A 72,089-nucleotide genomic window follows, 5' to 3' on the forward strand; every position below is an offset into this window, starting at 1 on the left:
GTTGTTCTGTCCCACACTGGGAAGGCTAACAGCTGTTTCACAGCATGTGCTGAAAATGCGGTTAAATTAAAACAAACCAAAATCTTTGGAGATATCTCAGTTGCAGCACTACAAAGTGGTGCTTGAGTTCGGCATCAGTGACTTGTGAGACAATTCATCAAGGCTGCAGCACCAGACTGTGAAAGATGGATCAGCCGACTAATACTGGAGCACTCCCGGATTTAGTGGGGTGGATGCACACTGACCAGGAGTGGGGAGCTCAGATCCATGAACCAGGGAAGTCCAACATTGGATGCCTGGTAGCGGTGATCAAATGCAGATGGCAGCCAGAAAAGATCATTGTTTTCGTTGTCGTACTTAGTTGCTGCTGAGTCACAGATTGCGAACAAAAATAAATCAGCCAGGATTCCCACTCCTCATCACTGCTCAGTGATTCCTTCTATAAGATGTAATAATAATAATCTTTGTTGGCGTCACAATGAACTGCAATGAACTTACTGTGAAAATCCCCTAGTCACCACACTATGGCGCCTGTTCTGAGGGAGAATTCAGAATGTTCAATTCACCTAGCAAGCACTTCTTTCAGGACTTGTGGGAGGAAACCGGAGCACGCGGAGGAAATCCACGCAGACACGGGGAGAACGTGCAGACTCCGCTCAGACAGTTACCCAAGCCAGGAATCGAGCCCAGGTCCCTGGCACTGTGAAGCAGCAGTGCTAACCCCTGTGCTACGGTGCCGCCCAGGCGTGACTGTGTCAAAATGAAATAGCTGGGTTTCACTCACTGCTACGTCTCATGGCTAAAGAATATTCACGGGCGAGGTATTGGTGTGCTTCCAGTACCCATTGACCCACACATTGTCATGGACCATCACCTTTGTGAGAGGAAACTGGGAAAATAAGTGGCTTCTTTGAAAAGTATTCATCTCTCCCAATGCTTTTTGCAAGTTCTTACCCCTAGCATTTAGCTTTTCCCAAGCCCAAAGGTGTGTGCAAAACTAACCTGTTCCCACATTTGTGTTGCTGTTGTAGTTAGGTTTACCCTAAAAGCTGTGATTCTCCCTCCAGGGAAAATGTTCATTAGATGGGAAATATGATATAGATTGTTTGAACAAACCACTCCAAGCCACTCAACCATCTTCTTGAGACGCACAACAAACACTCCATCTCGCCTTTTCTGATGGGGGAAGATGAACATGGATGACTGAAAAAAGGATCTGAAGCACCACATTCTTTCATCATACTGCCCTGAAGACCATGGTGATGGAAACTCTAAATATCCGATTCACCAATTCGTCAATCTTTAATCTGAAACTCACGAGGTCCTTATCAGGGTGAAATGGACTCCCCATGGTGAGGCTCGACATGAGTCAGTAATTGGCTTGGAGACATGAAACAGAGGCAGAAGGGTTCATTCTTTGTTTGGCAGGTTATATTGGAGTGCACGGATGATCCATTCAAGTGTGCAAACCCTTTAAAAGGTTTCCTGCGGGCCCAAATGTGTGGTATATTAAAAGAGCTGACTTGAACGCAGTTTGCTGCTTAGTTGCGCTGCCCCTGCAGATTACAGGCAACGTTGCTTGTTGGTTCTGGTCCAGAGTATCGCTTTCAGATTTGGACACCAAACTTCAGAAGAGAGGTATTGGCTTTTAAGGGACTCCAGCATAGATTCACCAGAATGATACGCAGGTCTTAAAGGATTATATTGTGAGGATAGGTAGCATGAACCTGGCTTGTGTTCCCTTGAGCTTAGAAGGTAGTGAGATGATCTAGTTGTGGTGTTAAGGTGATAAAGGGAGTAAAAAGGGTAGAAACCGAGAAATTATTTCCTCTGGTGTAGAAAGCCAGCCCATTAGCTCTTACACCTTAAAAGGAGAACAGTTCACATGGAAGTGAATTGGAAGAAGAAGCATTTTCTAACACAACGAACATTACTGACCAAAAAGCTATATCAATATACTGACATTGATAGATTTATTTTGGTTGAGGATAACAAGATATGTGGAACTAAGGTAGCTAAATGGGATAGATCTATAAATCATCCCTGTGGTGAATATAGGAATGTCAGGTATTGTATTGTAGGTATTTGGTGTAGTAAGGGTTAGGAGCCCGGGTTAGTGTAGGTATGACTGCTGCAATCATGTTTTTAAAATTCTGGGTTGTAAGGGGTGCAGTTAAGGCATAAAAAGCTTGGGCTAACACAGTTTTGTTTGGATTAAGGGGGGGGTCCTTGTGGGGTTAATTAGATTTCACCTCGGTAAGATAATATAGTTACTGGGTGGTGCTAAGGTATCAGACATTTTGCAGAAAAGCAGTTTCTGTTGAATGTTAGCTGAAGATGTGAGCAGAAGTCAAGTCAAGTTAAATGTCTGTATATAATATATGTTTGTAGATAGGTTAACAGTTTCTTTCCAAGCAGTTCAGAAGAGTGTGTGAGCGGAAACAAGCTGACCCATCTTCTGGGAGAATACAGCCAAAATTTCTGCATGATTCTGACAGGAGTCAGGGGCGACATTCTCCGACCCCCCGCTGGGTCGGAGAATCGCCGGGGGCTGGCGTGAATCCCGCTCCCGCCGGTTGCCGAAGGCTCTGGCACCGGATATTCGGCGGGGGCGGGAATCGCGCCGCGCCTGTTGGCGGGCCCCCCCCCCGCTCGATTCTCTGGCCCGGATGGGCCGAAGTCCCGCCGATAAATTGCCTGTCCAGCCGGCGTAAATTAAATCACCTACCTTACCGGCGGGACAAGGTGGCGTGGGCGGGGTCCTGGGGGGGGCACGGGGCGATCTGACCCCGGGGGGTGCCCCCACGGTGGCCTGGCCCGCGATCAGGGCCCACCGATCCGCGGGCGGGCCTGTGCCGTGGGGGCACTCTTTCCCTTCCGCCTCTGCCATGGTCTCCACCATGGCGGAAGTGGAAGAGACTCCCTCCACTGCGCATGCGTGGGAAACTGTCAGCGGCCGCTGACGCTCCCGCGCATGCGCCACCCGGAGATGTCATTTCCGCGCCAGCTGGCGGGGCACCAAAGGCCTTTTCCGCCAGCTGGCGGGGCGGAAATTCCTCCGGCGTCGGCCTAGCCCCTCAATGTTGGGGCTCGGCCCCCAAAGATGCGGAGCATTCCGCACCTTTGGGGCGGCGCGATGCCCGTCTGATTGACGCCGTTTTGGGCGCCAGTCGGCGGACATCGTTTCCGGAGAATTTCGCCCCAGGTCTTTTTTTTAAAGGCAGTGTCAAAAGATCTCTCTTTCTCAAAGTGGAGTATCCAGACATTTCTATAAAGCAGGTATTCCTGGGTGCTAAGTGTTTTTAACAGTAGATTGAGCCCTGAAATGTTTTTTTTTGTTGTTTGAGTGGGAATAAAGATAGCAGTTTAAGGGTTACTTTATTCACTGTGTTGATTAGCATTGTTTAAACGTAATGGTAAGCTGTTTTTCTGGTGTCATGTTAAGGATATTTTAATACTGTGTTACAAATAAAATTTGTTTTAATCTACCAGATCCCTATTTCTTTGTGAAATCATTCCTGGTGCGAGGTCCTCAGTGTCTTACAAACTTAAAACACAATGTTGGGCGTCTGTCCAGTGTCCCAGCCATGGTTGGGATCTGGACCGACATTGCAATATCCCTGATCTAATTGAGTGGCTCAGCAGGTTCAAGAGTTTGTACACCTTATTCCTGTTCCTATTTTGTTTTTTAAATTTAGAGTACCCAATTATTTTATTTTTTCCAATTAAGGGGCAATTTAGCATGGCCAATCCACCTAACCTGCACATCTTTGGGTTGTGGGGGTGAAACCCATACAGACATGGGGAGAATGTGCAAACTCCACACGGCGAGTGACCCAGAGCCGGGATTCGAACCCATGTCCTCAGCGCCGCAGTCCCAGTGCTAACCACTGCACCACATGCCACCCTACTCCTGTTCCTATATTGGTTATGGTGCCAGCTGGGACTCAGTTGATAGTCCTATTGCCATGAACTGATAGGTTGTAGGTTCAAATTCTGCTTTACAGACATCTTGGTTGACACCTCAGTGTATAACTGAAGACAGTAAGAAGTCTTACAACACCAGGTTAAAGTCCAACAGGTTTGTTTCGAATCACTAGCTTTCGGAGCGCTGCTCCTTCCTCAGGTGAATGAAGAGGTGGGTCCCAGAAACATTTATATAGACAAAGTCAAATTGTCTATTTGGCTATATATATGTTTCTGGAACATACCTCTTCATTCACCTGAGGAAGGAGCAGTGCTCCGAAAGCTAGTGTTTGAAACAAACCTGTTGGACTTTAACCTGGTGTTGTAAGACTTCTTACTGTGCTCACCCCAGTCCAATGCCGGCATCTCCACATTATAACTGAAGGAGCGCTGCACTGTCCGAGGCACCGCCTTTTAGATGAAATTTGTTACTGTCACCCCACCTGCCCTCTCTGGCGGATGTAAACAATCCCATGGCAGCATTTCGAAGGAGAGCAGGGGCATCCTCCCTGCTGTTCTGGCCAAAGGCTTCCAACAACACTCTAAAAGATTACCAGCATGCCACATGCGGGATCTTGCTGTGTATAAATTGGCTGCTGCATTTTCAACATTACATCGGTGACCACACTTCAAAAATACCCTGATATCCCGATATTGCTTGTGGTGCCAGCTATGGCTCGGTTGGTAGCCCTTGAGCGTATGAAAGGCGCGATATAAATGGAAGTCTTTTTTATGTTGGAATAATATTGAACGAATTGGAATATTTTCTTTAGCTACTCTGTGACACAAAATCATACATCTGCACACATTCGCATTCAGAAATGATCACCTAATCTTCACTCTGCCATGCATGAGGATAAGATAATATGAAGGATACCATTTGAAGCCAGACATCTATATATTTTAGCTGGAGGCTCTCCGCATGAAATCATAAATATTTGAGCACAGATGAAGGTCACTAAACTCGTCAAACCTCTGCCAATACAAACTCTTTAACTCAAATTATCTATTCTAATCTTGTTGCCTTGCCCTTCCCACATATCCTTTCATATTTTTCCCTTTCAAACACTTATCCAATTTCTCTTTTTATGTGAGACACTTGCGGTAAAGCATTCCATTTTCTAATAATCCACTCTGTAAGAGTATTCCTGTCCTTCTGCTCAGAGTCCTGAGTCTGTGCCTCCCTGTTGCCGACATGCCAATCAGCGAGAGCAATATTTCACTACTGACTCAAGTCAAAATCATGAACTTGAAAGGGATATGGTCTCCCAGTTAATGCCCACTGTTGAGTTGAGATTTTTTCACTAGCGTGCGTGAAGAAAAAAATCAATACAATCACTCAAGGTACACCAGTGAGGTGAAACAATTTCTTCTTCCACATTGAGCAAACAATTTGCTTCAGCAGATTGAGATTAGTTTCAAACAGCTCAGTGAGGAAATGCCTCAGTGGCCATGTACCACTAACCTAGCATCTGAATGCGTTGTGAAAGAAACTCGTCAAAATATAAATTGTCACATAAAATACTGGTCAGTGCTATGCCAATGTCAAATATGTTGTGCGTTATTGTGCCGTAAAATTTAAGAAAGGTTGGAAGGTAGGTTGGCAAATCCTTCAGCCCATTCTGACTGATCATTAACTTTTGAGCACCGACATTAACTATAACATGTTCGCAGTTTGTTTTGCCAATTATGGACAACTCCAAGTAAAACCATTCATGCAGTTGACTTTTCACTGAGAGTATCAACACTCTCACTTGTTCAGATGTGGACTAACAGCAATTTTTGCTCCAGTGGTTTTTCCACCCCATACAGGATGGTTAAAAGATTTCAAAAGTTAATTTGGAAAAATGCAGTGAAGTTTAACGCGTGATTACTCACTGACTTGTATTAATGATGGAGAAAACACCATGTAATATATGCACAGAAATAGTAGGCTTTAAAAAGACCTCAGTTTTATATTTTAAAATGGACACATACCCCAAAGATGGCGAAGAATGTGCAGTTAGAAATGACTGGGACTTCTGGCGGCGGCCATGGAGTGAGTAGTCGCACACAGGGCAGCTCAAAGGCGTTGGCTTGAGCTCTCTTTACCAAAAAGTGGGCTAATTTTGACAGAAAAGTGTAGCTGAAGGTGTGCAGGAGAAGGACCCCCGTGAGTGGCATGTCTGTTGGTTACCAGACCCGGCAGAAGAAAGTTAAAGACCCGGCCAAGGAACTGGAGGAGACCTGTGGCGCAACAGAAATTGGGAAGTTGGCGGAGGGGGAAGGGATGTCGCAAGTTGGAAAACGCTGGATGGAGCAGTCGATGCCGTTTATTGGGAAGAGTTCCGCCAGCAACAAAAGGAGATGCATGAGGATAGGTCGAAGGCCATCTAAGGAGTGATTACACCACTGAAAGGGTTGATGGATGAGAGTAGAGAAGTGTCTGGAGGCACAGAGGTCGCAGATCCGGGAGATGGAGAGGGTAATATCTGACCACAGTGATCGGGTGGTGACATTGGACGTGGAGGTGGGGCTCCTGGAGGATCGTTGCAAGTTGTTAAGGGAAAAGGTAGAGGAGCAGGGGAACAGGTCCAGATGGCAGAATCTGCGTATTGTTGGCCTGCCCATGGGTGTGGAAGGCACGAGCACCACAAGATATGTCTCGGGTATGCTGTCAGGGCTGGTGGTGGAGGAGGTACTGGAAAAGGCCCCAGAGGTAGATTGGACACACAGGTCCCTAAAGCAAAAGCTGAGAACGGGTGAGCCGTCATGGGCGGTGATTGTGAGGCTCCATAAATTTGTGGAGAAGGAGAAGATCTTGCGATGGGCCAGGGAGAAGCGGAATTGTAAATGGGAGGGGAACAGGGTCCAAGTTTTGAAAGGGGGTAACTGCAGCCCCCCTCCCCGCACCCCCCACCCCCGCCGTATGTGGTGTTTTTCTTTTTGAAGGGGGTGACCAGTGGTTTTGAATCTGTTTTTGTTTGTGTGGGGGAGAGTGGGGTCCACGGGGAGCCGTTTGCATGGACCAAGGAGGGAAGGGCGGGATGAAGAGTAGGGGCCTTCGGGCAGGAGCTGCCACACTGGCAGGAATTGGTGGTGAACGGAAGTGAGTTGGGGGAGGGGGTAAGGGGTAGGTGGAGGAGCGAGGGGAGATGTGGCCTGACAGTGTTGGAGAATGAATGGGGTCATGGACGGAGACGAGGGCCATCTTGGATGGGCACGGTTCAGGGTGAAATCAAAGGAGGTAGAAATGGAAGGGAATGATGGCGGATGGTAGAGGGGAGTGGAGGCGCAAGTCTCCGGTAAGACTTGTAACATAGAATGTATGGGGAATGAATGGGCCAGTGAAGAGGTCTCGGTATTTGCGCATTTGAGGAGCTTGAAATCGGGGATAGTCTTTCTGCAGGAGATGCACCTCTGGGTGAAGGATCAGGTTAGGTTGAGAAAAGGGATGGGTGCGTCAGGTATTTCATTTGGGGTTCGATTTAAAGTCACAGGAGGTGGTCATCCTGCTGAGCAAAAGGGCGGGATTTGTAGGGGCCAAGGAAGTGCGGGACTCAGATAGGAGGGTATATGATAGTGAGCGGGGTGTTGGAGGGGACGCCGGTGGTGCTATTGAACATTTATGCACCAAATTGAGACGACGTGGGATTTGTAAGGGGTTGGTGGGAACGATTCCAGACCTTGACAGGCTTGAGAGTACTCCTTCTTCTCGCACCTGCACAAGGAATACTCGAGCATTGACATTTATGTAGTGAGCCGAGCGGTGTTGATGGGGGTGGTGGAATGTCAGTGCTGACACCGTTGTGTGGGAACCATGGGTTTAAGCCGGGGGAGACGGATGGCATGTATAGCAAGTGGAGAGTGGTGAGGCTGGTGAGGGCGAGGATCTATATCTGGAGGAGATGTTTGCAAAGCTGGAAGAGTTGTGGGAGAGGGTGGAGCTGCCGAAGAGAAGCGAGTTCAGGTATATGCAAGTGAGGGACTTTGCGCGGAAGGAATGGAGAGGGTTTCCCAAGCTGCCGGAGAATACCTTGTTGAAGTGGTTGCTGTTCCCGGATGTGGAAGGGGAGGGGAGGATTGGTGATATATATGAGTGGCTGGGGGAGCAGATGGGAGCGCAGGTGGGAAGGATGAAAGAGAAATGGGAAGAGTTGGGAGGGAAGAGATAGGATGGGTAATGTGGAGTGAGGCAATGCACAGGGTGAATTCACCCTCCTCGTGAGCGAGGATGAGTTTGATTCAGTTTAAGGTGGTGCATGGGGTGCATTTGACTCGTGAGAGGATGAGTGAGTTCTTTCAGAGGTTGGCAGATGAGTATGAGAACCGGGGTAGTGGCCTGGCTGGGGGACCTGTACCATTTTCTCCGATCGGAAAAGATTAAGTTCAAATTGAGGGGATCAGCGGAGGCCTTGGAGATGCGGTGGGGATGCTCATGACCATGTTTGAGGAATTGTTCATCTCGGGAAAGCGGGGGGGGCGGGGTGAGAAGGGAGGGGGGGGGGGAAGAGGGTGAAAAGGAGGGGGAAAAACATGCACAAACTGTGGGGTGTGGAGAATGTTGTTTGTGACTTATGTTTTTGTACTTTTGAATAAGTTTGAAATAAAATAGTAAAATACACTTTAAAAATAAACAGGAATGATTGCAGGGTATTTTTCTCCCTGTGTTCCCAGACAAGGTACTCCTAAAAGAATCCAAAGACTGGTTACCATCTCTGGTAAATAGAACAACAATGTCACCTCAAAGACCCTCAATTTAATTGCTGAGACAGACTAGTGTAAATCCAAGTTTCAGTTTGAATGTACAAAGAGGCTGTTAAAGGTTCAACTGAGAGAGATGCCTGAAGCCTACCTGTTTTCCTGTGCCTGCTCTGACAGTCTGTGTGTGTGTGTGTGCGGGTGTGTGTGTGTGTTGCACTGTGAGGAAAATCAGCTGGAGTTTTTCCACACTGGAAGTGTATGATTCAGTACCAGAAGCAGTGCTCCTACAGAGAGGAAATAGCCATCTTTTGCAGGAACATCTCAAACTCCCTCTCTGACTGTGGAAGTCAATCAGCCAGCATAAAGGGTCGCAGCTGGAAAGCAAATCAAAATCTCTCTACCAAACCTCAGAAAACCTGATCCGAAAAATTAATTACTCGCCTCCAGAAGTCCACTATCCTGGAATCAATTTGTAACTGTCACATGTGTTATCATCAACTCCTCACAAATCAAGGACTGTTCCATCTAACTTTTTATTTATATTTACTTACTATTGGACTCAATTCTTATTTCTAACCAGTATGAATGTCGATGCATGTGTTTTACTATTTCTCCTTACTTTTTTAGTAGTTAAGAAACTTGCCCTATCTTAACTCAGGAAAGCCTGGTTAAATTGGCTCCTTTTTGAACATAACTGTTGGGTCTGGAATAGGTAACCAAGGAAAAGGGAACCTTGTTCAATTAAACCTTGTTGCTGCCAGTAGAGGGTTCATTGAACATAGACATGAGTCAGTCATCCCTCCTGACTCTGGTTTGTAACAATTGGGGAGGGGGGGGGGGTATCCCAGTCAGACAGTGAAAAGTTGAGGGATCTCACCTGGGTCAAAAATCTTTGGGGAACCTCACCTGGCTGGTCGGAACAGACTTAATTTCTTGTGCCCTTATATATAAAACTTATAAACATCATTCAGTGTTAGAAGATTGAAAACTTAAATGTTTGTAACATAGCTGTTAAAAATGCACAATCCAAATATAGCCATCTCTCCAGGGCTTCTTCTGCATTCTCCTCGTTACATTTCATTGTATTTCCTTTCATATTGGGATCATGGGATGAACCTTCACCTTAGGAGTGAGTGTAACACCGGTGGGGCTGAATTTGACCAACTCCGTAGAGATGTGTTGGGACGTTGGGTAGCCCAGTAGAATGGCAAGGGAAGGTGGGAGGCGTGTCTATCACCTTCTGGTCATCATGGCATTTCACCGGCAATGGGGAAGGTGGAGGATTGTCCTCTCCCCCAGAGGCCAATTAGGCTTCTTTCTGCCACCGCTGATATTTTACCAGGGATGGTTGAGTTCTCTGCTCGGCATCACCATGAGAGCTTGGGGCGGGCCTCCTATTTGGGCACTCCTCGACCCCTGGACAACCTCTCTGTTGGCAATGGCTGCCCCTGTGGCAAACCCCATCCTCCATCACCAAACAGCCCCACCCATTGAATTGCTACCCAGAAGGAAAAAACTAGTGAAATAAGAATACTGATCCAAACTGGTCTTCTATGCTTTCAAAGGGAACACAAGCAAAAGCTGAGAAATAAGAATACTGGCCTGAATGTTTTTTTTCTTTTGGATAGGGCATTGTAGCCACCTAAAGTGGCCAACTCCCGATTTAAAAAGGCGAACGGCAAAGGCTGATGGGAAAGTCAGCCAACAAGACAGAAATCAGCGGCTGCAGGTTTGCTGTGTATTTACCTCTGCAAAAAAGCCAGACAACATCGATACCAGTGACCATCACCATAACAATGTAGCAGCCACCTGCATACTGATGAGCAATCCCCGGGAACAATAAGTAACATTTTGACACACAAAGCAAAGCCAGACTCCTTGGCGCCAGCAGGAGCCAACACAAAGGAGGTGAACGAGCACCTCAAGACCGCCCATCGATCAGGGAACCGCTCCAGTATTGGAGAAAATCGAACCAAGCGATTGGGACAAAGTCTAATCACTTGGGACCAGGTACAGGGTCCGCCCCGAAAGGCGGGAAGCCCCTGAGGACTATTAAGAGTTGAGCCCCAAGTTCAAATCGCTCTCTTCACTCTTCAGCAGCTCCTCTTCACTCTCTTCTACCTGCCCGGGTCACCCAGCAACAATGAACTGTTGCTCGTTTTAGCCTTAGTTTAATTGCTCTTATTCTGCCACCTTTGCTCTTGAGTCGCCAGGTATCTTTCTGATATCACCACGTGGTTCAAGTCCGAGTAATGATTAATAATCCAACACACCGCTTAGTAAGAGTTAAATCGACGCTCATTTATTATATACAGCAATTAATACTTATACATTAATTCTACTTCTAAGCTACTTCCTACAACTAACAGGCCAATACTTAACTTTGGAAATTGCCCACCAGGTCAGGGAAACGAATGGCCTTTTGAATGGGTTCTGAGCCTGCGGGATTCAAAAGCTGGTACAAGTCAACAGTCAGGAGTGCCTATCTGGTAGCGATCGTTGGAGTAAAACTTAGGTTCTCTTGCAGAAGGGTCTCGAAGGGTGCGGAGAGGAGAAGAAGGGTGCAGCCGGGAGGAGAAGGGAAGAAGGGCCGATTTGAACTTGGCCCCTATTCTTATAGTCCCCAGGGGCTTCACGCCTCTCGGGGCGGACCTTGTACCTGGTTCCAAGTGATTGGACTTGGTCCCAATCACTTGGTTCGATTTTCTCCAATGCTGGAGCGATTCCTTGATCGAGGGGTGGTCGTTTACCTCTCTTTGTGTCAGCTCCTGCTGGCGGTGAAAGGTCTGGGTCGGCTTTGTGTTACTAATTTGTAGCAATTGTTCCCGGGATTGCTACTTATTATGCAGATGGCTGGGGTGTTGTTATGTTGATGGCTGCAGGTATCGATTCGGTCTGGCTTCCCCAGAGGCGAATACACTGTTTTACCTGCAGCTGTCTGTTTGAGTCCTGTTGGCTGATTTTCCCATCAGCTTCTTCCGTTCGCCATTTTAAATCGGGGTTTGGCCATTCTGCTCGGGAGTCAGCCATTTTACATGGCTACAGAACCAACGTTGACCGTGACCGGTGCAGTGAAGACCGACACTCGTAAGTCTTAATTCAACGCTCGCTACAAGATCGGCGCTCCTAGCTACCAATCCATACCAACTTCGAATCCCGCAGGCTCAGAACCCAAACAAAATTGTTCCCCTGACCTGGGGGGCCTGTTAGTTATAGAAGTAGCTTAGACGTAGAATTTGAGCATGAGTAACGATTACTGTGTATAATAAAGATACCTGGCGACTCGAGAGCAAAGGTAATAAAACAGAGCAATTGAACCAAGGAGAAAATCAGCAACATTATTTGGCGACATCCTGACGGGACCCGATCTAGAAGTGGAAAACCACTCCGGGAGAACCCAAGAATTTGAATTAGAGATCCAATTGGGAACAGAAAACCACAAGCGTTCAAGCAGTTCTGATCAATACTCATAATTCGGAAGTGTGTGTATGCATGCGTAACTAACAGGGTTATAAGGTAAAACTGATAGATTTTTTGTTGCGATAAAACTGTCGTAAGTTTGTATTTCGGAAAGTAGCGAAAGCCGTACCCGTATTTACAACACCGCCTTAATACCCCTGTCCCAGATTTGAAGAGCAGCATTCGGATAGGAAAGAATGCAATGCAGGCATCTGTGCATCAGAGCACCCAACACCACATACAGGCTCCTCCAGTTGGGTCTGCGACACCCTTTGGGATAGGTCCTGATGACCGGTAGTTGCAGCAAAAATTCGGGGACAGCCCATCGAATTTCTCTGGGACACGGGAGGGTCCCGCATCACAATAAATTCCTCCACCATGTTTCAAAAGGACACGTGGCCCACTACAGCCACTATCACCCTCAGCGGCTTTACAGGCCACTCACAGCAGGGACACATCACAGCCCCTGTACCCATTCAAATCGGCACCATCACCACCAAGCACCCCGTTGCTTTAGTCGATCTGCCCCACACAGCAGAACACATTCTGGGAATCGATTTCATGAATTCCCACAATCTTTCATTCGATCCAGTCAACCAATGTGTCTGGAAAATGGCAAAGTCTGCAAGAGCCCCCGCAACGCTCAACATAGAAGAATACGCGAACAAAATTAGCGCAGGAGGCAAATTTTGGTTCAACCCAATCACGCTTAGTACGGACAAGCAGGTTAGGGCAGTTCTGCAAAAGAACAGGGCAGCATTCGCGAACCACAAGCACGACTGTGGACGGATGACTGGCTCCATACAAATAACAGGACCTGACCCGAGACCCCCAAAACAGTATGGATTTCCCCAAGAGACAGAGGGAGAAATCTCCAAGGTAATAGAAAGCTTATTAGAGCAGGGCGTACTTAGATCAGTAGCCTCCACTAATAGTGCCCCGATTTGGCCAGTGAGAAAGCCCGATGGATCATGGCGACTGACCATCGATTACCGGGAACTCAACAAAATCACCCCCGCAGCAGCCCCCACAGTAGCCACAACTTCCGAGACCATGCTTAAGCAGGGACTCAATTCCCGATTCTTTACGGTTTTGGACATCAGTAATGGATTCTGGTCCATTCCATTGGCAAAGGAGTGCCAGTACAAATTTGCCTTCACCTTTAAAGCACAGCAGTAGATGTGGACATACCTGAAACAAGGCTTCCACAACTCCCCCTCCATTTTCCACCGACAGCTGGCAAATGGTTTAGCCAAACTCTCTCGCCCCGAATGTCTGGTTCAATATGTAGACGACCTACTACTGCAGACAGACACCAAGGAAGAGCACATTAAGCTTCTCACCGAACTCCTGGAACGATTACACTCAATCGGTTGTAAAGTCAACCCCAAAAAGGCCCAGATTTTGGAAGAAAAGGTGATATATTTGGGAACAATTATCACACATGGTAAACGCGAGATCGAGCATAAAAGGATTGACTCGATTGCTAAATTGCCCCTTCCCCAGAACGTTTCAGCCCTCCGGTCGTTTTTAGGACTGGTTGGCTACTGCCGAAACCACATTGACGATTTCGTCAGCAAGGCAGCACCCCTCTCAGACCTCCTAAAGAAAGGAGCCCCCTGGGAATGGCTTCCACAGCATACGGATGCTGTGGATGCGTTGAAGCAATCACTCATAGCAGTCCCCGCACTACAAGTTCCAGACCCACTTTCCACTTACACCATGGAGGTAGCGACCAAAGACCGCACCCTTTCAGCCATGCTCCTCCAGGAACGGCACGACCAGTTAAGGCCCGTAGTTTATGCCTCCAGAAATTTAGATGCTGTGGAGCAGGGATTCTCAGCCTGTGAGAGGCACCTACTCACAGTATTTTGGGCAGTGCAGTATTTTTCATATATTACCGGACTGAACCCCATCACAATTCTCACCGAAAACACCCCCAGCCAACTTTTACTGGATAGATGACTCAAGGAGGGTACAGTAAGCCAGATTAGAGCAGCCAGATGGACCCTTCTCCTGCAGGGACGGGACATCACTGTGAAACGGACAAAGACGCACTCCTTTTTAGCCGACAACTTACAGTACCCCGGAACCCCCCATGAATGTGAAATTATCTCTCCACACCACAACACAGGCCCCTTTATCGCTAAAACACCCCCCAGAATGATAGTTAGTTCAACCCAGAGCCCCCAGCACACGGACACGTGTGAGCCCATAAATATCTATGTGGATGGATCTTCCACAGTCTTGGATGGGCAATGCATAACAGGTTGCGGTATCTATGTCGAGGACGCGCAGGGACCCGCCCTTGAGAAAATATTGTTAAAACTTCCAGGCCGCTTAGCCGCGCAGGCAGCAGAGCTCGCGGCCATCGCATATATAGTGGAACACCCAGATTCCTTCCCCAGCCCAGCAGGCATATATACGGACAGCCTCTATGTCTGCAACAGCCTCACGGAATTTCTGCCCCTGTGGAAACCAAGAGGATTTGTTTCCGCAGACGGAAAACCCCTCCCCTCAGCCCCATTGCTCCATCACATTTTAGAGAGAGCACAGAACAGGACTTTTGGGATAGTCAAGGTTCGTAGTCACCATTGCTCCTCCCCCCCTGGAAATGTAAAAGCCGACGCACTGGCTAAAGCAGGTTCCAGACACGGATATTTTTGGACACGCCCCCGAAGGCGCACCAGTGAGTGCAGTTCAGGTCTCACAGACAAAGATCGAGGATCTAGTGGAGGCCCAGAAGCAGGACAGCAATCTCAGGGAGATTGTAAAAGGAAAATATCCAACACCCTATGAGACGTTTAAAAATGCCCTGACCACACTTGACGGTGTGGTGTTAAAAGACACCCTTTATGTGGTTCCTGAACAGGACAGGAATCAACTGATTTGTTTGTTCCATGACAGTCATTGGCATCAGGGAATCGATTCCACTACAGCCCATCTCAAGCAGCTCTGTTGGTGGCCGAATTTAAAGGAAGATGTAAACCATTACATCGTGAATTGGCTTATCTGTGCCCAGAATAATCTGGACAGATATGCCAAAAAGGCTCAACTTAGCCACACCCGACCCGTTAATGGCCCCTGGACTAACCTCCAGATCGATTTTATAGGACCACTGCCCCCTTGCAGGAATGGCTACAATCAAGTACTTGTGGTAATTGACACATTTACGAAATGGGTGGAAGCATTCCCAGCCCGCACAAACACGGCAAAAAACCACAGCCAAGATTTTGACCCACCACATCTTTACAAGATGGGGATTCCCCCGCAGCATTGAATCAGACCAAGGTTCCCATTTTACGGGACGTGTCATGCAGAACGTCCTCACGATATTTGGCATCACCCAAAAATTCCACATAGCATGCCACCCACAGTCGAGTGGTATTGTGGAGCGCATGAATCGGACCCTAAAATGGGTCCAGCAAAACAACACCACTTGGGACTCAGTCTCCCTTTTGCGCTGATGTTTTTGCGTAATACAATTTCTACTTCCACAGGTTACACCCCACACACCCTCATGACCGGACGCCCTATGAAAGGCACAGAATATTTATTAGGTTTAGACTTGACCAGCCCTGAGGTGACGGCCCTCACACACGAGAAAGCAGTAGAGCAATTAGTTGAAAATGTTAAAATGGCTCAGCTAGCAGCCGCAGTAAAATTGGGCACCAGAAAGAAACAGAGCAAGGCTTGTTTCGACAAGTCAGTGCATGCGACTGAGTACAGTATAGGACAGCAAGTCATGCTCTCCGTATATAACCCCAGCACATTGCTGTCACCAAAATACTCAGGTCCGTACTCCATTGCGGACAAAGTAAGCCCTTCCGTTTATAAAATAAAGTATCCCAACAGCAAGACTGCGTGGTTCCATATCAACCAGCTGAAGGCATACGGAACACAGTCTAACCACGCACACCACGTCATGCTCGACGCAGCAGGCCATGCCCCGCCCACAGCCAACATAACCGTACCATCCCCCAACATGTCCACGGATTCGACCTCGACTCCACCCCCGAAATATACACTCCGCACCGGAACGCCCACAGACTGCAGCAGCAGAGACAGCGACTGTGACTCGGACGATAGCCACAGCACGCCTCCTTACTATCCCCATGCAACAGGACCCACACCCAGCGAATCCGACTACGAACCAAGTGATCCCTTCATGATCACTTTCCTGAACAAACCCCACCACCGACCACCGAACCACACTGACGACCCCGATTCCGTCCCCACACAACTAGACACCAACTTTTGGCACCGAGATAAATTGTTCCGACTCGTCCGCAACGACGAGAGTGACCCCACCTCACACCATGCAGCCCTTTCAGCCCTGGTACACTCAAGAGTTTGGCACCCGGGAGAAGATGACGACCTTACGTCTGACTCCAAAACCGAGAACCCCTTTGCGGCCCTGTTCGCAACCGAGAACTGAGGTGTCCAGATGATGCTTTAAAAGGAACCGCTTGGGAGAAGTGTTGTCCTTTCTGATGTAACCTGCAGAATGTTTTATGTTGTTTGTAAGTTTGTTAAATGTTGTTTGTCAGACCGAAAAAAAAAAATTCACGGCCCCACGCCTTTTCGGCCGAAACCTCTGAGGACTTGCCCACAGAGACTCACTACTGCCAGACACTAGTTCAGCGGAACTAGCTTGTCTGCAGAGACTTGTTATGGTAGCAGACGCCCGTTCTTAACTGCTCTTCTGGTTCAAGGAAGAACCACTACGGCAGCCCCACCACGATGACTACATTTCTTGGCCATTCTTGTCGGTTGTTCAGGCAGTGGAGACACGGCTTGGGACCCGCCCTGCCTGGGAACACCCCCTCTGGTCAGCTACGCTCGGGTAGGAGTGACACGGCATTGGTAACCGTCCTACCCGGGGCCTCCATCCATCCCTTACCCGTCGGGGCCCATACTTCATTTTGGAAATTTTAGTTCAAAAAGTTTTGTTTTGTTTCAGGTAACCTTTAGGTTGCCAACCACATGCTATTTACATCTTCAAACATTTGGATGGTAAATTGCACAGTCTGCGAGACGGCTCACAGTGGTTCATTATTTGGAAGTGTGTCTTGTCTTAAAATTTGGTTTTTGAAAAAAAATGAGGGAGTCACACATAGTGACCAATTATAAAGGGAGTGATTGGCACTAACGGACAGACAGACTGTCGTACGAGATGTTAAACCAAGATAGTTACAGACACTATGCTTGTTTCCACAGAACTCCAGAAGCTCCAGGACTGGAGAAGAGAAGAAAGAAAAGGAAAGAGAAGAGCCATGAGGACTTCCTCCACATGGATCATCATCATACTAATGGACATTTGGTTGTGAGTGAACGCGAACCCCATGATTTCAAGCCCCCCAGCCGTTAATGTTTCACTTCCCCACAGTACCCAGAGCCCAGTCACCAGCGACACCACACCATCTTGGTGTGCCAGGTTTATAACCTGGTACTCTCTGTCATATGTAATAGAAACCTTACTGGTATTGGCGATACTCTGCTGCATCGTGCGGACTATGCGTCTAAGGAAATGGAGAAGGAGAGCCTACCGCGCTCGCACCCCGGTATATAGGATCAGATCCCCTATTTTCGGATACGACCAGACCCCTGACCCCCGCGATCTATAATAAAGAGCATTCATTTGCAGTTTTATTGTAAATAAAGAAATGTAAAGAACTGTTCATGAGCAATTGTACGATCCTGAGCTTGACTGCCAAGCCAGGAAACATGTGTATAGACTGCTATGATTTTGTTTGTATGGTTGAGGAAGTTAGAATAATGAAATGTTTAAGTGAGTGTAGTGTATTAAGAATAGTTAGAGGTTCCCATTTTTATTGTTTTGTAATGCATGTCCCTGTTTGACATAGCGCCCCTTAGAATTGTCAGTTAAAATGTTTTTTGCATAGCTATGGTCAGTGTAGAGGCCATGAAAGAAGTGCCCCCCAGGTCAGGGAATGGAAAGCAACATAGTTATGTTGGTCCTCCAATTGGCGGCGGCCTTCTTTTCAATGGATGGTAGCCCCAGTGTCAAGTTCGTCCCAGAGAAAATGCCACAAATGGCCAAGGTGGGGTCGATTTTGTCTTTCCGGCCCATCGCTGGGACCACTGCGTGACAACAAAATTCTACCCATGGTATCGGATCAGGGGTGAGATTCTCCAATCCCCCAGCCGCATCTTTCTCGGGCCGGGCGTCAAACTCTGGTGGCGGGATTCTATTTACCTGCCACTCGTCAATGGGATTTCCCATCGAAACCACCCCACGCTGCCACGAAACCTGCTGGCAGGGATGAGCTGCCAGCAGGAAAAGTGAATCCTGACGACCGGAGAAGTCTGGCCCAGATGTCCACTGTACACCTCTCTAGGTTTCTTTCCCATTGAGGTTAACAGAGAGGAAGATCAGCTGCCATGTATAACAGGCAACCAATCCAATACAGTGGAGAATACAGACTTATACCAGCAGCACAAATGAGCTCATTGCATATGATTTTTCACTGTACCAGCTTGTACACGGAAAATATTGCTATGTTTTTAAAAATTTTAAACCAAGTGAAAACGAGTGAGACTAGGAAATAAGCCTCCAAGAACAGTTTGCGCTATTGTTCTGTGAACTCCTGCGGAACGAACATCAGATACAAAATCAGCTGCTGATTCTCTCTGAACCCAGGGCATTGGCCAATTTCACTGCCCATAAGTTAAAAGTTCTGCTGCATGCCTGAGTCACCTTTACCTTTTACCTGCCTGACTGAGGTGGCTTTTTGTGTTGTGCACAATATGTAATGCCAGTCCGTTTTCATCACTACAAGATCTATCTTCAGTCTGCCAAATCCATTAGTCACCTCTTCGTCAAATTGATCAGGGGACCCAAACTCTTCATTCTCATTGAACATTGTCCCTCCCCTCTTTCTTCATGCCAGGTCTATGAAGGAACTTCTCTCAATTGATAACAACTGACAACTGATAACGTTTTCCACCCAAAATGTTCAGTTATCCTTCCCGTTCACGTGCTGACTGGTGGTGTTTTAACCTGAGGGCCACCATACCTCGGCCAAGGGACAAGGTTGAGAAGGCGGGGCTTCATGAATAACATCAGCCCACACTGTTGGCCCCGCTCCACATCACAGACCATCCGACTGAGCTAACCAACATCCTCTTTACAATACTGAACCAGTGTTGACTCTTCAACATGCTTCTTTGTAGCACATGAACTTCAGCTGACAACATGGGGAAGGGGAAGAATGATCAAAAGTGATGACAGTCAGAAGATAGACAGGTACGCATTAAAGAGTTAAACAGCTAAAATGTAAAAGATTGACTGCAAGAGGATGTCAAAGTCATAAATGTCAACTCTTTTAAGACAAATCATTAAAAGGAAGACCATTCCTGAAGCCATTTTCCATTATCAACAGTCAGGTAAAAAATGTTTTTTAAATTTGGGTTTGATTTGGTCCAAACATAAAAGTAGATTTTTAAGTGGTTTTGACCTGCTCTTTCTTGAATTAGATTTTCTTTTCCACAAATTCAGTTATGATGCATACGAGACTCGCACTACAAGACTATTCACTGAAGAATAGTACATTTGCATCATGAAACATTTTGGGCATTCCATTCTCAGGACCAGTCTTTCCCACACTTGAGGATTTGCTTTATTTGTCAACTGCAGGTAGAATTTAAATGAACTGATCATTAAATGTATAAAAATATTTGTTGACACATACATGGAAACTACCAACAGACAAATCTGGAAGTTCGGGCCTTGACGTTGATGCAGAAAGGCAAAATGGGAACAATTTTTTTTTAAATTTAGAGTCGCCAATTATTTTTCTTTTCTAATTAAGGGGCAATTTAGCGTGGCCAATCCACCTAACCTGCACATCTTTGGGTTGTGGGTAGAATGTACAAACTCCACACGCACAGTGACCCAGGCCAGGATTCAAACCCAGGTCCTCAGCGCCGCAGTCCCAGAGCTAACCACATGCCGCCCTAAAATGGGAACAATTTTAACTTAAACCAACCATTTGGAAAGTGACGAGATTGGACACAATGTTGGTTTTACACCCTGCCCATTTGATATCTCCTGGAAAATTAAGTTTAAAATACCCCCGGTGTTTGAGAGGGATACCTGAGAGGGAAAGCAGTTTTGAATCATTCCTCAGCCTACATCAAACACTAATTTTAGTGTGTAAGACCTGAAAGGATAATGTTGCTGAAGTCTAACACTTGCTTGGAATTGCAGTTCTTGTGTATCATACAGTATTTGTTATGGATTAAGGTCATTAATTTCCAGAACTGGGTTTTCTATATTTGAAACACATTTTCCATTGAAATACCAATTGAGGTCATTAACAGAATTAAGGGCGGAAACTTATATTGAGCTGCATTCAGCTTGAGAAAAATATTGTCGGCTAAATTGATAAACCTTGAAAATGTGCATTGGGATCATGATGTTTGATTGATCGGTATCTGATTGCTGTAATGCAGCCAACAAGCCAACTTTAGATTGCCTGCTCACTTGAACAGTTAGTGCATGTAGTCAGTGCAAAACGAGCTGTTCATTGGCCACATGCATCAGCAGGGGGCCCAAAGCAATGATTCCTTGCTAGCACCATTTAAAGTTATCCTGCAAGACTTAATGGGACTTATTGTGATTGGAGCAAGTTCTGGCAGTTGTGTCAGAAGGGAATCTGATCTGGGAAACAGTGAAGAATGGAACAACTTGGAAGAGAAAGGCCTCCATGGTTTTCTGGCACTACACTGGATACATAAGGTTAAACATGGGAGAGATGTCCTGTATCCACAGAAGGCGTGGAGGCCCTCAAAAAGCAGTCGGAGCAGAAAGCTGGAGAGGTAGGAATTAGCCCTCAGGACCTGCATACAGGGTAATAGGAAGTTCAATTACTTCATACGAGTGGTCAAGGTCAGTGAATGCATCTTCAAATGCCATATCCTCCCATCTGTGGGATGAGGCCCAAACACTTCTAATGTCACCACATCTCCATCACTCATCTACCATCAATCTCTAGAATTAAGACTCATAACTAACGTTCATATGCTTCACCTCACCCTCTTAGCACTGCTGCCCACCCCTTCATCTGCACCCTGCACCCTCTGCATTACAACCTTACTCTTGTGTCTTTTTTCTTTCAGACATGTGACAGACACAACCTGACCAGTCCGTGGAGGGACTCCAAGAGTGCTGATGATGATACTGCAACGTCATTTGCTTTCACCTGTGCAGCCACCAGCTTAGATACACATACTGCATGCAAGGATAAATTAGAGGAGGTGGGAGGTGAGACACCAGGCATGATTGGACTGCAGCCAGGGCAAAGGGTAAAGAAGGTGCCAACTCACCGGGGAACAAGGTCGCACAGAGGTCCCACAGAATACAGCTGAGGACTTCAGAAGGGCAGCTGACAGAGAAATAATGGTGGTTTAGCTCAATTCCCACACCGGCTGAGGATATTCATGAAGGCCCTGCCTTCTCAACCTTGCCCCTCACCTGAGATGTGGTGATCTTCAGGTTAAATCATGACCTGTCAGCTCTTGCCCTCAAGGGCAAAGCAGCCTATGGTCATCTGGGACTATGGGGTCTTTACTTTATTTAATTATGGTAAGCACAAAAATCATTGGTACATTGAAAAACCTGCCAGAAAGCCTGAATTCGATGACAGAGAGCATGGAGGAATCCGACATTAAGTTTTGTGCAGCGTTTTAAATCCAACTTTTCAGCATGGAGTGGTGGCCCACTTGTGAATGCAACCATGGTGGCCAGTGACCAGGCTCCCATTGCAGTACAGGCAGCAACTACATCTGAGGGCTGTAGTGGAACTCAGTCTACTGACATGCAAGGTGAGATTGCTGCCCAAAAGCTAAGATTGCTGGCATCATGGTTGTGCCAAGAATGTGCAAATGGACTTGCTGTCCAGTAACCTGTCCTCCAACAGATTATGAGGAGTGCTATGGCGATGCCCCAGGAGATTGGCACAGGCTCCAAGTGCCCTTGTTATTGCCTGTCAGACAAACAGCCCAGTCTGTTGCCACCAATGATGAGATAGTACAGTCTGAAGCCAAGTCTCCAGGCCCAGAGCTGCTGACCATGGTCACCAAGAACAATCACAATATCTCCCACCAACATATGCGGCCTTCCACCAGCCATTTTTTAGCTATTGATTTAATACTGTATAGGAGCACTAGGAAAAGGCAAGACACATAGAAGAAAGGTTCCAAGGAAACAAGAAAATGTAGTTAGCTGACTGGCAGATGCGATATGGCATGGTTTCATTTGTAAATTTTGCTTGCAATATTTATTTTAGGTAAATTAATGTTGGTATTGTGACCAAGCAGAAACAATGGTAGTCAGTGATAGAGATGTGGGATTGGTAGTAAATGGGGGAATGGGACTGTAGTTACTGGCATTGCACTCAGGTGAGTTATTGAGTGCAGACAGCAAGGGACTGCCTATGATGCTTCCTCCCTTTCTCTTCCTCCTGCTCCACCTCCTTCTCCTGGTTCCACAGCTGCTCACCATATCTAGTCTGTCCCAGCAAGATTGTGCTGTATACATCAGATCACCAAAAGCCTTGGCATGCCTGGTCCTACAGGGCTCCTCCACAATGGTCCAAGCAGCAATAATATTTATCAGCGAGCCAATGGTCTGTTCTATTGCATTCTGTATGACATCATGGCTCTCACTATACGTATGCTGCCCATGCATGGATTGCACACTGGTGCTATATCGTCAGCCAAAAGCCTTTGCCACCCATTAGTTCTGCTCTTGAGTGTGCCAGGGGAGGATTAAATGCAGCTGACAGAGTTGACTGCTGAAGAATAAAGCATCGAGATTGCTGCCAGGATATCGAACAATGACCTGCATGATTTGATATCTATGCTCACACATTGGACAACGAGGGAGGGGAATTCATCTCTGTTCCATATAAAAATTAGTTGAAAAGATCTTCCTCTAAAGTGATTTGTGCGCAGTCCATGGCATCTTGCAATACTAGTGAGTGTGCATGTTCACTCTGCCTGCTTGTTTCTGGCAAGAAAGAATGAAAAGTATTAATGTCTCATTGAATACGGAACTCCCTTAAGCAACAGTGCATTGCAAACTACAAGATGTTGCAAATATTTACAGTCCAGCATGGAAGGAGCTAGACACTACATTCATTGACACAGTTATCTTCAAAGCCTCTTTATATGGCCCTGTGCTCCGAGAGCCATTCTTCCCTCCTCCTTCCTTTCCTCCTCCTTCCCTCCTCCTTCCCTTTCCAGCAGCTTGTTCAGCTCTGTGCAACCTCTGTTCATTCTTCAAGCCATTTCCCGGGGAAAATCCTTACTAGATCACCCATGTCTGGGAGTAACTGAATTGTTCAAAAGTCTTGAATTCATCAGAAAGCCATTCAGCACCTCCACCTGTACAGATGTGCAGCTTGAAACAACTAGAGAAAGCATAAACACTTGTGAGATTCAGATTTATGAAGTTAAAATTGAGTGTTGGCTGAAGTGTTGAGTTCCAAATTGATCTGCTGGTGCCAAATCAGCTTTGCACACTGAAGTCATGACCAGCCTGTTATGCCAGGTGACCTTGTAGTTTTGGTGGAGCCCATATTCCAAGTCAGGATGAGATTGAGGCCTGCATTCCTGAAAGGGAGGCAATGTTGTAACTCCCTCCCTAGCCCTGCCCCCACTTACCTGCGACACTTGTAGCACTATGTGAAGTCACCTGCCGAAGAGGAGTTCCCTCGGTGACCCCCTCATGGCAGAGACCACGCGCTGATCCTGCACAATCTGAGAGGGTTAGGACAGATGTCAACACGATGCTCAATTTCAGCTGGAATTATCGGTGCGCACTGTTGCCAAATCATAATATCCACTACAGTGAATAAACCAAGTGACTCACAAACTCCTTATTTTCCATAGAAGAACAGATCCGTCATTGAAAGGCATAATTAACCAAATTGATTCATGTACAATGAATGAATCACTGTGAACTTCAGTGCCTGTTATTATATGAGACAGCTGGCATTTTGAATGCAACAAGTCCCCAACCAAGTGTGTTGACTAGAATTACTGGACAAACCTTTCACACTCCTGTAGTCTATGGATAGAACCTTAACATTCTGGTGACCCACTTCCTGATATTGGTGCAGACTAACCTACACCGACGGTTGACAGAACTATTTTTGCGGACTTGACCAAGTGAGATCTAGGGTATACCTGAGGTTTGAGGGTTGCCTCAGTTGGAGCCACATACATGCTCATTCCATTACTACCGCCCACCTAGCAGAGACTAAATTATTGTCCATGAATCAGGCACATATACACTTGAAGAACAAGTGGAGATTGAGTTAAAATGGCGGAGAGCCAATAGGTCAGTCGCTAGATGGGAGACTAGTTAGAGGATATCAAGGAATGCGTGAATAGAAACACGGGATCCTAGATGGGATAAAGGGAGATGAGTAGCACCATAAGTGCAGTGGTAAATGTAGAAACGAGGTTAATTATGTTGGCCACATCCTCCCGCTTTAGCAATGATACAGCTATAATTAGTAAGGTGCTTCAAATTAAACAGAGGAGGGGAGGGATCATCATTACATTACACCCATGTCAGTGGCAAACCCCTACACCAGAAAAAAAAAGATGTAAATATACACATTACACTCTTGGGTACAAATTTCATCTGCTTTTATTTGGAATATGCGAATTGAAACGTTTAATTTTGCCCATACAGCTGTGTAATTTTCGAAAACAAAATGTAAACTATTTCAAATTACTGTTGCATCCTGACAGGCTGATTGTAATACCACACAGTGGTGTTGTATGTTGTTCAAATGCAACAAGCAGCTAAGTATTTGCAGACTTTCCGAGTACTGCACTGTCATATTTCTCCTGTGAAGTCTTGACATCTGAATCCCATTTTCAAAATTCCAAATATGCACTTTCTGTTCATTGGTCGTACGGAGGGTGGGGGGTGGTGGGGGTGGGGGGGAGGGGGAGGGGGGGTGGCAATGGTGCAGCTGGGGGCAAACAAATATATCAAATGCCGACACTGTTTGTGAAATATTCAAAATAAGATTCTGGGTGTGTACCGAATGGGCAAGTCACTGTTCCTGATAGTTTAATGCATGCTGCAGTTATTATGGCCTTCCTAATTCTACTAAGAGTCATTTTGTCCACCAGTTGTCTGTTTTGTTTTCATTCATTTGCATTGATTCAACTGACGCTTGTCTTTCAGCAGAAGGTAGACACATCAACAGAACGAACAATATTACTTTTGAATGTAATTGGTAGGGAACAGTGTCGGGGTACCCATGCTCCTCTGAGAGACTATCTAGCCACAGCTGTTGCTATAAGAAAGGTGAACTTTAATGTGACCCGATATTTGCATCCTCTAATGTAGAAGTGCATCCACTTCAAAGGCTCACTATATATATACACAACGGACTTTTCAAAGAAACTGATATGTCATACTGTATCAAAGGCTCTATAGGCTTTGAGAGATCCTGTCAACAAGAATCCCCTTAAACATACCTGTGCTTGGTTTTGAAGGTTTGATATCAGAATCATAAGTTAGTGCTTCATACAATATGGCTTGTTCAAGTGACACTGACAGTAATTTAACGGAAAAAGGCTCAGAAACAGAGAGATTTAACTTGTGTGGGGATTCTGCCATTGTCCTTCGATAGCTTTGGTGAAGGAGCTGCCAAATCGCCGAGAAATGGCATAACACAGTCTGTACCATTTTTCAGGGTTTCCAGACCTTTTCTACCAAAGTTAAGGTGGAAGAGTTGGAGATCCTTCATGGAAATTCATCCCCACAGGGAATAAAATCAGGTGGGATCACTGGAGAACGGCAGAAAATGAGACCTATCACTAGGCTCACCATGCCGATCAGGATATTCCTCCATCAGACTCCATCTGGACCACCATTTGCTGCAACGTGCCCACTTAAGGGCCTCAGTAGGCCCAAGCCTCCCTCGTCACCCCCCCACCCCCGCACAATTTCTGATAGGCGGAGGCATGTGAGTATGTGGTGGTGAGTATGTGGTGGTAAGATTTTAAGTGTCCCATACCCCCAACCTTCAAACCACGGTGGTGGAAGGTTAAGTCTAGGAGTCCCTTGCTTACTTTGGAATTAGCAAGAGTAAAAGTCATGCGTGCAACAAGCCAGTTGGAATTGCATATCAACTGCACATTAATAGGTTGGCCAATTTACCTGTTGATTGATGGATGGGTACTTGGATTGCAATCCATAGAATCCAAAAAATTTAGATCCGTTGACTCTGTCTCCTGCAGTTGTAAAGTTGGTCAGAGCTTGAAATATCCTTCAGAGAAAAGACAGTAGATATGGGAAATGGCACTGCACACTGCCGGCTAACTGATGTCAATAACCACTCTATCAAGATCTGAAGATGCCAATAACAGAGAATGAACACACTGGAACCAGCAAGTCTTGGATAACATGAGCTGGCACTCCCAAGTTTCTCTCCAGTCCCTCACACACACACACACACACACACAGTAGTAGGTAGCCTGAAACAGTGCATGTCCAACCAGTCAATAAAACGGGTGCAACATCTGGAAATCCTGAAGGATGTTTCTCTTTCATATATTCTGGAAAGTCGACCACCAAATGTCATCATCCAAATGGGAAATCAGCAATATCAGCTATCTGAAGCTGTGGAGTAAACGGTGATTTAGGAAAACGTCAGAGACTTTTAGGGCTCACAGAGTTGTAAAATGCAGCAGTGTCTAACTAGACCACAATGAAAAAAGCCACGCAATGTGCAAAACATTGCAGATAACACAGAAAGCCTTGAAATATAGTGCAGAGCAAAGCAGAAAGCAGAAAGGCAGAGTAACATTTCAGCCCAACACAATTCTGGCACTCTTTACTTATTAAATTCATGTGCTGCCAACAGTGAAATCTTATTCTCTTTAGTAAAACACAACACACTGTTCGAGGTATCCTGGCTGCGAGGGAAAGGAGAGGCCGCAGAGAGGCTGCAGAGACGTTGCTGTGAAAAGGGGTGAGCGTTTCCTGCTTGTGATTCTGGTTCGCAGAAGAACGAGGCATTTAATTTAATCGAAGCTGTTTAATTATCAAGTAAAGTCCAGACCAGAGTTGTGGGTTTCCCTATTGCAAATGACAGTCGCTTCTAGTTCTTGAAACAGCTCTTGATCTCTCTGTTGTGTTTTCATTTTATCCACAGCACTGGCATGCATGTAGTTCTGTCTGTACCCTCTGGAAGGAGGCAGAGCGGAGAGACCCTATGGTTTTTGCAACACTTACAAGCATTTGTTATTAATTTAGTTGCTAGCAAAACACACACATCACAAGATGCACAAGGCATCATGGAGGGTAAGGGTAGGATAATAACTTGTGCGCTCAGATTAGGTTTCTGCTCGGGATCAGCAAGTCACATTGCTTTCATATAAAAGTGGAATACTAAGGACTAATAATCTTCTCGTGATGGTTTGTTTAGAGAGGGGAGTAGTGTAATAACAAAAAAGACAAAGTAGAAACGCTGATAAGAACAATTTCTATGAGAACTTATGTTTTGTTGGAAAATCCGGCTCCATTTTATGAGAGCTGGGGTTTGTTGTCTCTTTATCAGGAGGTCATTTGCTGCATAAAGCAAGTTCTTAAGTATTTTATATGCTGTAACATGTTGTAACCCTCAAATTATGTTTGAAAAGCTTCGTTCAGATAAACAGTACCTGTTGGGGATGGTTGGACATATACTCCGTTGAGATTCGTCCGAGCGTAGTTGAGAGGGTGCACCATAAATAATGATCTTTTAAGAAACATCATTTTTGTCAGGCAATTTTTTCTGCAACAGGTTGGCGAGGTGGAAGACCTTAATTTATACTCCTTGCGAGGGATACCACAACCATTCGTCATCTTATGTTTTTAACACCAGAAAGACAAATTAACATCTCAAAATGTAAACTTTTTTGTGAAACAAAGATTGCCTGAGAGCACATGGGCATTGCGAAATACTAACACGGGTGTACACCGGCAGCTTACATGGCTTGGCCCAGATCCAAATGTCCCACTCAATTGTTTTAAAAGCATCAGTTGGCATTACTAACAGCTGCTGGACCAAACCATTTTACCCCTGATGACAATGGGTTATTGCTAGTAAGAGTAGAATAGGCTAACCAGCAGTGAGCCAATGCAATAGTTGCTTGCCTTCCAATTTCTCTCTGGTGCAAGGCGGCCAGGACTCCAGCCTTGCATTTGAATGGCATTCAGTAGTATTGCCTGCAGGGTATGGTAATGTTTCAAAAAAACCAACCCATACTGACTAAATTTACCACTTGTTCCTTTCCATTAATGGGACCTTTACTGCTGGCACGGAAGAATATTTCTAACCTTGCGCAGCAGTAGGAAATATACGATGGATTTATTATCAGTTGTTAATGCCCATCCAATGGAAAATCCAGCTCAGTAAACTGCAACAGTTTAAAGTGTATTTTAGTTTGTGGTAACAATATTAAACATTGTCATATGCCTCAATATTTTCTTAAAGAATATTGAGGCCAAAATCCTCATGGGAAGGATTTGCATGTTGAAAATTAACCTGTTTTGCCATGTTACTGACACACCTTTCTTGGCCAGCACGTCCAGGAGAGTGAGGTCTCAAACCCTGAGCTCCCAGCTCAGAAGCTGGGACCCTCTCCACTGTGCCATCCGACCCATCTCTAGAATGCCACTGAGAGCAGCTAATTGATCTTGGAGGGGTTCACTTCTCTTGGAGGAATGCCCTATTTGTTCCTTTGTGAGGTTCGGACTTGAACCCATTTTATTCTCATTAGGCCTTTTCTGCATTACATCTGTTGTGGCAGACTCCAACATTCCAGGTCTCTGCTGGGGTGGAAAGCACTGATGCATCCTAACATGACTGTGCCAACCATGCTGTCTCTGGGATTTAGGACAAAGGTTGGCAGTCTTTACATTCACTGGCGATGGGTTCTGCTCCATTGCACACATGCAGGTGGAGCAGGGCCAAATGAATTTCAGCCCAGTGCTTTTTGTGTATGAGGAGACACAATCAAATAAAGAGCTTCAACTGAAATGCACTATACTGCACAGGCAACTAAAGTAGTCACGGTGATTCCAAATGTTACTGTGTAGAATTCCAATGGGATAAAGCACTTCCCATTTACTCCTATTGTATAGAATTCCTGATCCAAGCATAACACTTTAATACAAAGTCCTCAACCAGCCAAAACATTAATCCCTGCGGTTACCCATTTTTAAAAATGGGCTTTCAATCCGCAGTGACGTTTTGCCTAGCGACGGACTTTTACAACTAGATTCAGTGTTGTGTAAAGTATGTTTTTGTTAGGGGTTTGCTGTGAGTTTTGCAAATCTTAAATGAATGACCAAATTAGCTGTGGACTTTGTAGTTTGCAGAAATTCTGATCCAAGCGTAATAGCTCTTGGTATTTAACATCCAATATCATTAAGCAGTACCTTAAAACATTTTGGGGCACTGTGCTCATCAGGCAGGTCAACCTGTGTAATAAAATATTCTTTATGTACTGGTCCAGATATTGGTACCACGTATATGCTTGCTGGAAGTAATTGGTGCGTGAAACGCACTTGGCCGACCTTTCGGCCTAGCTTCTCACTGAGTTAGGATGATTCAAGAGCCTTTTAAACATGGTAGCCGGGTCCCTGACCACATTCCCGGCTTTCCGATTTTCACCAGGGCCTTTTAAGGGCACTGGCTGTTTGAGCCATGAGCCCATACCCTTCAGCCTTCCTGTAGAACAAAGGGCTAACAGGATGGATGTACTAATTGTTACAACCCCCACGGGGGTCACGGGGTGTGGACCATCTGGTTCTCCATGACTTCTACTGAGTATGAACTTGCCTGGTAACAGGACGGGGCTACACTTTTAACGAGGGTAGCCCATGGAGTATAAAAACCCCGACCTGAGTGTAGGTCAGAGCGTGAGACCATTTGGGGAGTGGAGTAGTTAAGTGTACTTATTAATAAACAGTTCTTTTTGCATTCTACCCTTCGTTCCTTGTGATCACTTTATGCAGATTCGACACTGGCGATGAGGATCAAGGGGAGCTGCATCGACGCCAAGCCCGGTGAATTCGGACCACTTTTCAAAGGACTTAGGAGGCTGCTCTTCAACCCGCTGAGATGCCTCACATTGGAAAATTGGAGCGATTTGATGCAGGTACTGATGACATGACGAGGTACGTCGAGTGGATGCAATACTCCTTTGTAATAAATGCTATACTCGTGGATGAATGGAAAACGGTTACAGCTTGCGGGAGCGCCACATACAGTATCATTAAAAGTCTGGCCCAACCGGAAACACCTGATTTGCAGTCTTTTGCCGCCTTAGTGGCTTTAGTTGGGGGACATTTTAACTCCAAGCCACCGATAATTGTCCATCGTTTTTGGTTTCACACGGCCCACCAGAGTCAGAGAGAATCCAGTACAGACATTTTGTCCCACCTACTGAATTCTGCAAGTTCGGAGAGACATTAAATGAAACCTTGAGAGGCCGTTTGGTTTGTGGGATCCACGATGCAGCAACGCAACGGACGTTACTAGCAGAAACCCACTTGGATTTGCAGCGGGCGGTTGAGATTGTCATCTCCCGTGAAAGCGCAGAACAGGGTGCGGGATTCTCCAATCCCGCCAAAGAGTGTCCACGCCAGCGTAAACACCGTTGCGTTTTACGACGGTATGAACGGCCGCTCCCAAGTCTAATTTTAGCCCCTACAGGGGGCCAGCACGGCGCTGGAGCAGTTCGCACTGCTCCAGCTGCAGATCCCGGCGTGAACTGTGCGCCGCGGGATCCGCGCATGTGCAGTTGCGCCGGTGCCAACAAGGACATGCGCAGTGGCCTCCTTCAACGTGCCGGACCCGACGCAACATGGCACAGGGCTACAGGGGCCAATGCACAGGAAAGGAGGCCCCCAGCTACAGAGGCCGGCCCGCCGATCGGTGGGTCCCGATCGCGGCCCAGGCCACGTCAGAGGCCCCCACCAGGGCCGGACCCCCCTCCCCCCCCCCCCCCCCCCCCCCCACAGGCCGCCACCCGACCCTTACAAGCCGAGATCCCGCCGGCCCAGAGCAGGTTAGAACGGCGGCGGTGGGACTCGTCTCTTTTCCCATGGCCCTACGGCCCATCCGGGCCGGCAAATCGGCGGGAGCGTCCCGCAACCGGGGCCGCGCCAATCACCCCAGCGGCAATAGCGCCGATTCTCCGCACTGCGGAGAATCGCGTGCCAGCGTCGGGGCAGCGTGGCACGTTCGCGGGGATTCTCCGGCCCGGCGCAGGGCTGGGAGAATCCCGCCCAGGGAGCCCAGAAGCTCCAAGGCATGGCGGCCCTAAACTAGGGACCGTAGTCCCACCAGACAAGATCACGCTCCCTGTGACCGGGTACACAATTTGAATGAGGAAAATGACTCATTCCAGCAGCCGCACTGCGTAGTGGCACCATGTGTAGCTCCAATCCATGTTACGCTCCAGGTGAACGGGCACCCCATACGGATGGAGGTGGATACCGGAGCAGCAGTCTCTGATCAGGCATTCAGACATTGGTTCTATAGGACACAGGCCCAGGCTACTGGCCATTGCCATTGCTGGTACCTCGGTACGCTTGGTAGTGGTACGCTGGGACGGACCAAGCTTGCTGGGCCGCAACTGGCTACAGCACCTCTGCCTCGACTGGCAGCGAGTCTGCCGCATGTACCCCCTCGGACTAGAGAGGATCTTGGCGGAATTTCCAGATGTCTTCCAGGAGGGCCTGGGGACCAAAGGGTCAGCGGCCAAGATTAGTGTCGACCCATCCGAGTGTTATTTTCGTGCCCGATCTATCCTCCACGCTTTTATGCCTAAAGTGGATGTGGAGCTGCATTATTTGGAGAATGTGGACATAATACGCCCTGTGCAGCTCTCTGATTGGGCAGCCCCAGTCGTACCCATGATGAAGCCTGTTGGCTCTGTACACCTTTCCAACGATGATAGGACGATGGTGAACCATGTATCTCGCTTGAATTGGTGCCCTGTTCTGCGCATGGATGATTTATACACAAAGCTCAGTGGCAGTTGAATCTTGACAAAATTAGACATGAGCCACACGTATCTCCAGCTGGTTTTGGACCCAGTCTTCCAAAGATTTATGATGATAAATATGCAGAGGAGAGGGACTGAACGAATACAACCATCCGCTCTTTGGGGTCTCCTCAGCTTGTGCAGTTTTGCAGCAAGTAATGGGGAATATCCTGCGGGGATTGACACACATAGCGGTCCACCTAGTCAGTGTGCTGATTACGGTGTCCTCCAACCAGGAACATTTGTAAAATTTGTCCGAGGTTCTCCAACCTTTCGAGGCAGCCGGAGTTCGCCTACTCCGGGAGAAATGTGTGTTCCGTGATAGGCCCCTGTCCCTGAAAGGCCAATGGAGCTTCGTTCATTCCTGGGGCTCGTTAACTACTATGGGAAGTTCATCCCCAACCTAACCCTACTGACCCCCTTTCATTGATTATTGGAAAAGGGCCAGCCATGGGGATGGACTCCGCTGCTACCTGCAGCTTTAGAACATAGAATATACAGTGCAGAAGGAGGTCATTTGGCTCATCGAGTCTGCACCGACCCACTTAAGCCCTCACTTCCACCCTATCCCCGTAACCCAACGTCTTTGGACTGTGGAAGGAAACCGGAGCAACCGGAGGAAACCCATGCAGACAAGGGGAGAACGTGCATACTCCGCACAGACAGTGACCCAGCGGGGATCGAACCTGGGACCCTGGCGCTGTGAAGCCACAGTGCTATCCACTTGTGCTACCGTGCTGCCTTTCTCCGAGTTTAAAAAGCAGCTCTCATCATTGCAGCTGTTAAACCATTTCGACCCATCCAAGCCGCCCATTCTGACATGCAATGCCTCTCCTTACAGGGTTGGAGCCAACCTCGCCCATCAAATGGACGACGGGTCGGAGTGCCCCATTGCGTTCGCCTCCAGGGCGCTGGCCGACACAGAATGGAACTACTCGCAAATCGAGGAGTGTCTGCCCGTCATTTTCGGGATGAAGATATTTCACCAGTATATTTATGGACATGCATTCACAGTGTTCACGGACCACAAGCCTTTGTTGGGACTATTTTCAGAGGACAGGGCAAATCCCCCCATAATTCTGCATGGATCCAACACTGGGCACTACTGTTGGCTGTGTACGGATACGTACCAGATATTGTTCCCGTGCAAAGGTTCCTTACACAGATTGGTTTGGCTGCCTCCCCCTCCCCACCAGGCCACCGATGCCTGCTTCTGTTGGCGAAGTCATCGGCGCCTTACAATTCATGGACTCTTTGCCCTTAACAGCATCTTGCATTTGGGCTTGAACCTAGACAGGCTCGCAGCTGTCCCTTGACAGGCACATTATAGTATATGGGGCCCAACACCGCACTTTGCTGGATGACCTGAGGGCCTATACAACCAAGATTCCAGAGCTGAGCATCGAAGATGGCATTATATTTTGGGGATTGCGAGTCGTGGTTCTGGAACCTGGTCACGGCCCGCTCCTATCGAGCCCGGGGAATCCTAGAAGTCCAATGATTCTACGTTTTGAGTAAACTTCGAACAATGCCAGGTGTGAATTCCACAGATAACATTGGTCTTGGTATATCCATGCCTGGGGGAAGGTTCCCCCATCCAGGGTGATTCAATTGGAACATTCCGGAAGTTTGATCGTCAGTGTTGAATAAGTAACGGTCACCTGATTCCTTGGCAGCAGACATGTCTTCCGATATGTTTGCAGATGTTAGCCTTGGTTCCCCAGGTTCACTTCTCTTTGTAAGTTTGATATCGGTGAGATGATGGATTTGACCAAGGAGTAAGCATTGACTCTCATAATTCAGTTTGTAGATTCATAATAAAGCTGAACACTTATTAGCTGTAAGGTTGTGAAATACGCTGTTTACATGCAAGTCTTTTTATTCCTGCACATTGGAATTCACTCCAATTTATGTGGGTAATAGCATCATGAAAATGGAGCATGAAGCACCAAATCAGTGTGATCTATCATCCTTTAGACCTGCAGGAATCCATCCTCATCATAAAAGTACATCAGTCTCTCAGTTTTGCTTGAGCTAACAATGCATCTATGAATAACTGATTGCTTTATATTGTTGATGTCTGCAGTGGAAACCTGGAATAATCTTGAAGTATGAAATCTAAGAACAGATGTTAACTTGACAGCCAGTGGCACTGATGTTCCTATCCAGAAGATTGTCTGCAGTCACCTTGAAGCTTGTCACACAACTTTGTGGTGGCTCCTTTGCAAAGCTGAGGCATTATTCTTCTGCTAAACAAAGAACAAAGGGAAGTACAGCACAGGAACAGTCTCTTCAGCCCTCCAAGCCTGCGCCAACCATGCTGTCAGTCTAAACTAAAATCTTTTACACTTCCGGGGTCCGTATCCCTCTATTCCCATCCTATTCATGTATTTGTCAAGATGCCCCTTAAACGTCACTATCGTCCCTGCTTCCACCACCTCCTCCGGCAGCGAGTTCCAGGCACCCACTACCCTCTGTGTAAAAAACTTACCTCGTACATCTCCTCTAAACCTTGCCCCTCGCACCTTAAACCTATGCCCCCTAGTAATCGACCCCTCTACCCTGGGAAAAAGTCTCTTGACTATCTACTCTGTCTATGCCCCTCATAATTTTGTAGACCTCTATCAGGTCGCCCTTCAACCTCCTTCGTTCTAGTGAGAACAAACCGAGTTTATTCAACCGCTCCTCATAGCTAATGCCCTCCATACCAGGCAACATCCTGGTAAATCTCTTCTGCACCCTCTCTAAAGCCTCAACATCCTTCTGGTAGTGTGGCGACCAGAACTGAACACTATACTCCAAGTGTGGTCTAACTAAGGTTCTATACAGCTGCAACATGACTTGCCAATTTTTATACTCAATGCCTCGGCCAATGAAGGCAAGGATGCCGTATGCTTTCTTGACTACCTTCTCCACCTGTGTTGCTCCTTTCAGTGACCTGTGGACCTGTACACCTAGATCTCTCTGACTGTCAATACTCTTGAGGGTTCTACCATTCACTGTATATTCCCGACCTGCATTAGACCTTCCAAAATGCAATACCTCACATTTGTCTGGATTAAAATCCATCTGCCATCTCTCCGCCTAACTCTCCAAACGATCTAAATCCTGCTGTATCCTCTGACAGTCCTCATCGCTATCCGCAATTCCACCAACCTTTGTGTCGTCTGCAAACTTACTAATTAGACCAGATACATTTGCCTCCAAATCATTTATATACACTACGAACAGCAAAGGTCCCAGCACTGAACCCTACGGAACACCACTAGTCACAGCCCTCCAATCAGAAAAGCACCCTTTCGTTGCTACTCTCTGCCTTCTATGACCCACCCAGTTCTGTATCCAACTTGCCAGCTCACCTCTGATCACGTGTGACCTCACCTATCGTACCAGTCTGCCATGAGAGACCTTGTCAAAGGCCTTACTGAAGTCCATATCGACAACATCCACTGCCCTACCTGCATCAATCATATTTGTGACCTCCTCGAAAAACTCCATCAAGTTAGTGAGACATGACCTCCCCTTCACAAAACTGTGCTGCCTCTCGCTAATACGACCACTTGCTTCCAAATGGGAGTAGATCCTGTCTCGAAGAATTCTCTCCAGTAATTTCCCGACCACTGACATAAGGCTCACCAGCCTGTAGTTCCCTGGATTATCCTTGCTACCCTTCTGAGGTACCCTCAATAATGGAGCTTAGAGATTAAACTGTAAAGAAGGCTTTATTAAACTAAGAACTATGTTAGAGCTGAGACACGTGCTGACTGCTACATAGCCCATGAGGCAGCCCTTTATATATGGCTCACAGATGGGCGGAGCCCGAGGCGGAATCCCCAGGGTTCCAAGCCCGGTCTTAGAGGGGACATCACCTTACATGATTATAAGGCAGTAACCGTTCATCACATTCACCCCCTGTTTAAAAAGAGTCCGGCGGAGGTGAAGTGCCATCATAGGTCCATCCGTCTCGGTGGCCGGATTGTCCTCAGCGACCTCCTCAATTCGGGCGGTGGTGCGGTGGGCACGGACATCCCGGTTGAGGGCACATCCGGGAGCACAGTGGTCGGAACTTCGGTCCGGGTCGGGGCAGGGGGACTAGGCAGGGCCGGGGGTAGCGGTGCTGGCGCCGGCGGGGTGTGTAAAGGGGGGCGCAAGGGTGCTCACCAAGGGGGGGGTAGGGCCGGAAGGGGGTGTGTTGTAGGGGACGCGGGGTCCTGCAGGGGAGCGGTGTGGGAAGGGGCGTCTGTGGTGGGGGATCCAGCGGGTGCCAGATCTCGGAGGGAAACCGTATCTTGCCTGCAATCGGGGTACTCAACGTAGGCGTAACTGGGGTTGGCGTGGAGCAGCCGGACCCTTTCAACCAGGGTGTCCGTTTTATGGCTCCTCATGTGCCTCCGGAGAAGAACAGGTCCTGGAGCCATCAGCCAAGGTGGAAGCGAGACCCCGGAGGTAGACTTCCTGGGGAAGACAAACAATCGGTTGTCAGGGGTCTCATTCGTGGCCGTGCAGAGGAGTGACCTAATGGAGTGTAGGGCATCCGGTAGGACCTCCTGCCAGCGGGTAGTTGGGAGACTTCTCGACCGCAGGGCCAGTTGGACAGCCTTCCACACTGTCGCGTTCTCCCTCTCCACCTGCCCGTTTCCCCGCGGGTTATAACTGGTCGTTCTGCTCGAGGCGATGCCTTTGCTGAGCAGATACTGACGCAGTTCATCGCTCATGAACGATGTACCCCAGTCGCTGTGGACATAAGCAGGGAAACCGAACAGGGTGAAGAGGCCGTGCAGTGCCTTAATCACAGTGGCTGAGGTCAGGTCGGGGCAGGGAATGGTGAATGGGAAACGGGAGAACTCATCGATCACGGTGAGGAAATAGGCATAACGATTGGTGGACGGGAGGGGCCCCTCGAAGTCCACGCTCAGTCGCTCAAAGGGACCCGAGGCCTTCACGAGCCGAACCTTGTCTGGCCGATAGAAGTGCGGTTTGCACTTCTATCGGCCAGGAGGTTAGCGTCATGGCCTTGACCTCCTTGGTTGAGTAAGGTAGGTTGCGGGACTTGATAAAATGGACGAGCCGGGTAACCCCCGGGTGGCAGAGGTCATTGTGGATGGCTTGCAGGCGGTCCTCCTGCGCGTTGGCACATGTGCCGCGGAACAGGGCATCTGGGGGCTCGTTGAGCTCCCCTGGACGATACTTGATATCGTACGAGTAGGTGGAGAGTTCGATCCTCCGCCTCAAAATTTTATCGTTTTTTTCTTTTGCCCCGTTGTGTGTTATCGAACATATAGGTGACTGACCGTTGGTCGGTGACGAGGGTAAACCTCTTACCGGCGAGGTAGTGTCTCCAGCACCGCACAGCCTCCACAATGGCTTCTGCCTCCTTTTCAACAGCAGAGTGTCGAACCTCGGAGGCGGTGAGGGTTCGGGAGAAGAACGCTACTGGTCTGCCTTCCTGATTGAGGGTAGCAGCCAGGGCGATGTCTGATGCATCGCTCTCTACCTGGAAAGGGATGGTTTCATCCACCGCGTGCATAACGGCCTTGATGATGTCGGCCTTGATGCGGTTGAAGGCCAATTGAGCCTCAGCTGAGAGGGGAAATATGGTGGTCTTTAGGAGTGGGCGGGCTTTGTCCGCATACCTGGGGACCCACTGGGCGTAATAGGAGAAAAGCCCCAAGCACCGTTTAAGGGCCTTGAGGCTGCGGGGGAGAGGGAGTTCCTTAAGGGGGCGCATGCGGTCGGGGTCGGGACCTAGGACCCCATCTTCCACGACATAGCCGAGGATGGCCAGCCGGGTGGTGTGGAAAATGCATTTGCCCTCGTTATAGGTCAGGTTAAGGGCTCGGGCGGTCTGGAAGAGCTTTTTGAGATTAGCGTCATGGTCCTGCTGGTCATGGCCGCAGATGGTGACATTGTCCAAGTACGGGTATGTAGCCCGCAAACCGTCCTGGTCTACCATTTGGTCCATCGCCCTTTGAAAGATGGAGACCCCATTTGTGACACCGAAGGGGACCCTGAGGAAGTGGAAGAGCCGGCCGGCTGCTTCGAAGGCAGTATAGGGGCGGTCTTTTGGTCGGATGGGGAGCTGGTGGTAGGCGGATTTGAGGTCGACCGTGGAAAATACTCTGTATTGGGCGATCCGATTGGCCATTCCCGTGATGCGAGGAAGTGGGTAAGCATCAAGCTGCGTGAATCGGTTTATGGTCTGGCTATAATCCACGACCATCCGTTTCTTCTCCCCGGACCGGACTACCACCACTTGTGCTCTCCAAGGGCTGTTGCTAGCCTCGATGACCCCCTCTCCCAGTAAATGCTGGACCTCTGACTTGATAAAAGCCATATCTTGGGCACTGTAGCGCCGGCTCCTAGTGGCGACGGGCTTACAGTCAGGAGTGAGGTTAGCGAATAGCGAGGGGGGTGCAACTTTCAGTGTCGCAAGGCTGCATACCGTGAGGGGGGGCAAGGGTCCGCCGAACTTCAGTGTCGGGCTTCGGTGGCTGCACTGGAAATCCAGTCCGAGCAGCAGGGGGGCACAGAGGTGAGGGAGGATATAAAATTTGAAATGGGTGTATTTGGCGCCCTGGATCGAGAGATCCGCAATACAGTACCCCTTGATTTGCACCGAGTGGGACCCAGATGCGAGGGCTATGGTTTGGAATGCGGGATGGGTGCGTAGGGAGCAGCGCTTTACCATTTCAGGGTGGATAAAGCTCTCCGTGCTCCCGGAGTCGAAGAGGCATGCAGGGTCGCGCCCGTTGACCTGGACCTGCATCATGGAGTTCTGCAGGTGTTTTGGCTGAGTTTGGTCGAGGGTGATCGGACCCACTCGCGGGTAGTCGGAGTCCTCAGCCGAGTCAGACTCGTAAAATGGCCGCCGCCGTCGGTCGCACGTGTCGGGTCGAGAAGATGGCCGCCGACAAGATGGCCGCTCCCATGATTCGCACGAGGCTGATGACGTGTCAGAAGGGGGCGTGTCGGGTCGGTGCACAGCAGCATTGCGAGGCCTGCGGGCCGGAGAGCCTGATTTTCGGGCCGGCTATTCTTTGTTTTTCTGGCCCCTGGGTCTGGCCAGGCAGACCCTCGCAAATGCCCTTTCTTCCCACAGACGCTGTAGATCGCGGAGCGGGCTGGGCAGCGTGGGCGTGGGTGCTGGCCCTGTCCGCAGAAGTAGCACGGTGTGCCCCCATGGTGAGCGGGTCGCCGAGTGGCGCAGGCCTGTAATGTGGCTGAGTCGGAGGAAGTCCGGGGGGGGGGGCTCGCAGAGTCCGCGGGGTACGTACCCAAGTTATGTCGGGCCGCCTCCAGCGAGGAGGCGAGCGTTAGCATGTCCTGGAGGTCATTTACCCCGTTTTCGAGCAGCCACTGCCGGATGTAGGTCGAGCGTGATGTCGGACACGAAAACGTCTCTGATGTGCAGGTTCATATCAACTTCCCCTGTCACATCCTGATGGTCACAGTCCCTGGCAAGCGCGGTGAGTTTCTCAACAAACTCGTCTTGCGATTCCCCCGAGCGCTGCCAGCAGGTAGAGAGCAGATGCCGGGCGTGCACCTCATTGATGGGTTTGACAAACCGCTTGCGGAGTAACTCGAACGTTGCGGGGGGGGGGGGGGGGGGGGAGCCGCTAACCATGTTCATATGTTTTGGTCCTGTCTAAAGCTAGAGGATTACTGGAAGGAGGTTTTTAGGGTAATTTCCAAGGTGGTGCATGTGAAACTGGACCCGGGCCCACGGGTGGCCATATTCGGGGTGTTGGACCAGCCAGGGTTGGAAACGGGTGCGGAGGCAGATATCGTAGCCTTCGCCTCGTTGATCGCCCAGAGGTGGATCCTGATGTGTTGGAGGGCAGCCTCTCCACCCTGTGCCCTGGCGTGGCGGGGGGGGACCTGTCGGAATTCTTGACTCTTGAGAAGGTTAAGTTTGAACCGAGGGGAAGCTCGGAGGGGTTCTACAAGTCATGGGCATTATTCATTATGCACTTTCAAGAACTGGATAACACCGAACATTAGGGGGATGGGTGGGAGGGTTGGGGGGGCTGTGTGTATTAAGGGTGACTATGGGTAATCCCTGATTCATTTTTGTCATTTGTTTATGTAAACATGCGGGCCAATGTTTGGGGGTTGGTGGGAGGATGAGATCGTTGTTATTGTTATGGGGATTGACATATTGTTGCTGATTATTGTTTATTGTTGGTGGGTGTGATGCAACTCCTTCACCCCTTTTACATCCCGCTCTATCCCACCTGAAACATCTAAATCCTGGAATGTTTAGCTGCCAATCCTGTCCTTCCCTCAATCAGGTCTCTGTAATGGCAACAACATCATAGTTCCAAGTACTAACCCAAGCTCTAAGTTCATCTGTCTTACCTGTTATACTTCTTGCATTAAAACATATGCACTTCAGGCCACCAGTCCCGCTGTTTTCAGCAACCTCTCCCTGTTGTTATGGGCCAGGGTTTAGAGAACCCCAAAGCGTATCATGGAGTTCACCTGACCCACAACTTTTAATAGATTGTGGTATGGGGAGCACACGACCCACTCTACAGGTGTGGTACAGCAGAAATGGAAAAGTATTTTTGAAAGCAAAACAATATTTATTCTATGAACTCAAGTTAAACTTTTTAAAACATACAGTGAATATCTTAGCAGCCATTAATTCAAATACAACCCCCAAAGAATACAACACTAATTAATCCTTAAGCTGTCCTTTTAACATCCATAAGACTTTAAATAAAATCTTTTAACAGAAGCACATCAGGTTAAAGTCACTACTGAGAGCAATTATTAGTTTTAAATCACCAAAGGATCGATTTACAGTCTTTAGATTACAGAGGGAGAGATTAATACACCTTCTGGCTGTGACTGCAGCGATCCAGCTCAGAAAACAAAACTAAAACACACCCTGCAGCAAACAGCCTAAAACTAAAGTAAAAAGCTGACAGACAGCCCAGCTCTACCCACACTCAAACGTCACTGATAAACACCCATTTCTTAAAGGTACTCTCACATAACACTGTCTGCTCTTCCTCAGAGCCATAGTGGCCCTATTTTCTAGTTCTCCCTCAATTTTTTCACCTTCTGACCTATTGCTCCAGTGCCCACCCCCTGGAGGAGAGTGCAACTTCGCCCGCAGAGGCATATGTCAGGATTGCAGTGACAGGAGAATCTACCTGTATTGGTCCTCTTCCTCCAATAAAGTGAACAATTAATGATGAATTGCAATGGGGAAGTCCATTGTACTGTTATCGATGATGTTGCCAAACATTAGCAATGCCGTAACAAATGGCGCAGAGGTTCCTAACGCACTAATTGAACAGAGGAAATAAAAAGATTTGGAAATAGCCTAAAAAAATACAATCAATCTCTACGTGTGCCTATTTAAATCCTTTTTGGGGGAACAGTATATTCACTGGAGCTACATGTGGGTAGATGGATCACCAATACTTGCTTGGAAATAGTGAAAGATCATGTGAAGGACATTATTAAGTTACTGTGATCTCATTTTGATAGCAAGAACAGTAAACTGGTGAGTGCTTCTTACGTTTTAGAGAAGTGAGATTATAGTGAGATTAACCTGTTGCAGCAGTCAGTCCATCAAGAGGACGCCCATCGAAGTGTCTTGCTGCTCAATGACTTAATGCAACCAGACCACACATTTTCCTCTTCAGTACCTATGTGCACAAACCTGGCAAGATGGAAGTGCTCATTGCAAACCTTGGGACAAGCTGCTCACAATTTTTCATCTATTAATTTTAATGAGTGGAAAATCATGAGCAGCTTGTTCCTGAATGCGTGCTAAGTGCTTCCACCCTGCCAAGCTCTTGGACTTGAAGAGGGAAATCTGCCCCCACATGCTTGTTTGGAATACAGAAGCAGATAAAAATGAACTAAAACTATCTGCTGTTATCATGCCATACAGTGTAAACAAGTGCCTTCTTGCAATGTATCGAACCATCCCATTTATAAAATGCGCAGATATGCTGCTGTCTCTATTTGCGAAAAAATATTAATTAAAAGTAGATTACAGAACAAGCCAAGCTTCATTATTGACCTGCTGACATTTTGTTTCAATGCACAATATAGTCCAAGTTAATAATGGCCAGTTTGTGTCGCTTTCTTTTCCAAATATGTTCAAATATATGATGCTTTTATAATCCAATATTTTCACCAGGGGACAGGGCTCACAGGAAGTTATCTTGGGAAATTATGAATGCATGGAGAGTGATTTCTCTCTCTGCTAATTTAGTAAGGTAGGTGATTAGTCATAGTCCATGAGGGACCATCAGCTGCATTTAGAGTCCTTTTGCCAGGGCTTGAAAATTGCAGTGATGGGGAGAGGCTGGGTAGGCTAGGGTTGCTTTGCTTATAACAGAGGAGGTGACCTAATTGAGTTCTGCAAAATTATGAAGGGCCTAGATAGGGAAGACAGGAAAGATTTGTTTCCCCAAGGGGTCAATTACCAGGTGGCATAGAATGAAGATGATTGGTAGAAGGATTGGAGGAGACAGGAGGAAAAACATTTGAATCCAGAGGATGCTGGGCACCCAGGATTCACCATCCAAATTGGTGGTTGAAGCTGAAACATGTAACTCATTTAAAAAGGTATCTGGATCTGCACCTCAAGTGCTTAACCTGCAAGGCTACATCAGGTGCTGGAAACTGGGATTAAAATTAGTGTTGAGTTTTTCTCTCTTTTGCCAATGCAGACACGACGAGCAGAGTGGCCTCTTTCTGCTCCTGTGGTTCGAAGTGGTTATATGGCTTGGCAGGGAGGTGGCACCATTCTGCATCAGACTGGAGCAAGGCAAGGAAGCAGGCCTCAATGAACCACCATGGTTTGTACAGGGAATAAACCCATGCCAAGGGCATCATTCTGCACCACACTCTAGCCATCTGGGAAGCGGAGTTAACTGACCCCCACCTACTAATTTTAATGGATAGAAAATCATCCACAAATTCCCAAATACACTCCCTGAGAGTGTCTCGACACACTGGAAGCACTAGTTCATGGAAATACCCTTTAGATCACCCACCCTCAAATTCCTGCTTAAACCTACCCTGTATCATTTATTCAGAGCTACTAGCCTCCACATAGGAGACCAACAAAAAATTGATGGCCTGGAGTGATTTCAAATTTAGATTCTCAACTCTGAGTTCACATGGAAGTCAAGAACCACTTGAGCCCTGTTTCCACAGTTTATGATCAGACCCCACTCAGTCAGATTACTTTCCCATAATCACTCTCAGGTATTCCATTTTTACCATTGCACGTATTGTGCTTTTCATCACTCAAGGCATTCCACGTACAAAAATTTTAATTGACCTATCATAGAAACTAATCTGAAATCTGAGCCATTGCTTTATTTCAGAAAATAGCACAGTTCTGATTCAAAGGGTCCCCAGCTTGGATTTTGCAGGTTAAATTTCCAAATGCTTTACAGTTTCAATTCGTCGTTTGTGAGTTAAAATGCTTCATAATTTGGAACTCTGGCAGCCTTTTGTGTAATCCCAACTCTCAGCAGAAAGAATTTGCAGTCAAATTCTGGCCGGAAAATCCGGCTCCATTGCATTGCTGCAGTCAGAGCTCTGGATGTCTGGGGCCCTCTGAGTGTGGCATGCTTCTGGCATGGACCACATTGTGCCCATGCCTGAAAGGGCACTTGTGCAGAGGCTGTGCTTGTGCTAGAAGCTTCCTAATTAGTCAAATTGTGGCATCAAACTGTTGCTCCGGTTGATTTGATGGACGTATTCTAATCTTGGAATGCATTCCCTTGTCATTCAGCAAAGAGCATGCATTTCAGCTGCAAACTGGGCACCGGCCTCCTTCTTGATCAGTTTACTTGCCTTGCTTGCCAGCAGCTGCAAAATTGAAGCAACTCTGCTCCCTGGTTTGGCGCCAAAAACACATACCTGGACGGCGCTTTACGTCAATTCTTCATGCCGATTGTGTGACCTGCTCTCTGCTGCCGCTTCTGGCCGGAAGACTCCATACAGCCCAATCTGTATCTTTGTTTAAAAGGCGGCAGGCAACATTGTGCATTATCCATGACTTAATGTCCCTTTTTATAAGTGGCAACCTAAAACTGCACACAGAATTCTCACTCTATGTTGTATGGACTAATCATTATCCCGGTGTTCTTATATTAGGAAATAAGGATGGAGATACCAAAAGCTCTGATAAAATGTTTCAATCTTCCTTGGAAATGGGAGCAATGCCAGAGGGCCAGAGGGTTGCAAATATTACACACTGTCCCAAGGAGAAGAGAAATAGAAACCTGATAAACACAAGCCAATCATGTCAGTGGTACGAAAACATTGTAATGCACAAAATTAATTCTCACTTAGAGAACATAGGTTAATGTGGCACAGTCAACATTGATTTGTGAAAGGCATATCTTGCCTGACTAAACACATTGAGTTATTTGATGAAGTGACAAATAGGCAGCAGTAGATGGATATGGACTTTCAAAAGGCATTTAAATAAAATTGCCAAATAACTCATGTGGAAAATAGAAGCACTAGGCAGTAAAGGAATGGTGGTAACTTGGGTCCAAATTTGCTATGAGTAAGCAGGCAGAGAGTAAATGAATATTTTTCTGACTGGAAGGAAGTTATGTAGTAGAAACCCCTGGGCTCACCACCAGGAACATTACGTTTCTTGTTATATGTAAATTATTTGGACTTGTGTATAACGAGTACAGTTCCAGAGTTTGCAGATGATAGAAAACTTGGCAGCATAGTAAAAAAGGAAGGAGGATAATAACTGACCTCAGGAGTACACAGAATGCTGAGTGAAATGAAATGACACATGCCAAATACAATTTAATGCAGATAAATATGAAGTGATGGACTTTGCGTGGAATAACATTGTGAGGTAGTATAATCTGAATGGTGCTATTTTGAGGACCTGGGGATACATATTCCGAGATCTTTGTAAATGGCAAGGGAGTGGAGATAGATTATAGGACACTTGGTTTTGTAAATGGAGACATTGAAGATAGAAACAAAGTTATGCTAAGCCTTTACCAATCACTGGTTAGGCATCATTTGGAGTTGTGTTTGGGCTCCATACAAAAGAAGGGTGTCAAGGCCTTGGCTTTTTGCAGTTAGAATTGCAGAATAGTTCTAATCTAAGGCCATGGGCTGAATTTTACTGCCACAAATTGGGCAGGCAGCTCCCTCCCCCTGTTCCCATTTCTAGTGTGAACCCTCACCACGCCCCCCCCCCCCCACCCCCACCCCCACCCCACTCCACTCCACTCTGACATAAAATACAGCACAATGACATTGGGTTGGTAATCCACCATCACCCTCCCACATCTGATAATATGGAAGGTGAGTGGGTGCCAAAATCAGGAGTCTGCCACCATTTTGGGGGGGAAAATTAATAGGTTATTGAGATTGTTAAAGAGGCAATTGATTGTATTTTGTATTGCCCACTCTGTTTTTCAGTAGTTGCACGGTGTGGTAATCACCACTGTTGTATATATTAGGAGATGTGTGGTAAGGCCCTGTACTACAGGTACGGGGGTAGCCCCTGCCCTGCTGGCTCCGGCCAGTAAGCGGAGTCTAAATATGTGTGCTCCCCATACAGCAGCCATTTCGCCAGCTGCTGTAGGAGGCCACACATCTTAGAGTAAAAAAGCCTCAGTTGTATTCAACTCTCGTCTTTGTGCAATTGATCGTGCGTCAATTTATTACACTAAATTTTTCAGAAGTTGAACCTCCACATCAAGCCGGATCGCCTGCAGCTGGATCCGCAATCAAGCGACGCCAAAAAGGACTTTCAACACTGGCTGGCTTGTTTCGAAGCTTACATCAGGTCTGCACCAGACCCATTCCGGAAGCTCAGAAGATCCAGATCCTCTACTCGCGGCTGAGCTCCAACGTTTTTCCGCTTATCCAGGACGCACTGACCTATGATGAAGCCACGGCGCTACTGAAAGAGAACTACGCCCAGCGGACGAACATGCTCTTCGCCAGACACATACTCTCCACTCGTAGTCAGCTCCCTGGTGATTCCATAGAAGATTTCTGGTGTGCTTTAATTCCCCTGGTCAGAGACTGTGACTGTCAGGCCGTCACAGCCACAGAACATTCGAACCTCCTCATGCGGGACGCTTTTGTCACGGGGATATGGTGTTGCTAACTTTTGGCTGGCTCTCAAATGTTGCTCGTTGTGTCCTTACTTAATTTGCTCTGTTTCTATAACCTTTGCTCTAGAGTCGCCAGGTATCTTTATGATACCACCACAAAGTTCAAGTTCAAGTACTGATCAATAACTCAAAACACCAGTTAGTACGTTTCAAATCAAAACACATTTATTATACACAGTCAATCACTACTCATGTATAAAACTCTACTTACTAGACTATCTCTAACACTAAAAGGCCTTTACTTAGCTTTGGAACTGGCCCACCAGGTCAGGAGAACAAATGGCCTTTCATTCGATTCTGAGTCTGCAGACTTCAAAGCTGGTGTAGACTGGTAGCTAGGAACACCTATCTCGTAGCGAGCGTTGACTGGAGACTTACTTGGTTGGTGCAGCTACTAGGCAGGTCACGATCAAGGGTTGTTTCGAGCTGCTGAGAGGCCCTGCCAAGAAGGACAAATTGAACTTGGGGACTCTATTTTATAGTCCCCAGGGGCTTCACGCCCTTTTGGGCGAACCCCGTACCTGGTTCCAAGTGATTGGACTAAGTTCGGATCACTTGGATTGATTTCTTCAATACTGGAGCTGTTCCCTGATCGCTGGGTGGTTCCTAAGTGTCCATTGGCCTTCCTTTGTCTTGGCTCCTGCTGGCACCGAGGAGTCTGGCTTGGCCTTATTTACCTTAACTGTTTCCAATTGTTCCCGGGGATCGCTCATCAGTATGTAGATGGTTGTTAGTTTCAGTGCTGTCTGGGTTCCTGCAAGTTCTGATATACAGGAAACTTTGCACCTGCTTGTTTTTCCTGGTTTGACTGAATTTCCCTGCATTCTTAGCGGATCTCCATTTTAAGTCAGGAAGTGGCCAACCCAAGTGGCTACACACCCTCCTTGTGATCCCTAACGCGAAGCGTGAAGGATCATATAACTGCATCGTCTTCGCTGCCTGACCCAGTGAGCACTCTTCCACGGTCTTTACACTGACCATAACTATGCAAGAAAATTTTAACTGACAATTCTAAGTGGCGCTATGTCACAACAGGGACATGCAGTACAACATATAAAAAACGGTACCTCTAACTATCTTCCATAAACTACATTCAGTTAAACATCCAATCATACTAACTTCCTCACAATACAAAAATAATAGCAGCATTCACATTTTCCTCTGGCTTGGCGGTCAAGCACAGAGTTGTACAATCTTTCAGTTGTCTTTATTCACAAATGACGCCGAACGACTGTCCTTTATTGTAGATCAAGCGGTTCGGGGGCCTGGTTGAAACCGAAAATAGGGGATCTTATCCTGTATACTGGGGTGCGAGAGCGGTAGGCTCTCCTTCGCCATTTTCTCATGCGGATAGTCTGCACGATGCTGCAGAATATTGCCAATGCTAAAAGGGATTCAATTACATATGAAAGGGAGTACCACGTTATAAACCTATCACACCATGATGGTGTGTTGTTACTTGTCACTGGGCTCTGGGTGCTTTGGGGAAGTGAATTATTGACGGCTGTGGGGTTGGGGTCAGGGGGTTTGCATTCGCGCGTAACCGAATACAAATTATAATGATAACGAAAAACACGTATGATGTCTTTATTGTTCTCTTCTTTCTTCTCTTCTCTTCCTTTTCATCTGTTCTCTCTTCCTGGAGCTTCTGGAATTCTGTGGATCAAGCATAGTTTCTGTTACTATCTTGTTTAATATCTTGTACGTTAGCATGTCTGTCTTTTAGTGCCAATTTCCATTTATAATTGGTCACCATGTGTGACTCCCTCATTTTTTCTTTTTAAACCGAATATTTGGACAAGACATCTAAGAAAATACTGCCGTACTGCGAGCCGTCTCGCAGCCTGTGTGATTTACCATCCCAGTGTTTGAGGATGTAAACAGCATAGGGAAGCAACCTTAGGGTTGCCAAAACCAAACAGAAGAATTTTGAACGTAACGAGCCAAAATGGGGTGCGTATGGGCCGCAGCGGGTAAGAATTGGATGGAATCCCCGGGTAGGATGGTGATCAATACCGTATGTGCTCTACCCGAGCGTAGCTGACCAGAGGGGGGTCCTCAGGCAGGGCGGGGATCAATGCCGTTTCTCCACTGCCTGAGCAACCGGCAAGAACGGGTAAGAATGTGGTCGTCGTGGGGGGCTGCCTCTCGAATTAGGAGAGCAACTATGAGTCGGGTTCTGTCGACAGACCAGTTCCTCTGCACTATTGTCTGGGACAATCTTGTTCCATTAACAATTTTCTGTCGACAAACTAGTTCCTCTGAACTATTGTCTGGGACAAACGTGTTCCATTAACAGCCAGGGGGCGTTAAAGGGGTGGTGACGCGGGGCCGTGAAAAACTTTCCGAGTTTACACACACAACACTTAACGATAACACTAATCGAACAAACATTCAACAAACATGATGCAGGTTCCATCAGAAAGGACACCGTTTCTCCCAAGCGGTTCCTTTTTAAAACATCATCTGGACACCTCAGTTATCAGTTGCGAACAGGGTCGCAAAGGGGTTCTCGTTTTGGGAGTCAGACTCAATGTCATCATCTTCTCCCGGATGCCATACTCTTGAATGGATGAGGGTTGCTAAAACTGCATGGTGTGACTTAGGGTCCATCTCGTCGTGTCGGACGAGCCTGTACGAATTGTCACGGTGCCAAATAGTCGTGTCTAATTCTGTGGAGATGGAGTCGGGGTCATCATCGTAGGGTGGTGGTCTTTGGTGAGGCCTGTTAAGGAATGTTATCAGGAAGGGATCACTCGAATCATGTTCAGATTCGCTGGGTGTGGGGCCTGTTGCATGGGGATAGTAGGGAGGTGTGTTGTGGCTATCGTCTGTGTCACAGTCACTGTCACTGCTGCTGCTGCCTGTGGGCGTTCCGGGGCGGAGTCTAGAGTTCGGGGGTGGAGTCGAGGTCGAGTCCGTGGATGGGGTGGACGTGTTGGGGGAGGGGAGGGATACATTGGCTGTGGGCGGGGTCTGCTGCGTCGAGCATGAAATGGTGTGCGTGGTTAGACTGCGAGCCATATGCCTTGAGCTGGTTAATAGGAATCCACGCGGTCTTCCCGTTGGGATACTTAATCTTATAAACGGAGGGGCTTACTTTGTCCGCAACGGAGTACGGACCCGAGTACTTAGGTGACAGGAACGTGCTGGGGTTGTAAATGGAGAGCATGACCTGCTGTCCTACATCAAACTCAGTCGCATGCACTGTCTTGTCGAAACAGGCCTTGCTCTGTTTCTTCCTGGTGCCTAATTTTACTGCGGCTGCTAGCTGAGCCGTTTTTACATTCTCTACTAATTGTTTCACTGCGTTCTCGTGTGTGAGGGGCATCACTTCGGGGCTGGTCAAGTCAAGTCCTGATAAAAATTCTGTGCCTTTCATGGGGCGTCCGGTCATGAGAGTGTGTGGGGTGTATCCTGTGGATGTCGAAACAGTTACGCAAAAACATTAGTGCAAAAGGGAGGACTGAATCCCAAGTGGTGCTGTTTTGTTGGACTATTTTCCTGAGGGTTGCTTTTAGGGTCCGATTCATTCACTCCACGATACCACTTGACTGGGGGTGGTATGCGATGTGGAATTTTTGGGTAATGCCAAATATCGTGACGACGTTCTTCATGACACGTCCCGTAAAATGGGAACCTTGGTCAGATTCAATGCTGTGGGGGAGTCCCCATCTCGTAAAGATGTGGTGGGTTAAAATCTTAGCTGTAGTCTTTGCCATGTTTGTTCTAGGTGGGAACGCTTCTACCCATTTCGTAAACGTGTCTATAACACCTAACACATACTTGTGACCATTCCTGCAAGGGAGAAATGGTCCTATAAAATCAATCTGGAGGTTAGTCCAGGGGCCATTAACAGGGCGGGTGTGGTTAAGCTGAGCTTTCTTCGCATATCTGTCCGGATTGTTTTGGGCACAGATAAGGCAATTTTCTACATAGTGCGTGACATCTTTCTTTAAATTCGGCCACCAACAGAGCTGCCTGAGGTGGGCTGCAGTGGGGTCAATTCCATAATGCCTATGACTATCATGGAACAAACAAATAAGCTGATTCCTGTCCTGTTCAGCAACCAGATAAAGGGTGTCTTTTAGGACCACACCGTCATGTGTGGTCAGTGCATTTTTAAACCTATCGTATGAGGCTGGAAAGTTTCCTTTTAAAATCTCCCTGAGATTACTATCTTGCTTCTGGGCCTGCACTAAATCTTCGATATTTGTCTGTGAGATCTGGACTGCATTCACTGGGGCGCTTTCGGGGGGGGGTTCCAAAAATATCCATGTCTGGAACCTGCTTTAGCCAGTGCGTCGGCTTTTACATTTCCAGGTGGGGAGGAATGGGGGTGACTTCGTACTTTAGTAATACCAAATATCCTGTCCTGTGCTTTGTCCAAAATGTGCCGGAGCAATGGGGCTGAAGGGAGGGGTTTTCCGTCCGCGGAAACAAATCCTCTTGCTTTCCACAGGGGTAGGAATTCTGTGAGGCTGTTACAGACATGGAGGCTATCCGAGTATATGTCTGATGGGCTGGGGAAGGAATCTGGGTGATCTACAATGTATGCAATGGCTGCTAGTTCTGCCGCCTGAGCGCCTAAGTGTCCTGGCAGTTCTAACGAGATTTCTTCTAGGGCGCGTCCCTGCACGTCCGCAACATAGATGCCGCATCCTGTAATGCGCTTCCCATTTAATATAGTGGAAGAACCATCCACATATATTCCCAAGGGTCCGCACGTGTCTGTGTGCTGGGGGCTCTGGGGTGAACTACCTATCTTTTTGGGGGGTGTCTTCGCGATAAAGGGACCTGTGCTGTGATGCGGTGAGATGATCTCACATTCGTGGGGGGTGCCTGGGTACTGAAGGTTGTCGGCTAGGAAACTGTGGGTCTTGGTCCTTGCAAAAGAAGGGTCCATCTGGCTGCTCTGATCTGGCTTACTGTACCGTCCTTAAGTCATCCGTCTAGTAAAAGTTGGGTGGGGGTGTGTTCCGTGGGGATTGTGATGGGGTTTAGTCCGGTGAAATATGAAAAGTATTGAACTGCCCAGAAAACTGCGAGCAGGTGCCTTTCACAGGCCTAAAATCCCTGCTCCACAGGATCTAAAACTCTGGAGGCATAAGCCACGGGTCTTAACTGTTTGTGCCGTTCCTGGAGGAGCACAGCCGAAAGGGTACGATCTGTGCTAGCTATCTCTATAGCATAGGGGAAAAGCGGGTCTGGAACCTGTAGTGCGGGGTCTGCAATGAGTGCCGCTTTGAAGCATCTACAACGTCCGTATACCGCGGAAGCCATTCCCAAGGGGCTCCTTTCTTTAGGAGTTCCGAGAGGGGTGCTGCTTTGGTCAATACGGTTTCGGCAGAAGCCAACCAGTCCTAAAAACGACCGGAGGGTGGAAACATTCTGGGGAAGGGGCAATTTGACAATCGAGTCAATTCTTTTATGCTAGTTCTCGCATTTACCATGCGTGATAATCGTTCCCAAATATACCACTTTGTTTTCCAAAATTTGGGCCTTCTTGGGGTTCACTTTACATCCAATTCACTGTAGGAGTTCCAGGAGTTCGGACAGAAGCGCGATGTGCTCTGCCTTGGTGTCTGTCTGCAGTAATAGGTCGTCTACATCCTGGACCAGACATTCGTGCCAAAAAAGTTTGATAAACCATTGGTCAGCTGTCGGTGAAAAATGGAGGGGGAGTTGTGGAATCCTTGTAGAAGGCATGTCCACGTGTACTGCTGATCTTTAAAAGTGAAGGCAAATTTGTACTGGCACGCTTTTGCCAAAGGAATGGACCAGAATCCGTTACTGATGTCCAAAACCGTAAAATATCGTGAGTTGAGTCCCTGTTTGAGCATGGTCTCGGGACTTGTGGCTACCGTGGGGGCTGCTGCGAGGGTGACTTTGTTGAGTTCCCGGTAATCGATGGTCAGTCGCCATGATCCATCGGGCTTTCTCACTGGCCAAATCGGGGCATTATGAGTAGAGGCTACTGATCTAAGTACGCCTTGTTCTAATATACTATCAATAACTTCTGAGATTTCTCCCTCTGCCTCTTGGGGAAATCCATATTGCTTCTGGGGTCTCGGGTCAGGTCCTGTTATTTGAACCAAACCAGCCATCCTGCCGCAGTCATGTTTATGACTTGCAAATGCGGTCCTGTTTTTCTGGAAAACTGCCCTAACCTGTTTGTCTGCGCTAATCGTGGTCGGGTCAAACCAAAAATCGCCGACTGCGCTAATCTTATTAGCATACTCACCTACTGTGAGCGTTGCGGGGGCTCTTGCTGACTTTGTCATTTTCCAGACACATTGATTTACTGGGTCAAATGACAGGTTGTGGGAGTTCATGAAATCGACGCCCAAAATGTGTTCTGCTGTGTGGGGCAGATCGACCAAAACTATGGGGTCTTTTGTTGTAATTATACCAATTTGAATGGGTACAGGGGCTGTGATGTGTCCCTGTTGTGAGTGGCCTGTGAAGCCGCTGAGGGTGATTGTGGCTGTAGTGGGCCACGTGTCTTTTTGGAACATTGTGGAGGAATTAATTGTGGTGCGGGACCCTCCTGTGTCCCAGAGAAATTCGATGGGCTGTGCCCGTATTTTCGCTGCAACGACTGGTCGGCCGGACCTATCCCAAAGGGTGTCGCAGACCCAGGTGGGGGATCCCGAACACCGTCAGTCAGTTCCGTTCATATCTGTCTGATCTGAACGGGTGCTTGCACTATGTATGGGCTTTGTTCTGTTTCTATTCAGAGTGCCTGCCTGCTGGGCTCTCTATGGCCTTCGTGGGGCATTGCACTCTCGTGCAAAGTGACCTAATTGTCCACAGTTGTAACACTCCTGTGGTTTCTGTGGGGGGCTGTTCATGCCTTCGTTCACCCATGTGGGGTTCTGGTGCACTTTAACTGCTTGAATATCTGCCTCTGCCTGCAGTTCTTCGGGTTTTCTAATCGCGGGTTTGTTGTGGATAGATTGCTCCCAGGAGTGGGACAACCTTTTTAAAACCCACTTTTCGTTGTGCGTTTCTTCCGAGGGGGTCATAATTAGTACAAGCTTTTTGTCCTGCCTCTGTGGCATGGGAGATAAGGGTGCGGGTCCATTTGGCCATGTTATTCGGGGACAAATGGGCACGGTCTAAGTTTCCGAAAACGGCTGTAAAATGGATCCACAGGCATCCAGCAAACACTGTGGGGTGTTCTGTTTTCTTCTGCTTGCACTTATTCAGGCCTTCTACTGGGTCACCTCTGTTATAACCGATCGTGTCTAGGATCACCGTGTGCATCTCTGCAAGGGTGCCTCCTCCTCGATTCTGTGGGTCGGGAAGGGCTGCTAGAACAGAAGGGTCTAAGTTTAAAACTGTGAGCTTCACTTGCTCACGCTCATCCAGGCCAGACATGGTCGCCTGCTGTTCACTCTAGCAAAGAAGTGGTGGGGGTCTGAGATGGGGAGGAACGGTGTGATCTTTTCGCACGCGTCCCGTAATTGGGTCACGGTTAAGGGGGTGGTGTAAAGGAATTCCGCGTCTCCGTCCGATGTGGCTGTGCGGAGGGTAGTTACTGGATTCATGGGTGCCTGATCTATCTGCTCTGTGGGGGCTTGGGGTGCTTTTCTCCTTTGGGGCTTTCCTTGCGCACATGTTCCCTGTACATATCTATGCGCGGTTTTGTTTAGTTCTTGCCAATAAGGACCGTCTTCTTCATCTAATTGGGATCCAAAGGTGCTTTGAAACCCATTTTGCACTGAAAGCAAAGACTGCAGTTCCGCAATCTGCTTCCGGCATTTTGCATGATCCACTGAGCTTTGTTTGTGCTCCGTGGTGGCAGCATGGAGTGCTCTGAACGCTGCTTTTAGATCGCTACACTGCCTTTGCAATGCCTCTACCTGTTTCTCTGTCTCTTCTCTTACCAGGACTGCACGTTGCGTGTCCTGATAGGCCTTATCGTATTGGGTTTGGAAGCTGCTCAGATGCGCTAGACAAGACTGGTGTGCCCATTTGGCATCATCCACCTCTCCGTCCTTTGCTGCCAACGTCCTTCTCAATTCTAAATTCTCTCTCTCGACCTCACTAACATCGACCTTGCTCATTCGCTGTCTCTCTTTGCAGAGCGTCCGAACAACCTCCTCTGTGCCTTGCAATTGTGCCAGACAGGACACGATTGCCATCGGCTTGCGCGCTTTCCCGAAGCCCCTCTTATGGATTTCGCTCAGGTTCTCCCCCCAAGTATGTCCTATACTCCCGGGACCTGTTTCCTCATTTGAACAAAAGTCACTCCAAAGGGGCTGTCCCTTCCCTTTGAGGTACCTTCTAATCTCAACTTCCCAAACGGGATACTGACCGACTCTGCTGCTGGTCGCTGCAACCATGAATTCTTGAGGGTTTATGAGACGTTCCATTGCCATCATTGCCATTTTTCCTATCTGAATGCTCTTTTAAAATTTGGACCGAGGGATACTAAGGCGGTGCTGTAAACACGGGTACGGCGTTCGCTATTTTCCGGAATACAAACTCTCGACAGTTTTTCGCAACAAAATATCAGTTTTACATAATAGCCCTGTTAGTTACGCATGCATCAACACGCTTCCAAATTATGAGGATTGATCAGAACTGCTTGAACACTTGTGAATGTCTCTGTTCCCAGTTGGATTCTCAATTCAAATTATGGGTTCTCCCGGAGTGGTTAGGCCACTTCTAAGTCGGGTCACGTCAGATGTCGCCAGTAAATGTTGCTAACTTTTGGTTGGCTCTCAAATGTTGCTCGTTGTGTCTTTACTTAATTTGCTCTGTTTCTATAACCTTTGCTCCAGAGTCGCCAGGTATCTTTATGATACCACCACGAGGTTCAAGTTCAAGTACTGATCAATAACTCAATACACCAGTTAGTACGTTTCAAATCAAAACACATTTATTATACACAGTCAATCACTACTCATGTATAAAACTCTACTTACTAGACTATCTCTAACACTAAAAGGCCTATACTTAGCTTTGGAACTGGCCCACCAGGTATGGGGAACAAATGGCCTTTCGTTTGATTCTAAGTCTGCAGGCTTCAAAGCTGGTGTAGACTGGTAGCTAGGAGCGCCTATCTCGTACCGTGCGTTGACTGGAGACTTACTTGGTTGGTGCAGCTGCTAGACAGGTCACGATCAAGGGTTGTTTCGAGCTGCTGAGAGGCCCTGCCAAGAAGGACAAATTGAACTTGGGGACTCTATTTTATAGTCCCCAGGGGCTTCGCGCCCTTTTGGGCTGACCCCGTACCTGGTTCCAAGTGATTGGACTAAGTTCTGATCACTTGGATTGATTTCTCCAATACTGGAGCTGTTCCCTGATCGCTGGGCGGTTTCCAAGTGTCCGTTGGCCTTCCTTTGTCTTGGCTCCTGCTGGCGCCGAGGAGTCTGGCTTGGCCTTGTTTACCTTAACTGTTTCCAATTGTTCCTGAGGATCGCTCATCATTATGTAGATGGTTGCTAGTTTCAGTGCTGTCTGGGTTCCTGCAAGTTCTGATGTACAGGAAATTGCACCTGCTTGATTTTCCTGCGTTTGACTGAATTTCCCTGCATTCTTAGCGGATCTCCATTTTAAGTCGGGAAGTGGCCAACCCAGGTGGCTACAGTGGTCAGACCACATCCGCCAGCGACTTTTAGAGGGGGCCACGCTCGACCTCGCGGAAACCAAAAAGCTGGCGCTATCGATGACTATCGCCCCGCGCAATATCCAGGCCTACACCCCCGGCCGCGCGGCCCACTCCTCCTACGCATCATGGACTCCGCAGACGGCCACCCCACCGAGGACCCCACTCAGCCAATCCTACGCCTGTGCCACGCGCCAGCCAGCCAACCCCGGGGGCACCAGACGTTACTTCTGTGAGCAGCAAAAACACCCCCGCCAACACTGCACGGCCCGCAGCGCCCTTTGCAAGGTCTGCGGCAAGAAGGGGCACTTCGCCACGGTGTGCCAGGCACGCTCAGTCGGCGCGATCGACCCGACCCGATCGACAGACAGTGGGCGCCGCCATCTTCCCCTAATCGCACCACGCACGGCCAGTTGGCGACACCATCTTCCCCTTATCGGACCACGTGCGACCCTTGGGCGCCGCCATCTTTTTCAACCCCCGCCACGTGCGGCCCGTGGGCACTGCATTCTTGTCCACCTCAGGATCTTCTGGCGCCGCCATCTTAGCTTCCCTACGGCACATGGGCGCCACTATCGTTCCAGGACCCGTGCTCCCCGGGCATCCCACCGCCTGACACCAGCGACGACCAGCCACGATTCGCCTCAGTCACGATTGACCAGTCTGGCCCGCACAATCTAGCCACCGCCTCGACAAGCATGAAGATCGATGGGCACGAGATTTCCTGTCTGCTGGACTCCGGAAGCACCGAAAGCTTCATCCATCCCGATACGGTAAGGCGCTGCTCCATCGCGGTCCACCCCACCAATTAGAGAATCTCCTTGGCCTCCGGGTCCCACTCCGTGGCGATCCAGGGGTACGGTATAGCCACACTCACGATCCAGGGCGTAGAATTCAGTGGCTTCCGCCTCTACGTCCTCCCCAACCTCTGCGCTGCCCTGCTACTCGGCCTGGACTTCCAGTGGAACCTCCAGAGCCTAACATTGAAATTCGGCGGGCCCCTACCACTCCTTACTGTGTGCGGCCTCGCGACCATAAAGGTCGACCCGCCTTCATTATTCGCAAACCTAACCCCGGATTGCAAACCCGTCGCCACCAGGAGCAGACGGTACAGCACACAGGACAGGACCTTCACCAGGTCTGAGGTCCAGCGGCTGCTTCGGGAAGGTATCATCGAGGCCAGCAATAGCTCCTGGAGAGCCCAAATGGTGGTGGTGAAGACTGGGGAGAAACACCAAATGGAAGTGGACTACAGCCAGACCATCAATCGGTACACGCAGCTCGACGCGTACCCCCCCCCCCCCCACGCATATCTGATATGGTCAATCAGATTGCACAGTACCGGATCTTCTCAACTGTAGACCTAAAATCCGCCTACCACCAGTTCCCCATCTGTAAGGCGGACCACCCATACACTGCCTTCGAGGCAGATGGCTGCCTCTACCATTTTCTTAGGGTTCCCTTCGGCGTCACCAACGGTGTCTCGGTCTTTCAAAGGGAGATGGACCGAATGGTCGACCGGTATGGGCTGCGGGCCACTTTCCCGTACCTAGACAACGTCACCATCTGCGGCCACGATTAGCAGGACAATGATGCCAACCTTGCCAAATTTCTCCACACCGCCACTCTCCTAAACCTCACTATAACAAGGAGAAGTGCGTATTCAGCATGAACCGCTTAGCCATCCTTGGCTATGTGGTCCAGAACAGAGTTCTGGAGCCCGACCCCGGAGTTCCCCTCATGGAACTCTCCCTTCCCCACTGCCCCAAGGCCCTCAAACGCTGCCTGGGTTCTTTTCTTACTACGCCCAGTGGGTCCCAAACTACGAGGAGAAGGCCCGCCCACTCATTCAGTCCACTCTTTTCCCCCTGACGGCCGAGGCTCAACAGGCCTTCAACTGTATTAGGGCCGACATCGCCAAGGCCGCGATGCACGCAGTCGATGAGACGTTACCCTGTCAAGTGGAGAGCGACACATCAAACGTCGCTCTAGCTGCCACCCTCAACCAGGCAGGCAGACCTGTGGCATTCTTTTCACGAACCCTTTATGCCTCCGAAATTCGACACTCCTCCGTCGAAAAAGAGGCCCAGGCTATCATTTAAGCTGTGCGGCATTGGAGGCACTACCTGGCCGGCAGTAGATTCACTCTCCTCACTGACCAACGGTCCGTAGCTTTAATGTTTGGGCAAGATCAAAAACAATAAAATCTTGCGGTTGATGATCGAGCTCTCCATCTACAACTACGAGAGCTTGTATCGCCCGATGTGGTGAATGTATTATATTAATAATCCACCATTTGCATCTGTGCTATGCTGTTGCCCTTGTGGGCTCCACCTATGGGCCATTGTATGGCATTATCCATGAGGTAACATGTTGGGGCCTGTATGGGCTCCACCCATGGCTCCTCCACTTGAAGGGAGGGATGAAGAGCAGTTGACCTGTAGGTGGCTCTCAGTGTTAGATCAGTCGCAGGCAGGCACTGTTCTTGTTGATTAAAGCCACAGTTTATTTCTACTCTTGTCTCGAGTGAATTGATGGTCGCATCACCCCGGTAAGCTCAACGAGCCCCCCGATGCCCTATCCCGAGGTACATGTGCCAGTGCACAGGTGGACCGTCTCCGGGCCCTGCACAACAACCTTTGTCACCCGGGAGTAACACGGTTGTACCACTTCATCAAGGCCCGCAATCTGCCCTACTCCGTCGAGGAAGTCAGGGCTATCACCAGGGACTGCCAGGTCTGTGCCGGACTGCGCGCGCCTGGTGAAGGCCTCCCGCCCCTTTGAACGCCTCAGCGTGGATTTCAAAAGGCCCCTCCCCTCCACCGACCATAATACGTATTTCCTCAGTGTGATCGATGAGAACTCCAGATTCCCCTTCGCCATCCCGTGCCCCGACATGACGTCTGCCACCGTCATCAAAGCCCTCAACACCATCTTCGCTCTGTTTGGCTTCCCCGCCTACATCCACAGTGACAGGGGATCTTCATTCATGAGTGATGAGCTGCGTCAGTTCCTGCTCAGCAGGGGTATCGCCTCCAGCAGGACGACCAGCTATAACCCCCGGGGAAACAGGCAGGTGGAGAGGGAGAATGGGATGGTGTGGAGGGCTGTCCAGCTAGCCCTACGTTCCAGAAATCTCCCGGCCTCCCGCTGGCAGGAGGTCCTCCCCGATGGACTGCACTCCATTCGGTCGCTCCTGTGCACTGCGATTAACGACACACCCCATGAAGGTCTCTTCGCCTTCCCCAGGAAGTCCACATCCGGGGTGTCGCTCCCGGCTTGGCTCGCAGCTCCAGGACCCGTACTCCTCCGTAAGCACATACGACTCCACAAGGCGGACCCGTTGGTTGAAAGGGTGCAGTTACTCCATGCTAACCCCCAGTATGCCTACGTAGCGTACCCCGACGGCTGCCAGGATACTGTCTCCCTCAGGGACCTGGCACCAGCAGGTTCCCCACACACACACCCCTCCAGCCCGGCGCCACCCTCCCCTCCCCCGGCCCACCCAGCAGCAACCCCCCCAGGACCATCCGTCCTCCCCTGCCCATGCCCGAGGATGAGGAGGATTTTGGCACGCTCCCGGAGTCACCGAGGACCAGACTGACACCGGAATCGCAGCCACCACTGTGTCGCTCCCAACGTCAGATCAAGGCCCCGGACCGGCTAAACCTGTAATTGGTTTGGGACTGTTAAAGCACCATGTATGGGACTCCAAAATGTTTTTTGCCTCTGTATATTAAAACTTGTATGTATATAGTTTTCCGCCACCCCCGCCGGACTCAATTTTAACAGGGGGTGAATGTGGTAATCACCACTGTTGTATATATTAGGAGATGTGTGGTAAGGCCTTGTACTACAGGTACGGGGGTAGTCCCTGCCCTGCTGGCTCCGCCCAGTAAGCGGAGTATAAATATGTGTGCTCCCCATACAGCAGCCATTTCGCCAGCTGCTGTAGGAGGCCACACATCTTAGTGTAATAAAATCTCAGTTGTATTCAACTCTCGTCTTTTTGCAATTGATCATGCATCACACTGGAAAAACATTAGCAGTGGCTTATGCCAGGTATAAGGTGGTGGCATAAGGGTGGATGGAAAGGCCTGCAAACCGGACCATAGCTCCATGGAGCAGCAGATAGTGCCGCTGAAGGGGACAGCGTTTGTCTGTTAGACTTTGTTCCTTCAGTTTTTATCGGTTGATATGAGTGGGAGGGAAGGGGGCGTGGAGACAGATTTATTCAGGAGGGTGAGGTCTCCAGTAGAGGAGCCAGAGATTCCTGTCCCCATGTGGATTGTGCCCTCTGGAGGACGCCCCTCCAGTGAGGAGGAAATGAGGAGACGGCCAGCTGTCCAGGGACAGTTGCGCCCTGCGATCCAGGAAGGCGAGGGATCTGGTGCATTGTAAGGGCAGATAAGACAGACAACAACCCAAGTCACTCCTTGCAAGAGAATGCAGAGGATCTACAGGAAAAGGGTGAATTACTTTCAGCACTCAGAGCACCCTTGACATCACTATGTTATTCTCTAAGTCTGAATGAAGACTGAAGACTTACAGTTAACACAAGCTCTTTATTCAAAGGGTTTGTTCTGCTTCCAGAGCTCAACTCGATGTAAAACAGTCAAGAGGTATGACCAGTGAAACTAAGCCCATGCTGAGCTGTCTCTGTGTGCTGCTGCTCCCTAGCTCTGTGCTTCTCAAAGAGGCGGGTCCTACCTTGGGCTCGACCCTTTATACCCGTCTCTGATGCTGCCCTCTCGTGGTGCTGTGACTGTTACATCTGTGCTGCAGTCCCTGGTGTATGTGCAGATGTACAGATCACTACAATCACAGACTGCAGCTTTCCAAGTAGACACCTTAGGCTTGAGACACCGGCGCCAGTCCGGCGATACTCCGGGCCCCGAAAATCGGCATGACCGCGGAGTATGCCGCGTCGCCGGGGGGCCATTGCCAGAAGCCTGCCCACCAATCCTCCGCTCCCGACCGGCCGAGTTCCCTGCCGCATGGAACTAACCACCTATTGCCGGTCGGGTTGCTGGCGTAGCGGCTGCGGACTCAGTCCATAGTCGCCTCGGTCGGGGGCGGGGGGATCGAAGCCCAGCGGTCTTATAGGCAGCCAGGGATCAAATCTGAGCGGTTTCAGGCTCGGGTGCGCAGCCGATCGGGGGTCTCTTTTCCCTGTGTGGCTCCGGGATCCGAGTCTGCCATGGAGCTCGCGTGGCTGCTGGAAGCCGCCGCTGTGCGCATGTGCGGACTCCGAACCGGAAGGGCGGGGGCCCTGTATCCGCAGAAAAAGCTGCGAGATTCACTCCAGGTCCCTGCTAGCCCCCTGCAGGGCATTGAATTTTGTAAGGACATGCGTTTGTAAAAACTCCACCGTTTTTACTCCGGCGTGGGGGCATAGTCTTATTTTGGGAGAATCCAGCCCCTTGCCTGGTTGTGAATTGTTGGCTGGGAGGTCACTTCAAACTGAATTACTGGCAGCCTTTTGCTTGTCACTCTCAAGCCACTGAGGCTTTGAGCTTTTCTGCATTGGGGCCATTCCAGGCATCGGATGGAGAAAGTTGCAGCATATCACAAGCTTCAGCTCACCATTGCATAAAGGCAGTCATGGATACAATGATTAGGCGAGCAAATGACTTTATCTCCTTCATCACTGATGATATTAGTCAGGCCACAGAGGCAGAGACTTTGCAGTATTGCTGTATTCCCAAGAGTTCAAGGTGTGTCAGATTGTACCCGCGTGGCCATCGAAACTCCATTGGGCCAGTCAGCGTCGTGTTTCAATAGCAAAGGCTTTGATTCCTTCAATGGTCAACTTGTGTCAGACCATTGTCAAGGATCAGGCAGCTGTGTGCCAGCTATCCTGGGTGTAGTCACGACTCAGACACTCGCGGGTGCCAGGGACTTTCTGTCCCCAAAGACAATTGGGAGTTAGTTTCTTGGCGATAAGGGATATCCACTGAAGAGATGGTTCATGACCCCGGTGAGGAGTCTACAGACAAAGGTTGGGATGCCTGAAAGTGAGAGCCACATATGTAGCCGACTCCCTGCAATATTCTCCACCTCGTGTTTTATTAATCATCGTGATCCGCTGCGCCACACACAACTTGGCATTCCAGAGTGAAGAGGACTTGGCAGAGATGGTCTACTGGAGCGAGCTGCATCCTCTGACGAGTTCCAGGATGAGTTGGAGGATGAGTAGCAAGTCATTGCCAAACCATGGGACCAACTGTGGTCTGAGCCCATACATCTGCTTTGGCAGCTGGAAGAGGTGGTGAGGATTCAAAGCAGGAAGGGCTGAAAATAGTCAGATGATCTTTAAGCTTCTGCGGAGTGAACAACAGAGTTAAAGGGTAGAATCTATGGCTCTTTTTCCCGAACATTTTGGGGGCGATTTAATGGCCATGTCGCGCTTAAGCGAGAGGCGAGGAGACCGTTCGAACACGGGAGAGGCCGAAAATGAGAACCACGCCGGGCGCTGGTCTCTTTGCACTCTAACCGGACCGCTCCCATTGGGAAATCAGGATCCCACCCTAACCGGCCCGCTCCCATTGGGAAATCAGGATCCCACCCTAACCGGCCCGCTCCCATTGGGAAATCAGGATCCCACCCTAACCGGCCCGCTCCCATTGGGAAATCAGGATCCCACCCTAACCGGCCAGCTCCCATTGGGAAATCAGCGCGCAACTTGACGAGAATCCAATAATCACCACTTACAGCCAATCTCCATACAATTAATAGGAGCGACCCCCTATCTAATGGCCTCGCATGATCTAACCGCCTCAACAGCAAGTGGTCACACGGGCGACAATTAGAACACCCTTTTAAAAACTTGAAGCAGGCGGAAGGGGTGCTGTGGGCCCCGAGGTGAGTGACCATCTTCGCTCCAGGGCAATGAACTCGGGGGTGCTGGGGTTGCTGCCCCGGTGCTCAGGGGGTGGAGCCTCTGGGAGTCCGATCTCACTCGGGGTGTACTGCCATCGGTAGCGGGGGTGCGCGGAGTTGGGGGGTGCCCCCATATGGCCTGGAGGGGGGTGTGGGGGAGATGGGTGTACTAGCACCCCCGGGTCAGCCATGCCGCCCCCTGCATCGTGTGTTCCCATTCCAGGAGCAACCCCAGCCCTTGCCTGTCTGCCCCACTGACCACCCATAACTTCCACTGACTGGGGGCTCTCTAAGCCCCTGGCACTAAGTGAGTCCCAGTCAATATTGGGGAAGTTGAAGTCTCCCATCACCACAACCCTGTTGTTTTTACTCTTTTCCAAAATCTGTCTACCTATCTGCTCCTCTATCTCCCGCTGGCTGTTGGGAGGCCTGTAGTAAACCCCCAACATTGTGACTGCACCCTTCTTATTCCTGATCTCTACCCATATAGCCTCACTGCCCTCTGAGCTGTCCTCCCGCAGTACAGCTGTGATATTCTCCCGAACCAGTAGCGCAACTCCGCCTCCCCTTTTACATCCCCCTCTATCCCGCCTGAAACATCTAAATCCTGGAACGTTTAGCTGCCAATCCTGCCCTTCCCTCAACCAGGTCTCTGTAATGGCAACAACATCATAGTTCCAAGTACTAATCCAAGCTCTAAGTTCATCTGCCTTACCCGTAATACTTCTTGCATTAAAACATATGCACTTCAGGACACCAGACCCGCTGTGTTCAGCAACTTCTCCCTGTCTGCTCTGCCTCAGAGCCACACTGTCCCTATTCCCTAGTTCTCCCTCAATGCTCTCACCTTCTGACCTATTGCTCCCATGCCCACCCCCCTGCCATACTAGTTTAAACCCTCCCGTCCCCAGACGTCTCCAGCGTCTTCGAGGACTACCCCAGGATGGCCTATTGGCTCTTGGGGGATAAGGGGTACCCGCTGAGTACCTGGCTAATGATGCCAGTACAGAGACTGGTGACCAATGCGGAGACCTGATATAACGAGGCCCATGTGGCCACCTGGGTTGTCATTGAGCGATGCATCGGACTGCTCAAAATGCAGTTCCGAAGCCTCGACTGCTCTGGTGGTGCACTGCAGTACACCCCCCGGAAGGTCGCCTGCTTTGTGGTGGTCTGATGTGCCCTCCACAACCGGGCACAGCAGCGGGGCGACATGCTTGAGGTGGAGGAGGAGGAGGAACATGTGGCCACCTCCGAGGAGGAGGCACTGGACCAGATGGGGCTGGAGGTCGAGCCCAGGGAGGACCTGCAGCACTGGCAGGAGGACAATCAATGGCGAAGGTCCAGCAAGCCCAGAGGGCAAGGGAGCTCCTCATCCTCACCTGCTTCAAAGAGAACGTCATAGCAGACCTTATCACCTTCCCTCACTCCCTTCCCTATCCCTCAGCCGACCCCCTCTCCCACACCCTCTCCCCCTCTTCCTCCTCCCAGAGGAGTCATATTTCTCGAGTACAACTTTTTTTAATGCAAGGCATATGTGACCCCAACTGTCCAAATCCCCCAATGGTGCCACCCCCCTCTCCCCCCCCCCCCCAACCCCCTCCATCCGCTCTCATCGCATACCTTCACCCCTCAGGCCCAAACCCCCTTTCTCCACCCCCCCTCCCCCGGCCCCCGGCCCCCACATGCCCTCTCAGTGATTCTTGACGCGGTTAGCCTTCTGTGTTCTACCGCTGCTCTAGGTGCACATCAGTGGTGGAGGCAGCCTGCTGCCGATCATGTCCCATCACTTTTGATGCCCGTGGCGGGTGTCCTCAAGGGGCACTGGGGCCAGAGGGGCCCGGGCTACTTGCTGGTGACACGTGTCCCGTGGTGCTAGCCTGTTCCTGGTGCTGATTCCAAGAAGCGCCGTTATGAGGGGGGTTGAACTCGGGAGAGCTGGTGGCTGTTGTCACCATTCCAGAGGGTTGCTCCGCGTTGGCACTCAGTATCCCCTCCTCCCGGAATATCACAGCTGCACCCGACCGTCTGCATCAGCTCCGGGGGAAACCTGTTCCAGAGGCTTGCATCTGACTGGGACCCAGCTGAGTCCTGGTAACCAGCATAATCCGACTGCTGTCTCTCCTGAGTATTCCTTTGTCCACCTGATGTGCATTGGCAGCTGTGTGGTGCTCACCAGAACGTGTCCCAGAAGCCTGACCATGACTGTTGACCACCGAGGTGTGTGTCTCTGCGCTGGGCCGCGAAAGGGTGGTCACTTCAGAGCACCCCTCCAAGGTGTTCTCATGGGAGGCGGGGGGGATGTGCTGGCATCGTCGGATGAGGATCATGCAGGAGAATGGGCATATGGTCAGTGGGATAGGTGGTCTTTCTGCATGGCATTAACCGCTGGCGTGTGACAGGTAATCTGGGTGGGGCCGGTGAAAGCTCACCTCTGCACCAGATGCTAACTTCTACGTTGGGGAGATCTGTCCTCGCCCACCCCCGTAACCTCCACGGCCCGTTCTTTGTAGGAAGGGAGGACTGTGATGTCTGGCACCCCGTTGCGTGTCTGGGCATGCTCTCAATTCGTGCGCTAAGTTCTCGTGCGGCGACACAGAGGGGACATCGTGAGCTGCATGCTTCATTCATCAAGGGGGTGGGGGGGGGGGAGATGGTGAGTATGGGGGCATGGCGACTGTGGGGGAGATGGTGAGTATGGGGGGCACGGGGACTGTGGGGGGGATGGTGAGTATGGGGGCATGGGGACTGTGGGGGAGATGGTGAGTATGGGGGGGCATGGGGACTGTGGGGGGGATGGTGAGTATGGGGGTATGGGGACTGTTGGGGGGGTGTGGTGAGTATGGGGGGCATGGGGACTGTGGGGGGGATGGTGAGTATGGGGGCATGGGGACTGTGGGGGAGATGGTGAGTATGGGGGGGCGTGGGGACTGTGGGGGAGATGGTGAGTGTGGGGGGGCTTGGGCACTGTGGGGGGGGATGGTGAGTATAGGGGGCATGGAGACTGTGGGGGAGATGGTGAATATGGGGGGGCATGGGGACTGTGGGGGGGATGGTGAGTATGGGGGGCATGGGGACAGTGGGGGGATGGTGAATATGGGGGGGCATGGGGACTGTGGGGTGGATGGTGAGTATAGGGGGGCATGGGGACTGTGGGGGGGATGGTGAGTATGGGGGGGCGTGGGGACTGTGGGGGGGATGGTGAGTATGGGGGGCATGGGGACTGTGGGGGGGATGGTGAGTATGGGGGCATGGGGACTGTGGGGGAGATGGTGAGTATGGGGGGGCATGGGGACTGTGGGGGGGATGGTGAGTATGGGGGTATGGGGACTGTGGGGGGGGGTGGTGAGTATGGGGGGCATGGGGACTGTGGGGGAGATGGTGAGTATGGGGGGGCGTGGGGACTGTGGGGGAGATGGTGAGTGTGGGGGGCTTGGGCACTGTGGGGGGGGATGGTGAGTATAGGGGGCATGGAGACTGCGGGGGAGATGGTGAATATGGGGGGGCATGGGGACTGTGGGGGGGATGGTGAGTATGGGGGGCATGGGGACAGTGGGGGGGATGGTGAATATGGGGGGGCATGGGGACTGTGGGGTGGATGGTGAGTATAGGGGGGCATGGGGACTGTGGGGGGGATGGTGAGTATGGGGGGGCGTGGGGACTGTGGGGGGGATGGTGAGTATGGGGGGCATGGGGACTGTGGGGGGATGGTGAGTATGGGGGGGCGTGGGGACTGTGGGGGGGATGGTGAGTATGGGGGGGCATGGGGACTGTGGGGGAGATGGTGAGTATAGGGGGCATGGGGACTGTGGGGGTTGGTGAGTATGGGGGGGCATGGGGACTGTTGGGGGATGGTGAGTGTGGGGGGCATGGGGACTGTGGGGGGAGATGGTGAGTATGGAGGCATGGAGACGGTGGGGGGATGGTGAGTATAGGGGGCATGGGGACTGTGGGGGGGATGGTGAGAATGGGGGGGCATGGGGACTGTGGGGGGGATGGTGAGTATGGGGGCATGGAGACGGTGGGGGGATGGAAAGTATAGGGGGCATGGGGACTGTGGGGGAGATGGTGAGTATGGGGGGCTTGGGGAATGTGGGGGGGATGATGAGTATGGGGGGGCATGGGGACTGTGGGGGGATGATGAGTATGGGGGGGCATGGGGACTGTGGGGGGGATGGTGAGTATGGGGGGCATGGGGACTGTGGGGGAGATGGTGAGTATGGGGGGCATGGGGACTGTGGTGGGGATGGTGAGTATGGGGGGCATGGGGACTGTGGGGGAGATGGTGAGTATGGGGGGCATGGGGACTGTGGGGGGGGGTGATGAGTATGGGGTGGCATGGGGACTGTGGGGGGGGATGGTGAGTATGGGGGGCATGGGGACTGTGGGGGGGATGGTGAGTATAGGGGGCATGGGGACTGTGGGGGAGATGGTGAGTATGGGGGGCATGGGGACTGTGGGGGGACGGTGAGTATGGGGGGCATGGGGACTGTGGGGGGATGGTGAGTATGGGGGGCATGGGGACTGTGGGGGGGGGATGATGAGTATGGGGGGGGGCATGGGGACTGTGGGGGGATGGTGAGTATGGGGGGCAGGGGGACTGTGGGGGGGATGATGAATATGGGGGGGCATGGGGACTGTGGGGGAGATGATGAGTATGGGGGCATGGAGACTGTGGGGGGATGGTGAGTATAGGGGGCATGGGGACTGTGGGGGGGATGATGAGTATGGGGGGGCATGGGGACTGTGGGGAGATGGTGAGTATAGGGGGCATGGGGACTGTGGGGGGGATGGTGAGTATGGGAGGCATGGGGACTGTGGGGGGGATGGTGAGTATGGGGGGGCATGGGGACTGTGGGGGAGATGGTGAGTGTGGGGGGCATGGGGACTGTGGGGGGGATGGTGAGTATGGGGGCAGGGGGACTGTGGGGGAGATGGTGAGTATGGGGGGCATGGGGACTGTGGGGGGGATGGTGAGTATGGGGGGCATGGGGACTGTGGGGGGATGGTGAGTATGGGGGGCATGGGGACTGTGGGGGAGATGGTGAGTATGGGGGTCATGGAGACTGTGGGGGGGATGATGAGTATGGGGGGCATGGGGACTGTGGGAGGGATGATGAGTATGGGGGGGCATGGGGACTGTGGGGGAGATGGTGAGTATGGGGGGCATGGGGACTGTGGGGGGGGGATGGTGAGTATGGGGGCATGGGGACTGTGGGGGAGATGGTGAGTATGGGGGGCATGGAGACTGTGGGGGGGGATGGTGAGTATGGGGGGCATGGGGACTGTGGGGGGGATGGTGAGTATGGGGGGCATGGAGACTGTGGGGGGGGTGAATATGGGGGGCATGGGGACTGTGGGGGAGATGGTGAGTATGGGGGGGCATGGGGACTGTGGGGGAGATGGTGAGTATGGGGGGCATGGGGACTGTGGGGGGGATGGTGAGTATGGGGGGCATGGAGACTGTGGGGGGGATGGGGACTGTGGGGGAGGTGGTGAGGAGGGGGGGCATGGGGACTGTGGGGGGGATGATGAGTATGGGGGCATGGGGACTGTGGGGGAGATGGTGAGGATGGGGGGCATGGGGACTGTGGGGAGATGGTGAGTATGGGGGGCATGGGGACTCTGGGGGGAGATGGTGAGTATGGGGGGCATCGGGACTGAGGGGGGGATGGTGAGTATGGGGGCATGGGGACTGTGGGGGAGATGGTGAGTATGGGGGGCATGGGGACTGTGGGGGGGATGGTGAGTGTGGGGCATGGGGACTGTGGGGGAGATGGTGAGTATGGGGGGCATGGGGACTGTGGGGGAGATGGTGAGTGTGGGGGCATGGGGACTGTGGGGGAGATGGTGAGTGTGGGGGGCATGGGGACTGTGGGGGAGATGGTGAGTATGGGGGGCATGGGGACTGTGGGGGAGATGGTGAGTGTGGGGGCATGGGGACTGTGGGGGAGATGGTGAGGGGGGGCATGGGGACTGGGGGGGATGGTGAGGATGGGGGGCATGGGGACTGTGGGGGGATGGTGAGTATTGGGGGCATGGGGACTGTGGGGGGGATGTTGAGCATGGGGGGGCATGGGGACTGTGGGGTGATGGTGAGTATGGGGGGCATGGGGACTGTGGGGGGGGATGGTGAGTATAGGGGGCATGGGGACTGTGGGGGGGATGGTGAGTATGGGGGCATGGGGACTGTGGGGGAGATGGTGAGTATTGGGGGCATGAGGACTGTGGGGGGATGGTGAGTATGGGGGGCATGGGGACTGTGGGGTGGATGAGGAGTATGGGGGGCATGGGGACTGTGGGGAGATGGTGAGTATGGGGGGCATGGGGACTGTGGGGTGGATGAGGAGTATGGGGGGCACAGGGACTGTGGGGGGGGGTGAGTATGGGGGGCATGGGGACTGTGGGGGAGATGGTGAGTATGGGGGGCATGGGGACTGTGGGGAGATGGTGAGTATGGGGGGCATGGGGACTGTGGGGGAGATGGTGAGTATGGGGGGCATGGGGACTGTGGGGAGATGGTGAGTATGGGGGGCATGGGGACTGTGGGGGGGATGGTGAGTATGGGGGGCATGGGGACTGTGGGGTGGATGAGGAGTATGGGGGGCATGGGGACTGTGGGGGGACATGGTGAGTATGGGGGGCATGGGGACTGTGGGGGAGATGGTGAGGAGGGGGGGCATGGGGACTGTGGGGGGGTGAGTATGGGGGGCATAGTGACTGTGGGGGGATGGTGAGTATGGGGGGATGGGGAATGTGGGGGGGAGAATGGTGAGTATGGGGGGGCATGGGGACTGTGGGGGGGATGGTGAGTATACGGGGCATGGGGACTGTGGGGGAGATGGTGAGGAGGGGGGCATGGGGACTGTGGGGGGGATGGTGATTATGGGGGTATGGGGACTGTGGGGGGGAGAATGGTGAGTATGGGGGGGGCATGGGGACTGTGGGGGGATGGTGAGTATGGGGGGCATGGGGACTGTGGGGGTGATGGTGAGTATGGGGGGGCATGGGGACTGGGGGAATGGTGAGTATGGGGGGCATGGGGACTGTGGGGGAGATGGTGAGTATGGGAGGCATGGGGACTGTGGGGGTGATGGTGAGTATGGGGGGCATGGGGTCTGTGGGGGGATGGTGAGTATGGGGGGCATGGGGACTGTGGGGGGATGGTGAGAATGGGGGGCATGGGGACTGTGGGGGGATGGTGAGTATGAGGGCATGGGGACTGTGGGGGGATGGTGAGTATGGGGGGGCATGGGGACTGTGGGGGCGATGGTGAGTATAGGGGGCATGGGGACTGTGGGGCAGATGGTGAGTATGGGGGGCATGGGGACTGTGGGGGAGATGGTGAGTATGGGGGGCATGGGGACTGTGGGGCAGATGGTGAGTATGGGGGGCATGGGGACTGTCGGGCAAATGGTGAGTATGGGGGGCATGGGGACTGTGGGGGAGATGGTGAGTATGGGGGGCATGGGGACTGTGGGGCAGATGGTGAGTATGGGGGGCATGGGGACTGTGGGGCAGATGGTGAGTATGGGGGGCATGGGGACTGTGGGGCAGATGGTGAGAATGGGGGGCATGGGGACTGTGGGGGAGATGGTGAGTATGGGGCATGAGGACTGTGGGGGGGATGGTGTGTATGGGGGGCATGGGGAATGTGGGGGGATGGTGAGTATGGGGGGCATGGGGACTGTGGGGGGATGGTGAGTATGGGGGGGCATGGAGACTGTGGGGGGATGGTGAGTATAGGGGGCATGGGGACTGTGGGGGGGATGGTGAGTGTGGGGGCATGGGGACTGTGGGGGAGATGGTGAGTGTGGGGGGCATGGGGACTGTGGGGGAGATGGTGAGTATGGGGGGCATGGGGACTGTGGGGGAGATGGTGAGTATGGGGGCATGGGGACTGTGGGGGAGAAGGTGAGGGGGGCATGGGGACTATGGGGGAGAAGGTGAGGGGGGGCAGGGGGACTGTGGGGGAGATGGTGAGTGTGGGGGCATGGGGACTGTGGGGGAGATGGTGAGGGGGGGCATGGGGACTGTGGGGGGGATGGTGAGTATGGGGGGGCATGGGGACTGTGGGGGGATGGTGAGTATGGGGGGCATGGGGACTGTGGGGGGATGGTGAGTATGGGGGGCATGGGGACTGTGGGAGGGATGGTGAGTATGGGGGGGCATGGGGACTGTGGGGGGGATGGTGAGTCTGGGGGCATGGGGACTGTGGGGGAGATGGTGAGTGTGGGGGGCATGGGGACTGTGGGGGGATGGTGAGTATGGGGGGGCAGGGGACTGTGGGGGGGGATGGTGAGTATGGGGGGCATGGGGACTGTGGGGGGGATGGTGAGTCTGGGGGCATGGGGACTGTGGGGAGATGGTGAGTATGGGGGGCATGGAGACTGTGGGGGAGATGGTGAGTATGGGGGGCATGGGGACTGTGGGGGGGGGTGATGAGTATGGGGTGGCATGGGGACTGTGGGGGGGATGGTGAGTATGGGGGGCATGGGGACTGTGGGGGGGATGGTGAGTATAGGGGGCATGGGGACTGTGGGGGAGATGGTGAGTATGGGGGGCATGGGGACTGTGGGGGGACGGTGAGTATGGGGGGCATGGGGACTGTGGGGGGGATGGTGAGTATGGGGGGGCATGGGGTCTGTGGGGGAGATGGTGAGTGTGGGGGGCATGGGGACTGTGGGGGGGATGGTGAGTATGGGGGCAGGGGGACTGTGGGGGAGATGGTGAGTATGGGGGGCATGGGGACTGTGGGGGGGATGGTGAGTATGGGGGGCATGGGGACTGTGGGGGGATGGTGAGTATGGGGGGCATGGAGACTGTGGGGGAGATGGTGAGTATGGGGGTCATGGAGACTGTGGGGGGGATGATGAGTATGGGGGGCATGGGGACTGTGGGAGGGATGATGAGTATGGGGGGGCATGGGGTCTGTGGGGGAGATGGTGAGTGTGGGGGGCATGGGGACTGTGGGGGGGATGGTGAGTATGGGGGCAGGGGGACTGTGGGGGAGATGGTGAGTATGGGGGGCATGGGGACTGTGGGGGGATGGTGAGTATGGGGGGCATGGGGACTGTGGGGGGATGGTGAGTATGGGGGGCATGGAGACTGTGGGGGAGATGGTGTGTATGGGGGTCATGGAGACTGTGGGGGGGATGATGAGTATGGGGGGCATGGGGACTGTGGGAGGGATGATGAGTATGGGGGGGCATGGGGACTGTGGGGGAGATGGTGAG

At 50.3% G+C, this 72,089-nt stretch overlaps 1 long non-coding RNA gene across 2 annotated transcripts; it reads left to right on the top strand.

Moving 5' to 3' along the window:
- Nucleotides 1-27,045: 27,045 nt before the first annotated feature.
- On the top strand, nucleotides 27,046-47,866 carry LOC140408455 (uncharacterized). Of its 2 annotated transcripts, none has more exons than XR_011940109.1 (3): nucleotides 27,046-27,137; nucleotides 30,170-30,331; nucleotides 45,912-47,866. It is a non-coding gene; the product is annotated as an uncharacterized lncRNA (long non-coding RNA). The 2 variants fall into 2 exon arrangements; XR_011940110.1 differs by lacking the exon at nucleotides 45,912-47,866 and adding an exon at nucleotides 33,047-34,038.
- Nucleotides 47,867-72,089: the final 24,223 nt, after the last annotated feature.

Source organism: Scyliorhinus torazame, chromosome 3, assembly GCF_047496885.1.
Source record: "Scyliorhinus torazame isolate Kashiwa2021f chromosome 3, sScyTor2.1, whole genome shotgun sequence".
In the NCBI taxonomy this organism is placed as follows: domain Eukaryota; kingdom Metazoa; phylum Chordata; class Chondrichthyes; order Carcharhiniformes; family Scyliorhinidae; genus Scyliorhinus; species Scyliorhinus torazame.